We start from the raw sequence: 71724 nt of genomic DNA, 5'->3' as shown, positions 1-71724 counted from the left end.
GGCGCACCTAGTGTGCCCAGCTCATAACGGGGAAGGCTAAGCCACTGGGCCTATAGCACACCTACTACACAAGTCCACTCAAACAATTTAAAGAGACATAGCAGCTCTATCCAATAGGTAGAAACAAACACCGGGAAGCAGCCAAAATGGGGAAACAAAGAAACATGTCACAAATGGAAGCAAGCAAACTTTAGGATACAGAGTTCAAAACACTGGTTATAAGGTTAATTGAGGATCTTAGTGAGAAAGTCAAAGACATGGAAAAGGGCCAGTCAGAAAAAAAGCATACACTAACATAATTTACAGGGATTCAACATTAAAGGTGAGAAGTCCAAGAATCAAATCAATGATGAGGAAGCAAAAAAGACCCAATTAGAAGAGCAAAATGAAAAAAATCCAGAAATAGGAAGATAGAGCAAGGAGCCTCTGGGACAACTTCAAGCATATCAACATTTGTATTATGTGAATGCCAGAAGGAGATGAGAGAGAACAAGATATTGAAAACCTACTTGAAGAAATAATGACAGAAAACTTCCCATACCTGGTGAAAGAAACACTTACATGTCCAGGAAGCACAGAATCCCAAACAACAGGAACTCAAAGAGGCCCACACCAAGACACATAATTAAAATGTCAAGGGCTAAAGACAGAGAATCTTAAAAGTAGCAAGAGAAAAGCAGGTAGTTACTTACAAGGGAGCACCCATACAACTGTCAGCTGATTTCTCAAAGGAAATTTTGGAGGCCAGAAGGGAGTGGCAAGAAATATTCAAAGTGAAAAAAAAAAAAAAAAGAAATATTCAAAGTGATGGATATCAAGAATCTACAACCAACATTACCCAGCAAAGCTATCATTTAGAATTGAAGGTCAGATAAAGAGCTTCACAAACAAGAAAAAGCTAAAGGAGTTCATCACCTCCAAACCAGTATTACATGAAATCTTGAAGGGTATTCTTTAAGAAGAAGAGATAAAAAAAATATGAACAATAAAATGGCAGCAAGTACATATCAACAACTGAATCTAAAAATCAAAATAAATAAGAAATCTAATGAACAAAATAAATTGGTGAATAAAATCGAGTCAGAGGCATGGAACAGACTGACAACTCTCAGAGGGAAGGGGGTAGGGAGAATTGGAAGGGATTAACCAAATACCTTACCTATAGACACAAATAGTGGGGGCGGGGTTGAAGGCCTTGGCTGGGGTGGGAACAGGATGGAGGGGGGCAGTGTAGGGAAAAGGGGGACAAATGTAATACTCTCAACAATAAAGATTTTTTAAATATAGTTTTATTGATTTCAGAGAGGAAGGTGTGCCATGCCAGCACAGCCAAGGGTTCGGTTAGCCCGAAGCGGGTGCAGGGTGGCAAAGGATGTAGAAAAGACAGACAAAGAGAATAAGCTGTGCCTGGCTAAGGCCACAGAGAGGGATCCAGACAGCAAGCTGAGCCTTTATTTTATAGCCAGAGGTAAACAAGGTAGTGGTAAGCATAGTTACAATGTTCTTGTGAGTTTCACTTGTTTTGGCAGCACATGCTCCATCTCCCTCAGCCCATTAGCTACCCAGATAAGATCTAGGGAGAGTCATAAGGTCAAGCTTAATTATGCTAAGAGGGCTGTGCCCTCTAAGCTGGGACTGGTTTGTGGCTTTGCCAACAGGTTAGTCCAAGGCTTAACCCTATAGCTGCTCCCTACAAGAAGGGAAAGGGGGAGAGAGAGAGAAACATCAATGATGAGCAAGAATCATTGGTTGGCTGCCTCCTGCATACCCCCCACTGGGGAATCGAGCTCGCAACCAGGACATGTGTCCTTGACCAGAATCAAACCTAGGACCCTTCAGTCCACAGGCGGACACTCTATCCACTGAGCCAAACTGGCCAGGGCCAATAAAGAATTTTTTTAATAAATAAAAATGAAAAATAAACTTAGGTTGTCTGGAAAAAAATAAAACAAGCAACATCTTCAGTGCTTTTTTTTCTGTGTTTATTGTTTTATAACAGTATTTAGTGATGTAATTTTGTCTCAATACTGTTTTAGCTATATCTCAAATTTTGGCAGGTAGAGTTTTCACCATTATTTAATTCTGTTTTCTAACTTTTATGATTTCCTCTTTCACCCAGGGGTTCCTTTGTATATTTAGTTTGCAGGTATGAATTTTTTTAAAGTTTCCTTTATTATTGCCTTCTCCCTGTATTTTGTTATAGCCAGAGAACATCATTTGCATGAAGTTAACTTTTTAGAATATATTGGTACTTTCTTTGTGACCTAGCACATGGTCAATTGTGTAAGTATTTCCATTTGTACTTGAAAAGAATGTATATTTCCTGATTGTTGAGGATAAATTTCTCTGCAATATGTTCCTGTTGACTAAATACTATGAAAATCTAAATATTTGCTTATTTTTCAACTGTTTGCTCTGCTTAATTATTTTCTGAGAAATATATGTTAAAATCTCTAATGATAGTTGCAGATTCAACAATCTTAGCTTGGGCTTTATATGTTTAGGAACTATATTGTTAGATACAAATGTATTCCTTTTGTCAATATGTAATATGTCCCCAGGAACACTTTTCATATGAATTCTATTTTTCCAATTATTAATATTGCAACGTTAGCATTCTTTCACTTCACATTTGCCTGGCACATCATTCCCGCTTTTGTGTGTCATCTTTTAAATTTTTTTTAATGTAATGTCTTATAGTAAATGTATTGCTAGATCTATTTCAACAATGTCATCTTGGACTGTCTTTTGATTGGTAGGATCAGATTGAAAAACTTCCAGAAACCACCAGGCAAGATTAAAGAGATAAGATATATATTTTTTAAAGTTGAAGAGACATGATGGATGGAAGTAAAAGTGCCAACATCTGAATAATAGTCCCAGGAGTAAAGAGAAAATTAAAACAGAAAAAAATATTTGAATAAAGAATGAAGATACACTTCCAAGAATGTAAGGGCTCAAAAGAGTACAAAACAAGAGATAAGAAGAAACTCAAAACCAGACTCATTATGGTGAATTTTAAGAATACCGAAGGTAAAGAGAAGTCCAACAATTTTCAGAGAGGAAGAGATCACCTACAAAGGAATAAGAATCAGATTGATACCAGACTGTTAAAAACTAGGTTCAAGAGGATAATAGTAATATTTGAAAAGAAAATGGCTTTCATCTAAAATGTTATATTTAGACAAGTTGTCAAATGGTAGAACATAAATATATCCTTCTGCAAAGACGGCCTCAGAATGTTTGCCAAAGAGAGACTAACATTTTTGGTCAATAAAGGGGAGTAAAGTATAAAGCCCAAAAAGATTAAAGTCAATTAAAAATATGAAATGAAATGGCAGAATTCTTCAAATCCTATATAATAAAAGCCCAGCAACAGAAATGATGGAACTACCAGAACGACCAGAGACCAGAACGACCATGGTCCCTCGCCCCGGCTGGCCCCAACCCCCATTGAGCAGTTAGGGGTGATCAGGCAGGCAGGTGAGTGGTTAGGGGCAATCAGGTAGGCAGATGAGTGGTTAGGGGTTATCAAGCAGGCAGGTGAGCAATTAGGAGCCAGTGGTCCCGGATTGCAAGAGGGATGTCCAACTGCCAGTTTAGGTCCGATCCACAGGGGGATGTCCAGCATTCGGACATCCCCAGAAAGGTACCAGATTGCGAGAGGGTGCAGGCCTGGCTGAGTCAACCCCCCCCCCCCCGCACGAATTTCATGCACCGGGCCTCTAGTATAGCCATAATTGACAAAAATGGGTATGTGCTAACTCACTAATTGAAAGACTTTTAATTTAAAAATAAGATTTTACATTTAAAATCCAGTAATACATTTATCTATCCTATCTAATAAAAGAGAAACATGGTAATTAGCATACAACCGCTACACTTCCCATTGGCTAATCAGGGCAATATGCAAATTAACTGTCAGCCAAGATGGCTGCCGGCAGCCAGGCAGCTTGAAACTAACATGAGGCTTGCTTGCTTCAGTGACGGAAGACTCCAACGTTCCCCGCCTGCCTTGCCGGCCTCTGAGCCTGCAGTTTGAAACATTGTAACAAATATAGAAGCTAAACAAAACACCAGAAACCTGCTTTCAGCAAGCCAGGATCTCAGAGCTGGAGTTATACATTGTTTGGATTATAGAACCTAAACAAACCAGATACCTGCTTTCAGCAGCAGAGGCCTCAGAGCTGGAGCCAGAATAAAAAAAGAAAAAGAAAAAAAGGAGCAGTTGGGAGCTTTAGCCCTCAGCCCCTCACCCAGACTGGCCAGGCACCCCAGTGGGGACCCCCACCCTGAAGGGTGTGTGACCAGCTGCAAACAGCCATCATCCCCTCATCCAGGCTGGCCAGGCATCCCAGTAGGGACCCCCACCCTGATCCAGGACACCCTTCAGGGCAAACCAGCCAGCCCCACCCATGCACCAGGCCTCTACCCTATATAGTAAAAGGGTAATATGCCTCCCAGTACCGGGATCAGCGGAGCCACGAGTCCTCCCAGCACCGGGATCAGCAGAGCCAAGAGGCCTCCTGGCACCGGGATCAGCGTGACAGGGGGCAGCGCCCAAACCCCCTGATCCCCCTGCGGCTCTGTGTGTGACAGGGGGTGGGGCCACAACCTCCCTATCCACCCTGCTCTGTTCGTGACAGGGGAAGGCGCCCCAACCTCCTGATCAGCCCTGCTCTGTGCCTGATACGGGGGAGCTCCCCAACCCCCTGATCGCCCTGCGGCTCTGTGTGTGACAGGATGCGGTGCCCCAACCCACCCCCAAAGGGCCCTGCTCTGTGTGACAGGGTAGAGCCATAACCTCCCCATCGGCCCTGCCATGAGTGTGAGAGTGGCGGCGCCCCAACCCCCTGATTCAGCCCTGCTCTGTGGGTGATAGAGGGGAGCGCCCCAACCCCCCCACCCCCACGGGCCCTGCCTGCTCTGTGTGTGATGGGGTAGAGCCATAACCTCCCCATCGGCCCTGTCCTGAGTGTGACATGGGACGGTGCCCCAACTCCCCTATCAGCCCTATTCTGTGAGTGACAGGGGGGAGCTCCCCAACACCCTGATTGACCCTGCTCTGTGCGTGACAGGGTAAGGAGCCCCAACCCCCTGATGGGCCCTGCTCTGTGCATGACAGGGGGCAGCACCCTAACCCCCTGATGGGCCCTGCTCTGTGTGTGACAGGGGCAGCGCCCCAACCCCCTGATTGGCCCTGCTCTGTGCGTGACAGGGGGTGGCGCCGCAACCTCCCCATCGACCCTGCCTTGAGTGTGACAGGGGGCGGTGCCCCAACCCCTCAATCGGCGCTACCCTGAGCGTGACTGAGGGTGGCATCACAACCTCCCATTCTGCCCTGCTCTGTGCATGACAGGGGGCGGCGCCCCAACTCCCCAATTGGCCCTGCTCTGAGCCTGACCAGGGGCTGCACCTAGGGATTGGGCCTGCCCTCTGCCACCCGGGAGCAGGCCTAAGCCAGCAGGGCGTTATCTCCCGAGGGGTCCCAGACTGCGAGAGGGCACAGACCATGCTGAGGGACCCCCCCTTCCCCCCGAGTGCACAAATTTTTGTGCACCGGGCCTCTAGTCTACATTAATAAAAGAGAAACATGGTAATTGGCATACAACCGCTACCCTTTTCATTGGCTAATCAGCGAGATATGCAAATTAACTGTCAGCCAAGATGGCGGCCGGCAGCCAGGCAGCTTGAAACTAACATGAGGCTTGCTTGCTTCAGTGACGGAGGACTCCAACGTTCCCTGCCTGCGGCTGCAGGCCTCTGAGCGGGCAGTTTCAAACATTGTAACAAATACCGCCCAACTTCAGCCAGCAGATTTGCAACATTGTATGCAAAGGCCAGAAACCTACTTTCAGCAGTGGAGGCGGCCTAAGAGCTGGAGCCAAGCCTCAAGCTAAAGCTGGCCCAGAGTAAAAAAAAAGAAAAGAAAAAAGGAGCGTTTGGGAGTTCAGTCACCCCCAGCCTGAAAACAGCCCTCAGCCCCTCACCCAGGCTGGCCAGGCACCCCAGTGGGGACCCCCACCCTGATCCAGGACACCTTCAGGGAAAACCAGCCAGCCCCACCCATGCACCAGGCCTCTATTCTATATAGTAAAAGGGTAATATGCCTCCCAGCACCGGGATCAGCGTGACAGGGGGCAGTGCCCAAACACCCCAATCAGCCCTGCTCTGTGTGTGACAGGGTGCAGCACCCCAACCCCCCAACCCTACGGGCCCTGCTCTGTGTGTGACGGGGTAGAGCCATAACCTCCCCATCAGCCCTGCCCTGAGTGTGACAGTGGCGGCGCCCCAATCCCCTCATTGGCCCTGCTCTGTGGGTGATAGAGGGCGGCGCCCCAACCCACTGATCCGCCCTGCTCTGTGTGTGACAGGGGACGGTGCCCCAACTCCCCTATCAGACCTACTCTGTGAGTGACGGGGGAGCTCCTCAACCTCCTGATGGGCCCTGCTCTGTGCGTGACAGGGGGTCGCGCCGCAACCTCCCCATTGACCCTGCCTTGAGTGTGACAGGGGGTGGTGCCCCAACCCCCCAATCGGCCCTGCTCTGAGCCCGACCAGGGGCTGCACCTAGGGATTGGGCCTGCCCTCTGCCACCCGGGAGCAGGCCTAAGCCAGCAGGTCGTTATCTCCCGAGGGGTCCCAGACTGCTAGAGGGCACAGGCCGGGCTGAGGGACCCCCCCCCCCCCCGAGTGCACAAATTTTTGTGCACCGGGCCTCTAGTATATATATAAAAGGCTAATATGCTAAGTGTTTGTCCGACTGGTAGCTATGACATGCACTGACCACTAGAGGGCAGACACTCAATGTAGGACAGTGGTTCTCAACCTGTGGGTCGCGACTCCTTTGGGGGTCGAACGACCCTTTCACAGGGGTTGCCTAAGACCATTGGAAGACACATATATAATTACATATTGTTTTTGTGATTAATCACTATGCTTTAATTATGTTCCATTTGTAACAATGAAAATACATCCTGCATATCAGATATTTACATTACGATTCATAACAGTAGCAAAATTACAGTTATGAAGTAGCAACGAAAATAATTTTATGGTTGGGGGTCACCACAACATGAGGAATTCTATTCAAGGGTCATGGCATTAGGAAGGTTGAGAACCACGGATGTAGGAGCTGCCGAGCTGCAGTGACTTGATAGCAGCGGTTCTTGGGTGATGCACCCTGAAACCAGAGAGGAGGGAGCCCAATTCCTCTCGGGTCCATGCAATTCCACCTTTATCCATGAGTTATGTTGTTGCTGGGGCACTGTCGGCCCCAAATCTGGCTTACTGCACATTTGCATTTGTGTTCCCCACCCTGTACGACAGCAACTTTGCAGAGTGTCCTCTCGCACTCTGGGACTCCTTGGGGGATTTCAGAGAGCCCGTTTTGGCCTGATCCCCGCAGGCCAGGCTGAGGGACCCCACCTGCCGGAGGGACCCCGCTCACTCCACAGAACTGGGAAGGGATCGCAGGAGGTTGGCTCCAGGGCATGTCTGGCCCCTCTCTCCCAGTCCCACCCTGCCGGCCGCCCTCTAATTAATTTCCTTTCAATGTGCACAAATTTGTGCACTGGGCCTCTAGTAAGAGAAAATAAACTTGAAAGCAAGAAGTCATGGAAAAGAAAAATAAGAGGACTAAAAAGGAAATGCTCAGCAAGTAAGTATGAACCAGAAGAAAGATAGCAGCTTAATATCTGACAAAATTGAATTCTGGGTAAAGATTTTTATAGCAAGGGATATGGCAATAGGGCAATATAACCATTATAAACATAACAACAACTGGCAGTCGCAACGAGAAATTTTAACATTATGTGAAATCAAATAGGCAAATAAGCAGGTATATGAAAACTAAAATGATAAGCTTGAACCATGAGGTATGAAGTCTATACCAATAATTAGCAAGGGCATTTTCCTTGCAAGTCTATATAGGATATTACAGAAATAGGTCGTAATAGGCTGAAAAGAAAACACTGATAAATTGAAAATGATCAGTAGCATAAAGACTTTGTTTTTTAGATAGACTGTAATAAAATTAGAAGTTACTAAAAGATTTAACCACAAAAAGCATTTTTATTAGAAAGCAGATCATATATATATATATACACATATCTATAGGTATATACATATACACACACACCAATATTAAAAAATTTTTAAACACACTATCATAAAATGTGTTACAGATTTAAACTCAATATTCAGGAAAATGTATGGTTTTAATCTATAATAATAAAAGTGTAATATGCTAATTAGACCGGATGTTCTTCCAGACGAAGCCAGGGCTGCAAGGGAAGCCCAGATCCCGGGTGCCTGCCGGCTGCCGGAGGGAAGTCCGGGTCCCAGGTGCCAGAGGGAAGCCAGTGCCAACAGCCGGGGGGAGGAAGGCCTACTCTTGCATGAATTTCATGCATCAGGCCTCTAGTATTTATAAAAAAACAATAATCGGTAAAAGAAAACAAACTTAGCATTTAACTCAAAAGGGAATCCTAGTACTCTGCAGGTGGGAATGCAGACTGGTGCAGCCACTGTGGAAAACAGTATGGAGGTTCCTCAAAAAACTAAAAATGGAACTCCCATTTGACCAAATAATCCCACTTCTAGGAATATATCCCAAGAAATCAGAAACCCCAATCAGAAAGAATATATGCACCTCTATGTTCATAGCAGCACAATTTATAATAGCTAAGATTTGGAAACAGCCTAATGGCCCATCAGCAGATGAGTGGATTAAAAAACAGTGGTATATCTACACAATGGAATACTATGCTGCTGTAAAAAAAAAGAAAAAAGAAAAGAAAGAACTCATACCATTTGCAACAGCGTGGATAGACCTGGAGAGCATTATGCTAAGTGAATAAGCCAGTCAGAGAAAGATAAATACCACATGATCTCACTCATTTGTAGAATATAATGAACAACATAAACTGATGAGCAAAAATAGATCCTGAGACATCAAACAGACCGAAAAATCTCAGAGGGAAGGCAGGGGAGGGTTGGGGATCAAGGGAGTATAGTAAGAGATCAACCAAATGACTTGTATCCATGCATATGAGCATGACCAATGGACACAGACAATAGGAGGGTGGAGGCAGAAGAGGGGGGGGGAGAGGTCAATGGGGGAAAATAGGAGACATATGTAAAACTTTCAACAATGAAGAATTTTAAAAAAGAATTTGGAAAAAAGCAAAAGAATAAATTACTTGTAAAAACTCAAGTTTAATCCTAATTAGGTTTTTCTTTGCAACCTCTTCTCTGTGGCTGAAGTTTCCTTCTGTTTCTTCCTGAACTCTTACAAGGCTTTAGTTCCAGAAACCTGCCTCTATGATGAAAAGGTTCTTCCCAGCTTTTCCTTGAGACTTTTGAATTGTTTTCTGTGGGTCTTCATCTCATCAGTTCCAAGGTTCATCAGGACTTCCTGCCTCTTGCTGCCAAGTCACAGTCTGCCACGACGGTAAGTCCAAACTGCTGTGCTCGCTGTGCTTGTTTCTGTTGATAAGGCTCAGTCATTTCATTCCCTTCCTCCTCAAGTCATGGATCTGCCCCTTCGATCGAGGCTTCCTCAGTCTGGACATCATGATGGGCTTTTTCTTCTTCTCCAGCCATGTTGGTGTGGGATGGATTCTTCTTGTTATGTTGCATTTGAATTTGGAGCATCCCTCTGTGAACTTCTGGGTACTTTGATGGGTCAACATCGTCTTCATCCTCTGATTCCAGGTTATCACATGTCCCCTTCCTCCAGGGAAGCTGTCAGGACTTTGGTCTTGAGCCAGCATTCTGCAGGAGCAACCGAACTCTCCACTCAGGCCCCAGAGCTCACTGGAACCCGGAGCCTTTTTCCAGTTGCCCACCATCGTTTTAATTTCTTCCACTTTGTTTTGATGGAATTGGTTTCATCTTCCAGAGCCTGGATCTTTTTTTTTTTTTCCCAGGAACAGACATCAACTGTTCTTAGTCTGAATATTGAGGCTTTTCTTTTCCCAGATGTTTTACTACAGTGCACATGATGTACCTTGTCATAGGGTTGAACATGTCCAGGTCACCAGACACTTCTGCATTTGCATCCTTTTTCCCCACAGGATGAAGCAACTACTTCCTCTTTCTTCTTCCCCTCCTCCTCCTGCTTCACCAATCCTCCTCCTCCTCCTCCTCCCTCTTCTTCTGAATGCCTGATAAATTCTAAGATCACCATCTCCTATGAAATCCAGGGACAGTGAGACTTGGTGTCTCATTCTGTGATTGCCGCAAGTACACTTCCCAGCTGGATGCCCAGAATCACTCCTGTGACAGGTAACTGGGCAGACCAAGCCACGGAGGGTTGTGTGGACAGCACCAAAGCATTAAAGAACTCACACACCCTTTACCTTGACCTTGGCGTTTTCTTTTCTCTACTTATACTTTGCTCTCTGTGGTCCCAGAAGGCCACCAATTACTCAGTGCACATTATTCTCAGCCTGGAATGACCACCCCCCCTCATTGCCCATGTATGGTCACACCCCTTCTTTTAACATCTGTGCTCACTAAATAGGGGTGAGTGACCAGAAACCAGGACAGAGCCTGGTCAGGATTAGGGGCCCATGTTTGTGGGAGGAATACATAAATGAGTGAAGGAAGGAGAGAAAGCCATCATTTGCTCTTCCTGGAGATTCACACTTAGTGTTCTGCTGAGTCAGCAGGTGGTTAAAACCCCTGTCAAAGTAGAATAGAGGAGTGATGAAATTCAAAATGGTGAAAAAATGTCCATAGCATGTGGCCATGTAATATGAATTAAAATTCACCATTTTGAACCTATGAGGGAAGGCGGAGGGTGAGAGGGTAAGAGGTCAACCAAAGGACGTGTATGCATGCCTATGAGCATAACCAATGGACACAGACAGTTGGGGGGGTGAGGGCATGTGCTGGGGGTGGGGGCGGCCGGGGAGAGGTCAATGGGGGGGAAAGGAGACTCATGTAATACTTTAAACAATAAAGAATTTAAATAAAAATAATAACAAATTTAAAGGAAAATAAAATAAAATTTACCATTTTGGACTACAAAGTATCCTAATGTTTTGAAAAAAAGTTTATGGCATAATAGAGATAATTTCCTATAATCCCATTTGAGAATAATTAAAAACAAATTGTGATGTAAATTTCCCAACTGCTTGGGAAATTTTGAACTCTTCTCCAATAAACTTTGGATCAAAGAAGTTACCAACGTCAATATTGCACAATCCTTTAAAAATACTAACAGTGGATACACTAATAACATGTCAGATAAAGAGATAACATTATTCAATGAAGACAATTCATACCACTTAATACTTTAAGAACACTAATGACAAGCATGTGAAAATGAATCAAACAATACTGCAGCTAAAAATGTTAGAAATTGAAAAGGAACACAAAGAAATGAGAACAATGAAAATCAGAAATTTTAGCACAGAATGTTCTAGAGCTCTGAAAACGGGAATGCTTAATACGAACATCGTATGGACTGCGTGCAGGCTGGCTAATTTCCTTTTCCCTGAGCATGTCCAGTGAGCTCTGTGGATTTTGCCAAATGTCCCCCACGTGCAGCTTAAACCACAATTGAAAATCCACTCTCCTGGGAGGTTTTGAGGGTCATGCATGCCAAGCTCACAATCCAAGAAAGGGGACTCTGTCCTGGGAGGCTGGAGCCTAGTGTACAAATGTTGAAACTGAAGCTCAGAGGGGGAACTGGTGTTGAACCCTAAGCCCCACAACCTGCCCTCCTGGGTTGCCCAGGACGGTCAGGCCAGCTGGCCCCACTAGCCGAGGAGGCAGATGCTTCTGTTGTCTGTCTGCCACTTATCCCGTGGTCCCCAAATGCCACAGAGATGTCAAGTTTACCCATCCTTTCCAAAGTGGGTGTGATTGTTTTTTACATTCTCCCCTGCAGACTATGGGAGCTATAGCTTCTTCATATCTTTGCCTATTCCTATTGTTTTCAGTCTTTTAAAATGTAATCTTTTTCACGGGTGCGAATGGTATCTCAGTCTTTTCATTAGTGTCCCTCTGGGGTAGTGCTGATCACTTCTGCATGTGCTCCTTGTGCTTTGATTTCTTTGTGAATTGTCCTTTCATGGCTTATGTCCATTTTACATATATTTTTATTGAATTTTTAGAGAGAGAGGAAACGAGAGGGAGGGAGGGAGTGAGGAAGAGAGGGAGAGGGGGAGGAAGAGAAAGACAGAAAGAGAAAGACAGAAAGAGAGAGAGAGAGAGAGAGAGAGAGAGAGAGACAGACAGACATTGAGCAGCTGCCTCCTGCACTCCCCTACTGGGAATCGAGCCCACAACCTGGGCATGTGCCCTGACCAGAATTTGAACCGGTGATCTCAAATGCTCAACCAACTGAGCCACACTGGCCAGGGCAAATTTTTTTAAATCTATTTTTTATTGTTTTCTTAGAGACAGAGAGGAAGGGAGAGGGTGAAAGAGAAATATGAATGAGAGAGAAACATCGATTGTATATCCATTTTAAATTTTTTTTGTTTTTATGGTTGAGAGTTTTATGGTTGAGATTTACTTATTTGTTGTTTATTTATTGGGGTGTCAGAGCTTGAGTGGGGAGAGGAGGGTATTGGTACAGAGGATGCGGCTGCCTTGCAATCGGACTTAGAGTCAAGGAGAGGGAAGAGGGCGCCCTCATGGACAGGCAGTCAGGCCTGGGATCACAATCCAGCAGAGGTGAGGCGGGCACCTACAAGAACAACTGGGAGAAGCTGCTCGGTTTGGGAAGATAAAGTCTACCCGTGCTGACGAGGGTGGCACCTTGACCTGCGGAGCAGAGGCCGAGCAGGGAAAGAATGGCGCCCAGGGTGGAGTATCAGAGGCAAAACGGTGTCCATACCCGGGGCAGTCTGGCAGGGAGTACCTGGGCCTCAGCAGGGTAAGGGGGGCATCCACAAGGAGGGGTGGCCTGGTGTGATTATTGTAGCCCAAGTAGTGTAAGGAGAATATCCTCACCCAGCAGAGGGTGTGGTAGCAGAATTAGGAGTTTGGTACCACAGGGGAATTGATCAAATAAGTAAATGCATACGTGCATTACACACATTATATCTCTGTTCCCTGAGAAGCCCGGTAGCTGTGACCCCCATAGCGGTGAGCACTTCTAGTGCACAGGTCTTCGCTTCTAAGCCACATTTCACACTAAGAACCAGGGTTCTCCGGAGAAATGGCCAATTAGAGAGCTGGGGCAGGAGTACAAGGCGATGGTTGTGTCAGAAAGTAAGGCATTTCTCAAAGACGGATGTGGTTGTGTGAAAATAGAGCCACTGAGTTTGTTTCATCCAAGACTTGGTTGCAGGGTGCCTGTAAAGTCCAGAGCTGTGTGCGTCAGGAAGCAAACCCTGGCTGCTCTTAGTCCCAGATAGAGGGCTTGCCAAGACCTGAACTCACTCAAGTTCAGAGGGTTACAAAACTAAACTTTTCTGACCCTGCTCAGTCAGCCTGAGCTGCTGCAGTATTGACTCACTTTGTGTTTACTGATAGTCACTGATTAAGGTAAGCCACGAATGCTGGAGCATACACAGCGCACACTCAGCAAATGCTGGGGAACTTGCTTGACCGGAATGTTGACTGCTGAGCAAGAGTGCAGGACGTCATGTCCTTAGCCAAGGTGCTGAAATGTCGAGGCCTGCGCCTATTTATTCAAATTGGCATGACTTTCCCTTAAGCAAAGGTGACTGAGTGTATCAAAAGAGATGCAATGGAAGTGAAAATTCTGTAAATTGTCAGTCTCCCTGTTAACACGAGGGATAAAACATCATGCAAATGGGGCCTTGACCGGTCTTAATTTTCCTTACTAAAAGAGCTTAGAAGTAGCTGCACTAATCAAGTTAGGGCAACTATGATGGTGTCTTTACGGGTTATGTCTTCGTACAGCAATACTGTTGGTGATCTGATAATGTAGGCCATTCCACTGACATCTGGCTTCTCATGATCACTAAATGTTCCCCTTGATGAGGTCTGCACATTATGCTGGTTCGTGCTGTGAGTCTGTTCAAGGAATTCCCTGTCTTCTGTCTTCCAGAGTCCATGCCTGCGGTCCTAGCTAAAACCTTCCTTCCTTGCTGTGCACACGTCATTCCATTATTTGTGACAATGACAGGCCAACAAAGTGACAGAAAACACTGTGTCTGGAGGTGGGTGGGAGGTGACGGGCTTTTGAAGCCTCCCCCTAAATTCTCTGACGTGGGTTCTTCCCTGTTACCTGTGCATTTTCACCTCTGCAGTGATCTGCAATGATGGAGAGACGGGGAGGGGAGAATCTCTGTCTTTCATTTCTTCTCTTGAGAGTCTAAGGCCCTTTAATGCTTGGAGTCAAATAAGGCCTTCTATTTAACATGAAGTCTTATTACTTTGTGACCAGTCAGTGGGGTACACACTCAGAGAAACTAATGTTCGGGGGGGAGTTGGTTTTATTTTCCTAAAATTGTTCTTGAGGCAGCCATAAGGCATCACAATGGGCATTAGAAAATGTAATTTCCAATCCCAGTTTTATGACTTAGGAGCTGTGTGACACTAGATGGGTGTCCTGTTCTGAGTTTTTCTTTCTTCATTGGAAAAATAAAAATTAATAATGTGTCTTTCCAGTTTTTTGGTTTGTTTTTTTTTTTGGTGGGGGCATAGTTTGATGTTAAAATGTGTATAAATTTACTTAACTAACTAGCAATGCAATTTGGGGATTCAAGATTAATGAGTTACGTTCCCTAGTTTTATGTTTAGCTAGCTATGCTGTATGGTCCTTCAAAAGGCTTTCATTTCCGCCCAGCTGGTGTGGCTCAGTGGTTGAGAATTGGCCTATGAACCAAGAGGTCACGGTTTGATTCCTGGTCAGGGCATATGACCGGGTTGTGGGCTCGGTCCCCAGTGTGGGGCATCAGGGGGAAGCCGATTAATGATTCTCTCAAATCATTGATGTTTCTATCTCTTTCTCTCTTCCTCTCTGAAATCAATAAAATATATACTAGTATTTTTAAAAAAATATATTTTATTGATTTCTTACAGAGAGGAAGGGAGAGGGATAGAGAGTTAGAAACATCAATTGCCGGGAGCCGGTCCATCCTTGCTGTTTCAAGGGACCTGGCATATATGGCATATTGTTCTTAATATGTTTGCTCACCTTCTTGGCACTATGTGTTTTAACCAAGGTCGCCTCTCTGAGAAAGGTTGTTTCCCCAGGTAGGGATTTTCCCCTGAAGTTAGGGAGGGAATAAAACTCCTTAACTAAGTGCCAGGCGGGTAGTTAATCACTTTAACTACAAACAACCCCGCTGGGGTTGGACTCCGGCATCTGGCGCCTGAACAGGGACCCCTAGGTAAGCGCCCCGCACTTGGGACGGATAGGACTCCACCGTAGGAAGAGGGTGGATAGTCTTCGCTGACTCCGTCCACACCTTTGGGAACCCCTGGAACAGGATTCCCATAGGTAAGCCCACCCCCCCCATTGAGAACCCCACACTTGGGACGGATAGGACTCCACCAGGGTACTGCAGACCCCCCCTATAGAGGATAAGTAGGGTAAGAAGGTGGATAGTACAGAACTTAGATTGAGAAGATGTGCCATACTGAGTCCAAAGAAAGAAGACTCTGTATTGATCTTTAGATTAAGAAGATGTGCCATACTGAGTCTAAAGAAATAAGACGCTGTATTGATCTTTTAGCACATATGCTTGCTAGCAGAAGAATTAAGGTTACTCCCAGTCAGACAGAACGTTTTATACAAGAAGTATGTCCATGCTTTTCTGAGGAAGGAAAGGTGCCGGAAAGGTAAATGTAAAGGCATGGGAGAAGATAGGCCCAAGGAGCCTTATCCTTAACCCCACTGCAGCCTTTCCACCCCGGAAAAGTGCAGGATTGGCAAGCTCTCCCTGGGGTGATAGATCAGGACTCAAGTAATAGCGGAAAGCGCCAATCCTACTCTTAAAATGGATACAAGAGAGCATTTGGGGTTTTCTTTTTAATGCCTGCTTTTAAAAAATAAAAAAGGGGGAATTTGCCGGGAGCCGGTCCATCCTTGCTGTTTCAAGGGACCTGGCATATATGGCATATTGTTCTTAATATGTTTGCTCACCTTCTTGGCACTATGTGTTTTAACCAAGGTCGCCTCTCTGAGAAAGGTTGTTTCCCCAGGTAGGGATTTTCCCCTGAAGTTAGGGAGGGAATAAAACTCCTTAACTAAGTGCCAGGCGGGTAGTTAATCACTTTAACTACAAACAATCACGCTTAAGCTACATAATCTTTACTCCCTGGAATGGAGATAAGAAACGCCCTAACCTTTGTAATAGAAATTGACAGGATTAAAATCAACTGGTATAAATACGGATGTAACAAAACAATAAACAGCAGAACCTCTCTGGAGATCCAGACCAGAACTTGGCTGGAGATCCTGGCTGGAGATCCTGGCTAGGCTGCTGATCAACTGAACTCCGTCTCCGTGTCATTCCTTCTTCGCCAACTCCATCCACACCTTTGGGGACCCCTGGACCCGCTGGGGTTGGACTCCGGCAATCAATGAGAGGGAAACATCGATCAGCTGCCTCCTGCACATCCCCTACTGGGTATGTGTCTGCAACCAAAGTACATGCCCTTGACCAGAATCGAACCTGGGATCCTTGAGTCCACAGGCCGACGCTCTATCCATTGAGCCAAACCGGTTACGGCTATACTAGTATTTTTTAAAAAGCTCTCATTTCCAAGGACAAAGTATCCTAGTGTTTGATAAAGCATTAAAGGATAAACACTTTTTTATATACAAGGATTGCCCCCCAAGGCATGAATTCTCAACTGGTCAATATCTGTGAATCCAGAATATTGAACAATTTTTTAAACAAACCTCATCTGAGGATATGTTTTTATTTATTTGACAGAGAGAGAGGGAGAAACATCGAAATGCAAGAGAAACGTCGATTGGTGGCCTCCTCTATGGGCCCCAACTGGAATGGAAACCACAACCTTCCCAGTCATGACTGGGAATCGAACCCACAACCTTTTGGTGTACCAGATGACACCCCAACCCACTGAGCCACGTGGGGGCGGGCAAGAATGTTGAGCAATTTTTTTTAATCAAAACATTTACTTCACTGGTTCTTAACCATGTGGGTGTTTAAAAATAAATAACAGTAGCTTGGCTTTACCCCAAACTCATTAAACCAGAATCTCAGGGGTGGGGATTTGTAACTGAGCAACAGACCAAAGTCCCTTGGAGAAAGAAAGATTAAAGTAACTTCTAATCTAGCTGATTAGATCCCTCCCAAAGAGGCACATGCTGAGTAGCAGGGAGTGTTATGAGCATTTGGAGTTTAAGCTCCCAGTAGACTCAGTAGGAAGAGAGTGCTACGATGGGCCCGGTTGCGCTCCTGGTGCTCTGTCTCTCCTGTTTGCTTCTCCTGTCGCTATGGATACAGAGCTCTGGAAGAAGGAAACTTCCACCTGGCCCTACTCCTCTCCCAATTATTGGAAACTTACTCCAGCTAGATGTGAAGAACATCAGCAAGTCCTTAAGCAATGTAAGTATGTTTTGTGTTCTTCCAGCAGCTTGCCAGGGGTAAGGAAATTAACATCTACTTCTAAATAATATAGAGTTATTAAAATATGTTTAAATAAAATCATTAAAGCACGTCATTGTAAAGCAAATACTCCCCGTAGAGTATTATTTTTGACTTTTCACCCACAAGAACAGTGAAATAAAATACTAATGCATTTTATGAGTGAGGTACTTTAGGTCTCTGTAGGCTACAATCAAAAAATAAAGTAGCAAAAGATGGGAGAGCTCCTGCCCTCTTTAGTTTCCCCATTATTTATGGCGATTTTTAGCTGAAGATAAATGGTAAGAGAGATGTTTTTGATTAGAAATTTCATTCAAGAAGTCACTAGAAGAAGATTTGACTTTGGGTGGTGGGCACACGATGCAATATTCAGATGACATATAGAATTGTACACCTGAAACCTATATAATTTTATTAACCAATGTCACCCAATAAATGTAATTTAAAAAGGAAGTCATCTATAATAATAAAAGCATAATATGCTAATTAGACTGGACAATTGAACGACCTTCTGGATGTCCTTCTGGACTACCTTTCGGATGAAGCCGGGGCTGCGAGGGCCAAGCCCCTTGCATGAATTTTGTGCATTGGGCCTCTAGTCTATTATATAAACACCGTGTTTTGTTCAGAATAGGTAGGAAAACTGTACTTCTCAAAGGAAGCAAATTATGCCTGATGTCAAGGAAAAAACTGGGATTAGGAATAGTGTGAGTGAAAGAGAGAAGTTATCAGGGCCAGCTTGCTGGTAACAGGATCCTTTGGGCACAGTCAGCAGCTCTGTGGCTGCCTGTGGCCCGGACTGCTGAAGGCGGAAGAAACTGCTTGTCCATGAGATGCCGCATGTCCTGGCGCTGCCCCCGTGGTGCTCCCTCCTTCTGTGTTAGTAATACAGAGGATCATGAACTGGGCTGGGCATTAGAATCATCCAGGGTGAGTTTCTTTAAGTATAGGATTCCAGTACTCATCACAGGGCTACTGAATCAGAATTCTGATGGCAAGAGCTCCCCGGGTGATCCTGAAGGAGCAGGTGGGATCATTGGAGATTGACATATTGCTAAAGGATCTGAGGTTGCATAAACAGAGGCTCAAATTTCAATCTGTACATAGCAGTTAGGGGATGCAGAAAATGCACTGAAATTCTCTGACATCCATTTCCTTATTGGTAAGTGGGGCAAATGAACCGCTGATGATGCTGCTTTGAAGATTAATTGCAATACATGTACAATTTACCCAGGCTGTTGCCGGCACATAAGTGGCAGCTGTTAACAATCACCTTCATATTTATGTATTAACTTGAGAAATATTATAGACCATGTCACAGAATCTACACTAATAAAGACAAAGATGCTAATTGATCATACCTTCGCTATGCCCTAAGCCACGCCCACCAGCCAATCAGAGCAACTATATGCAAATTAACCAAACCAAGATGGCTGCTGGCAGCCACGGAGCTGGAGCAAGCAGGAGTCTTGGTTGCCCCAGTGATGGAGGAAGCCAAGCTTCCTGCCTGCCCTGAGCTGGCTGTGGCCTCCACTCATGGCAACAAAGTTTCAATTATAGAAGACAAATAACCCCAGATGCCTGCTTCCAGCCAGCCTCCACTGGGAGCTTGGGTGGCTGGGGGCTGTGGCCAGCCTGCAAACAGCCATCAGCCCCTCACCCAGGCTGGCCACACCCTCATGGGGTGAGGGTCCCCGCTGGGTGGCTTAGCCGGCCTGAAAACGGCTCTCTGCCCCTCACCCAGACTGGTCAGGCACCCCAGGGGGAACCCCTACCCTGAAGGGGCTGTAGCCAGCCTGCAAACAGCCATCAGCCCCTCACCCAGGCTGACCAGGCACCCCATGGGGGACCCCCACCCTGAAGGGGCTGTGGCCAGCCTGCAAACAGCCATCAGCCCCTCACCTAGGCTGGCCAGGCATTCCTAAATAATAAAAGGGCAATATGCAAATTGACCCTAACAGCAGAATGACAGGGAATGACTGGTCACTATGACACACACTGACCACCAGGGGGCAGATGCTCAATGCAGGAGCTGTCCCCTGGTGGTCAGTGCGCTCCCACAGGGGGAGCTCTGCTCAGCCACAAGCCAGGCTGATGGCTGCCAGTACAGCCGTGGTGGTGGGAGCCTCTCCCGCCTCCTCAGCAGCACTAAGGATGTCCGACTGCAGCTTAGGCCTGCTCCCTGCTGGCAAGTGGACATCCCCCGAGGGCTCCCGGGCTGCCAGAGGGATGTCTGACTGCCAGCTTAGGCCCAATCCCCAGGAAGTGGGCCTAAGCCAGCAGGTGGTCATCCCCCGAGGGGTCCCAGACTGAGAGAGGGCACACCCCAGGCTGAGGGATACCCCCCCACCCCGAGGGCACAAATTTTTGTGCACCGGGCCTCTAGTAAAAACATAAGACAGGATGATAATATCATTCTGAATCAGGCACAGTATATTGTCAAATAGTGACTTCTTTGACTAACATTTGAATCTCCTTTCCACTTCCCAGCTCTCAAAAATCTATGGTCCGGTGTTCACTGTGTACTTTGGCATGAAGCCCATGGTGGTGCTGCATGGATATGAGGCCATCAAGGAAGCCCTGATCGACAAGGGCAAGGAGTTTTCTGGAAGAGGCAGTTTCCCAGTGGCTGAGAAAGCTAACCAAGGGTTTGGTAGGTGTGTGTGTGGAATAGGGATGGGGAGGATGGAAAATAGGAATTTGAAGAGCTCTACAGAAATCTTGGCCCAATCAGTGTGTACACCAAGGGTCAGCTTCCTCATCCTTGTCTGGGGTCTCCCTACCAGTTTCTGTTTCCCTCCTTGTAGGAATCCTTTTCAGCAGTGGAAAGAGATGGAAGGAGATCCGGCGCTTCTCCCTCATGACTCTGCGGAATCTGGGCGTGGGGAAGAGGAACATTGAGGACCGTGTTCAAGAGGAAGCCCGCTGCCTGGTGGAGGAGTTGAGGAAAACCAATGGTGGGTGATTCTATGCACTGTAACTCTGACCTTAACACTTCGGGGCAGTCAACTCCTTCATATGGGTGTGGTGTCAGCCTCCCTTGGAGGAGTGAGGGTCTGAAGCAGAGAGCCAGGGAGGTTTTGTGTGTCCGTGCTTATTGTGCGTGCACACCCTTGATTGTGCATAGTGTGGATACAAAGGGTCATTCGTTCTTATTTTCTCTAAACTTTAACTATTTTCACATCCGAAATCACAAAGAATAGTTTGGAGTCATGTTTTGACAAAGTAAGAGAACAATGTTTTTGCTATAGCAGAAATGTGGGTTATTTATTCCAGAGCACTTCACCAGGTGATGCTTCTCAGGTGGACATGGTGGGAATGACCTCATCACACTCTTATGGAGCATGTAACAAGTAGCATGTGCTTGCATTTCATTGGCCTAGATTTGCATGGTCAGCCTCACAGACATCTCTAAGAGTGCCTTTCAGGGCCCAGTCCCATAGTTCGAGCCAATAATAATGCCATCTATGGTATTAATCGCTGAGGCATGTCTTTGTACAATCCCATCACTTATGATTTCTCTGTAGAGACAGCACTATTTTAAACATATTGGCATTAATTACTTTTTGTTACTCACTGTATTGATTTATGTATTTTGAATACATGCTACATTAAAATTCTTCAAAATTCAAAAAAATGCCAAGTTATAAAATGTTTTATTTAACTAGATTGAAACCATTATCAAGTACAACTTATCCTGTCTTCTCTAAGTAGAATTTGGCTCTGTTTTCAGTTGCTAAACTTTGCCCCAACTCTGTGGGACTTTGGTGACAAGTATGTGGCAATTATCTGCCTTCCACAGCTGGTGTAATGATTTGAAAAGTGCTTTGTCAAAATGACACTGACTTTTGGCTTGGTTTACAAATTACCCTGTTTTATTTATTTTTAAAAAAAAAATATATATATATATATATAAAATATATTTTATTGATTTTTTAGAGAGGAAGGGAGAGGGATAGAGAGTTAGAAACATTGATGAGAGAGAAACATTGATCAGCTTCCTCCTGCACACCCCCCACTGGGGATGTGCCCACAACCAAGGTACATGCCCTTGACTGGAATGGAACCTGGGACCCTTCAGTCTGCAGGCTGATGCTCTATCCACTGAGCCAAACCGGTTAGGGCTTAAATATATTTTTAATTGATTTTAGAGAGGAAGGGAAAGAGAGAGAGATAGTAGCATCCTATATAACAAAAGCTTAATATGCTAAGTGTCCAGTCGTCCAGTCAGCCGTTCAACCAACCAAAGCATAATATGCTAATGATATGCTAAGGCTGCTCAACCACTCGCTATGACATGCGCGGACCACCAGGGGGCAGATGCTCCAACCTGTAGGTTAACATGCTGTTGGAGTCCGGCTGATCTGGACTGAGCTAGACGGGCCGAACATGCCCTAGAGCACTCCCATGGTCCCTCATCGGCTGGCCAACCTCCTGCATCTCTCCCCGTCCCCAATCGTGCACCAGTGGGGTTCCTCAGCCTGGCCGGTGCCCTCTAGCAATCCGGGATCCCTTGGGGGATGTTGGAGAGCTGATTGGTTTTGGCCCGATCCGCAGGCCAGGCTGAGTGACCCCACTGGTGCACATATTCGTGCACCAGGCCTCTAGTCTTGATAAGAGAGAATCACTGATTGGTTGCCTCCTGCACACCCCCTCCAGGAGATCGAGCTCGCAACCCAGGCATGTGCCCTGATTGGGAATCAAACCATGACCTCCTGTTTCATAGGTCAATGCCCAACCACTGAGCCACACCACCCGGGCTACCTATTTTAAATTCTTCCTTCCATATTATGTGAAAGGAAACACTAAAAGTCATATTTCACCTGTGAATCACAGACAGACAAAGAAATCCCCAAGGCTTTTCAAATTATCCTTTACCTATCAGGTTAAAATAAAAGTTGTTTTAGCCCTGGCCAAGTGCCTCAGTTGATTAGAATATAGTCCAATACACCAAAGGCTGCAGATTTGGTTCCCAGTGGGGGGCGCCTACAGGCAGCAACTGATCGATGTTTCTCTCTCACATCAATGTTTCTCTCCCTCTCTCTTCCTTTCTCTCTCTTTAAAATTCAGTAAAAGCACATCCTCAAATGAAAATTAAAAAGAAAAAAAAGGTTTTTTTTAAGCTTAGAGCCCTGGAACATATTTTTGAAATCCTCACCCAAGGATATTTTTCCATTGATTTTTTTCTTGTTTTGAGAGAGTGGAAAGGAGCGGGAGAGACAGAGAATAAAACATTGTTGACTTTTTGCCTTCCACACGGGGTTCTGACCTGGGCAGACTGCAACCGAGGTACCTGCCCTTGACTGGAATTAAACCCAGGACCCTCAGTCTGTGGGCCTACTCTCTATCCACTGAGCCAAATCAGCTAGGGCCTTGAAATGTTTAACAGAACCTGGTCTAGAAGTCACTAACTAGATATTTCCTTTTATTCTACGTCCTACTATTTCCTCCCCACATTAAACAAAAATTTATAGTATAAAGCAGTGGTCGCCAACCTTTTGGACCTCGCGGACCACCAGTGGTCCATGGACCACCAGTTGGTGACCGCTGGTATAAAGCACATAACATGAGATCTACCCTCTTAAAAATTAAGCATACATTACAGTGTCAGGCAGCTAAGCCCTGACTCAAGCGCCACAGGGTGGGGTGACAGGTAATCCAGGGGGTGGGGCTATTACTTTCCCCCAGGGGAATGTGCCACCCAAGAAAGATGGCATCTGTGTTATTAGAGAATGACTGAGCACAGGGTTCCTGGTGGATCTCTCCCCAGAGCCACAAACCCAGGCTCTCCGCATAGAACTATAGTCCATGCCACCCTCCCTTCCTCTGCCAGAGCCCAGGTTAGTGGTTATGAATGAGATTTTGGGTATTGGCCCTTTAAGAGGGCACCTGTGACTCTAGCAGACTTCCATCTCCCCCTGGTGGACAGAATTCCTGCTAATTTTCACAGCCAGACATTACATGGGAGCCTCTTCCAGGCTCTTGTGCTCTGGGCTGGGCAGCCTGGCTTGCAGTTGACACTCCACCCTTCTCAGGGGGAACCTTTGCAGCTGAGATCTCTCTCCAGAATCTCAGCTACCAGCCCTTTTCATGTCTCCACTCTCCCTACCAGTCTCAATGTGGCTTCTTCTGTAAATCCTTGGTTATAAGACTTCTCTTCAGCTAGTCTTCAGTTGGTTATTCAGGCAAATTGCTCTATATTTTAGTTGTAATTCCAGTTTGGTCTTGGGAGGAGGTGAGTGTACCATCTACCTACTCTGCCAAGACCATCTTGGATCCTCCAGGAGGGAAATTTTTTTAAAAAATATGTTTTTATTGATTTTAGAGAGAGAAGACAGGGAGAGAGAGAGAAAGAAACATCGATGAGAGGGAATCATTGATCAGTTGCCTCCTGCACACCCGCTACTGGGGATTGAGCCCACAACCCCGGCACGTGCCAGGGCTGGGAATCAAACCAGTGACCTCTTGATGCATGGGACAATGTTCAATCAACTGAGCCACACTGGCCAGGTGGGAGGGAAATTTTTTTTAAACACAGAAATAAAGATTTAAAACAAATCCATTTTTGTTTCGCTTAGGTGGGATTTATGTTTGAAATAAAAAATTCTCATTTCATTTTTATTTTAGGCCAAAAAAATCCATTTTATAATAATTGTTCACTTGTATTAGCTTTTCTTGTCATGCAACAAGGATGCTTGCTGCTTCTTTACACTTATTCTTTCAAATACATGAATTCACCCACAATCCTCCTCGCTATAGCTCCCCCTCTGTTGCTTCTACACATTATTCTTTCAATTATTCATCACACATAAAATGTCATTGGGGTCCCTATTCTTTCTCTATACCAGCACTTAATTTTCTACAGGCTTTGCAGACAAATGATATTCAGCACTAACTTTAATTACGACATATATAAAAATGGCCTCTTTAAAAGTTTTTTCCCCCTTATTTTTTTCTTCCAAATTAACAGGCACCTTGGATGAAAAGTAAAGACAATTTGTACTTGAGTACAAATAAAGACAATGGGTATAAATTGAGTATTTTTTATTTCAGAAAACCATTATTTAACTAGCTAGATTGAAATAATATACTCAGGTTAAGGTAAAAGTAATGCATTGATTTTATGCATGTTGAATATTTTGCTGTTAGGAAATTTGTAGGTAAGATCTTGCTTTAAAGTTTCTAAAACTACCTTAACCTGTTATTTCATAATCAAAGTGTTTCATATGTATATTCTAATGGTGTTTTAAAATTGTTTCTATTCTTTAGCATCACCCTGTGATCCCACTTTTATCCTGGGCTGTGCTCCCTGCAATGTGATCTGCTCCATTATCTTCCAGAAACGTTTTGATTATAAAGATAAAGTTTTTCTAAACATAATGGAAAGGTTTAATGAAAATGTCAAGATTCTGAGCTCTCCATGGATTCAGGTGAGGCCAAGATTGTCTCTTCACATCTTTATGGAATCCTTTATGCTCTTTTCTCCAAGAAGTCCACATCTGTGTGTGTACCAAGCCGTGAAGTGAATGGGTGAATGCCATAGTCCTTCCCAGAGCTTAGCATCATGAAGTGCTCATCTGGGAAATTGGGCCGAGCCCTTTAATGATAGACCAGAAAAGAAATGCCCAAAATACAGATCTGGAATTCAACCCCATTGACCCTGTCTAGGATATTCCTGCTAAATTCCAAAGCCCAATTTCCCATAAAGTACTTTGATAATTTCCAGAAACATGCCTATAGTACTAAATGGACTTCTGGGTTCCTCTTGAAAGGATTCCATTACCCACAGGTCTTGTCATTAGTCAACACTTGGCGACTTCTTCAGTACATTTAGCTGACAGAAATATATGTATTTGGGGAGGAAGAGAAAAACTCCTTCAAGAAGGGAGAATATTTGGAACCACAGATGCTTCTAGGGAACACTAACTGGGGTAAGAGTCTTTGATGGTTTAGTTGGCATCCTAACTGACAAGGTAATTGTTTGGGGGATGACAAAATGATTGGGTACATGGTGTACGAACCAAACACAAACATCACAAGTTTACCCTGTGCGAGTTGACATGTTCTGTACTCAGCCTAAAAGATAGTGATGTGGTCTAAAAGAAGTCACTTAACTGCCCTGTGCACAGTTACTTCATATATAAAATGCTGAGTTGTGTTTCATGGTTATCACCAGGACCCTCCCAGTTCTAAGATACTGATTCGTCTGAGGCTACTAGACAGAACTAGAAACAGCAAGGTACGTTTTGTGCGCTGTATCAGAGTGCCCAAACTCCCTCCCCCTCTGTTGTTTCTAGTTCTGTTGTTGTTTTTAGACTCTAAGCATGATGTATGCAGATAGAAGTGATTACCATCTTTGCTCCTCTGGTCAGAACTTTCTCCCTCAAATACACCTGTCAGTGTAGAAAGTTACATATTTGTAAAATAGAAACCCCCCTCAAAACAAAGACCATATTTCATTAATATTTACAGTACAGTTTCTGACTAGGGCTCAGTATATGGTATATATCTTCATTAAGTGTTTTTTTTATCAGATAAACTATCCTTTTCTCTTCTAGATCTACAACAATTGCCCTGCTCTCCTGGACTATTTCCCAGGGAGTCAAAACAAAATATTTAAAAATGTTGATTTTATAAAAAGTTATGTTACAGAGAAAACAAAGGAACATCAAGCATCTCTGGACATTCACAATCCTCGGGACTTTATTGATTATTTCCTGATCAAAATGGAGCAGGTAAAGTGTTAACAAGCACTCAGTTATTTGACTGCTTGTGCATCTTGTGGTTCACTGAATACTTTTTGTATTTACCAGAGATGTTTCAATGGTGAGGCAAGTAATTCTGACAAGCATCTTAAGGAAATATAGTGTGCATGACTCTACACCAAGCAATATGGAAGATATTCTATAGGTTGTTAAATGAACAGTGAATTGTTAAATAAGTGGACTACATTAATCCTGCTTTTTAGGTACTAATAATTTACCTGAGGAGAGACAGAATGATGCCTGAGGTGAGAACAGAAACAATTACAAACAAATTAGAAAATACAGAATAGCATGCCATGATGTGAACATGGACATGACCTTGCCCACAGTTTATAAGAGAATGGAAAAGCATGGCTTTACCTTGCTGGGCTTCCTGCACATCCAGTGGTTGGAAATAACTCTTAATATATTTATAGTGAAGGACAGGGGAGAGGACTTCAGAAGGGTGAGTGGTGTATATAGAGGTGTAGAGGTTGTGGTGAGAAATAGGTGGATGGAAGAGACAAGCCTTAACTGAATGTAAAATAAATGAATTGGCATAGGAATCGAGTTGGAAGTTGGTGCCGGTAGGCATGAATCCTGAACCATTTGTTGAAAAGACTATTTTATGCACATGAATTGCCTTGGCACCCTCATCCAAAATCAATTGACTGGATTAAAAATGGCAGTGGAGTAAGTGGATGCTACACAGACACGCTCCCAGGACCAAACTGGAATTGCAACTAAAATACAAAAAAAAAAAAAAAAAAAAAAAAAAAAAATCCTGAATAATCAATGGGAGACTAGCTGGAGAGAACTCTGATAACCAAGGACATAAAGTGGAGACCGCCTAGAGACTGGTAGGAAGGATCTGAAACCAAGATTACTATGTCCAGCAAGGCTATCATTCAAAATAGATGGTCAAAGGAAGAGCTTCCCGCACCAAAAAAAGGCTAAAGAAATACAGAAATATAATGGCAATAAATAATAACCCTAAATGTAAATAGATTAAATACTCCAATCAAAAGGCATAGGGTAGCTGAATGGATACAAAAACATGACCCAATTATATGTTATCTACAAGAGACCCACCTCAGAACAAAAGCCACACAGAGAATGAGAATGAAGGGATGGGAAAAAAATTTTCCATGCAAATGGAAAAGAAAAAAATGCTGGAGTAGCAATACTCATATCCAACAAAATAGACTTTAAAATGAAGGCCATCACAAGAGACAACAAAGGTCACTACATAATACTAAAGGGATTGACCCAACAATAGGCTATAACCCTGGTAAACATATATGCACCATATATAGGAGCCCCTAAATATATTTTTTAAAAAAACTTCTAGAGGACTTTAACGGAGAGATCGACAACAATACAGTCACAGTAGGGGACTTTAACACCCCACTGACTTCACTGGATAGATCTTCCAGACAAAAACTTAACAAGGAAACAGTGACTACAAAGGACACACTGGATCAGATGGATTTAATTGACATTTATAGAACATTTCACCCTAAAGCTGCAGAATATACATTCTTCTTAAGTGCACATGGATCATTTACAAAGATAGACCACATGTTAGGACACAGAACAAGTCTTTACAAGTTCAAGAAGACTGAAATCATATCAAGGATCTTCTCAGATCACAGTGGAATGAAATTAGAAATCAACTAATGTAAAAACACCCCAAACATTCAAACACATGGAGTCTAAATAGCATGTTACTAAATAATGAATGGGTTACCAATGAATCAAGACAGAAATAAAAAATTTACTGGAAAGGAATGAAAATGAACTCACATTTCTGGGACACAGCAAAAGCAGTCCTGAGAGGGAAGTTCATGGCATTACAGGCCTACCTCAAAAGACAAGAAAAATTAACAATAAAATATTTAACTCCACAACTTAAAGAACTAGAAAGAGAACAAGAAAAACCCAGAGTAAGTCGAAGAAAGGAAATAATAAAGATTAGAGCAGAAATAAATGACATAGAGATTAAAAAAACAATACAAAAAAATCAATGAAACCAAGAGCTGGCTCTTTGAAAGGATAAACAAGATTGATGAACCATTAGCCAGACTCATCAAGAAATAAGGAGAGAGGACCCAAATAAATAAAATCAGAAACGAAAGCAGAGAAATAACCACTGACACCACAGACATACAAAGAATTGTAGGAAAATACATATGAACAACTATATGCCAACAAGCTGGACAATGTGGACAAAATGGACAAAAGCCTAGAAAAATATAATCTCCCAAAATTGAATCAGGAAAAATCAGAAAACCTGAATAGGCCAATAACAACTGATGAAATAGAAGCAGTAATCAAAAACTCCCACCAAACAAAAGCCCATGTCTAGACGGCTTCACAGGGGAGTTTTACCAAACATTCAAAAAACTATCACCTATACTTCTCAAACTCTTCCAAAAAATCTAAGAGGAAGGAACACTTCCAAGCTTTGTTTATGAGGCCAGCATTATCCTAATTCCAAAACCAGGTAAAGACATTACAAAGAAAGAGAATTACATGCCAATACCCCTGATGAACATAGATGCTAAAATCCTCAACAAAATATTAGCAAATCGGTTCCAGCAATGTATTAAAAAGATCATACACCATGACCAAGTGGGATTCATTCCAGGGATGCAAGGCTGGTATAATAGTTGCTAATCAATAAATGTGATACATCACATAAACAAATTGAAAGACAAAAATTCCATGATCATATCAATAAATGCAGAAAAAGCATTCGACAAAATCCAAAACCCATCCTATATAATAAAAGGCTAATATGCTAATTGACTGAATGGCAGAATGACTGGTTGCTATGATGGGCACAAATAACCAGGGGACAGACACTCAATGCAGGAACTGCCCTCTGGTGGTCAGTGGATTCCTATAGCGGGAATGCCACTCAGCCAGAAACCGGGCTCATGGTGGCGAGCAAAAGGGTGCAGGCTAGGCTGAAGGTCCTCCCCCCGTCCCCCACCCGCCCCGAGTGCATGAATTTCGTGCACCGGGCCTCTAGTTTTTGATAAAAACTCTCAGCAAAGTGGGAATAGAGGGAGCATATCTCAACAGGATAAAGGCCATATATAACAAACCTACCGCAAACATCAAAATCAACGGGAAAAACCAAAAGCATTTCCCTTAAGAACAGAAATAAGACAGGGATGTCCACTTTCACCCCTCTTGTTCAACATAGTACTGGAAATCCTAACCACAGACAAGAAGAAATAAAAGGCATCCAAATGGGAAAGGAGGAAGTAAAACTCTCATTATTTGCAGGTGAAATGATATTGTACATAGAAGACCCTAAAGAGTCCACCAAAAAAACTACTAGATTTAATAAATGAATTTGGCAGCTCTGCAGCATAATTTAAGCCTTGGAGGAGCTGTAGTTGTCACAATCTACAAGATGGGCTTTTCAAAGCTGCCAGAACTGAACAAATTGAGGCTGCTCTAATCAGCGTCGCAGTTGAAGGATTTAAGGCAAAGCTGCTTGAAGAAGAAGGGGAATAGTTTGTGAAGAAAATCAGCAGTATTTTGGCCTTCAAGGTGAAGGATGGCCCTGGGGGTAAAGAAGCCACCTGGGTGGTAGATGTGAAGAATAGCAAAGGACCAGTGCTTCCCAACTCAGATAAAGAGGCTGACTGCACAGTCACAATGGCTGACTCGGACTTGATGGCTTTGATGATGGGTAAAATGAATCCTCAGTCGGCCTTCTTTCAAGGTAAATTGAAAATTACTGGCAACATGGGTCTGGCTATGAAGTTACAAAATCTTCAGCTCCAGCCAGGCAAAGTTAAGCTGTGAAGAACTTCCTGTGCCTACCTTTGAAAATCAAAATGAGATTTACAAATATATATCCACATATTTCACTGTCAGAACTTAGACTGAAACCATGCATTGGCAACTAGCATGAGATTTGTTTTTAAGTGGGTGTGACCAAACCTGTTTTTCCTAAGCTCTGGGTGAACAGAGACTGATGGTGTACTACTGCTTTGCTGAATTGCATACAACTGTGCGTTAAAACGTTCATATGGTAATTGTGGTTTTGGGTAAAATTGAGTTCCAGAATAAAATTAGGAACAGCAAAATCCAAAAACTATGTAAACAAAAGCTCTCATTTTGCTTATGAAGTATATTTGAGGATTATTCTGCTGAAGATTCAACTTAAGTTTTCCTCGGGAGAACTAATGGAGAAACAAAATACCAGAAGCTGGCCAGAAATCAGTGTTGTGCACTTAATGACATTAATCTGTTTTCCATTAATAGCTTTTAAAATTCTGTGCTGGGATTAAAACAATTAAAACTTATGCATTTTGTGCCATCAGAATGGCATTTTCTTCCCAAATTTAAATAAAAGAAATATCAGAACTTGGGGAGAAATTTTGTAGCTGAACACAGGCCCATTTTTTTAAATAATATATCTTTAGTTTCCTTCTTGAAAAATCAGTGTTAAATTATTTTAATAGTAAAATTTGCTTTGATATGCACAGTTTAAAAATTATCTCATATTAATTTAAGCTTATAAAGTTCAATCCTGTTATAATTTTTCTTTCCATATGTTTAGTTTAATAATTATCCACATTTATCTTTCTTCTTAGTTTTTCGAATGCTAATGTTATTTCTTATAACTCAGTAAGATATGGGGTAAAATAATGGAAGAATATTTAATAGAAAATTAAAATTGCTCTTCCTGAAGAAAATAAAATAAATGAATTTGGCAATATGGCAGGATACAAAATCAACACCCAAAAATCAATGGCTTTTTTATTGACCAACAACGAATTCTCAGAAAGAGAAATTAAACAAACAATCCCATTTACCATTGCAACAAAGAAATTAAGATACTTCGGAATAAACTTAACCAAGGAGGCAAAGGACCTGTACTCAGAAAACTATTTATCCATTATCTATTGATGGACATTTGTGTTGTGTCTGCCTTTGGCTCTTATGAGTAATGATGCTATAACATTTGTATACAAGTTTCTTCATGGACCTGTTTTCATTTTTGTTGGGTACATTCCTAGGAGAGGAATTGATAGGACCTATGGTAACGTTATGTCTAAGATTTGAGGAACAGCCAAGCTTTTCCATGGTGTCTGCAGCATTTACATTCCCACCAGCAGTGTATGAGTGTTCCTATTTTTTGACAGTTGCCAATATTATTTTCTAATTTTTATAATTATTAAAGCTGTTCTAATGAATATGAAGTATCCTGTGGCTTTGATTTGCATTTCCTTGATGACCAGTGATACTGAATATATTTTCATGTGCTGTTACCTATTTCTAATCTCCAGATAAATGTCATTCAAGTCCTTTGCTTATCTTTTTTTTAAATATATTTTTTATTGATTAAGATACTACATATGTGTCCTTATCCCCACGTTACCCCCTACCCTCCCACCCCCCCGCTCATGCCCTCACCCACCCCCCCCACCCCCCGTTGTCCGTGTCCATTGGTTAGGCCTATATGCTTGCATATAAGTCCTTTGGTGGATCTTTCCCCCTTACCCCCACCCTCCCCTACCTTCCCTCCAAGGCCCGACAGTCCAATCAATGCCTCTCCGTCTCTGGATCAGTCCTTGTTCATCAGTTTATAGTGTTCATTGTATTCCACAAATGAGTGAGATCATGTGGTATTTATCCGCTCTCCAGTTCCATCCATGCTGTGGCAAATGGTAAGAGTTCCTTTTTCTTCTTCCTCTTCTTAAAGAATACCTTTCAGCATTTCATATAATGCTGGTTTGGTGGTAATGAACTCCTTTAGCTTTTTCTTATCTGTGAAGCTCTTTATCTAACCTTCTATTCTGAATGATAGCTTTGCTGGATAAAGTAATCTTGGTTGTAGGTTCTTGGCATTCATCACTTTGAATATTTCTTGCCACTCTCTTCTGGCCTGCATGGTTTCTGTTGAGAAATCAGCTGACAGTCGTATGGGTACTCCCTTGTAGGTAACTGACTGTCTTTCTCTTGCTGCTTTTAAGATTCTCTCTTTGTCTTTTGCTCTTGGCATTTTAATTATGATGTGTCTTGGTGTGGTCCTCCTTGGGTTCCTTTTGTTTGGGGTTCTCTGCGCTTCCTGGACTTGTAAGTCTATTTCTTTCACCAGGTAGGGGAAGTTTTCTGTCATTATTTCTTCAAATAGGTTTTCAATATCTTGCCCTCTCTCTTCTTCTGGTATCCCTATAATTCTGATGTTGGTATGCTTGAAGTTGTCCCAGAGGCTCCTTACACTATCTTCATATTTTCGGAATCTTTTTTCTTTTTTCTTTTTCGGTTGGGTATTTTTTGTTTCTTTGTATTTCAAATCTTTGACTTGATTCTTGGGATCCTCTTGTCTGCTGTTGGATCTCTGTATATTATTCTTTATTTCAGTCAGTGTATGCTTAATTTCTAGTTGGTCCTTTTTCATATCCTCAAGGGTCTCACTAGATTTCTTGAGGGTCTCTCTAAATTTATCAGCGGTTTCCATAAAATTCTTGAAAAACCTTATAAACGTGGTTTTGAACTCTATATCCAGTCGTTTGCTTTCCTCCATTTCTGTCATTTGTGACCTGTTTCTTTGTCTCCGCATTTTTTATGCTTCCCTGTGTTGGTAGAGTGGTTTTGTGTGCTAGGTGTCCTGTAGGGCCCAGTGGCTCAGCCTCCCCCATTACCTGAGGTGGACACTCTTGGTGCACCCACTTGTGGGCTTTGTGCACAGTCTTGTTGTAGTTATGCCTTGATTGTTGTAGGATCACTGGGAGGAACTGACCTCCAGGACAATTGGCAGTGAGAATCGGCTGTGTCTGCAGTGGGAGAACTTCTGTGCTGAAGACACCCTTCTGGGGCAAGACTTGCTTCAGTGGAGCTTTGGTGCTCACTGAGTCTGCCCCCTGGGTGTGTCCCTTATGGATCTGAGGAGTTGTAATCCAGATGGTCCCCCTCTGACCACTGGGTACACTGGCTCTTGGAGGTTACCCAGCAGGAGCTATGAAGAGAACTGCAGATTCCCCTTCCTTTTTTGGAGTTTGGAGGTGCCCTGATGAGGCCCAGCTGTGAAGCAATGCAAGCTGCTGTGGGGCCTTGGGCCTTCTCTTGGAAGTTCTGGGTCTGTGGCCCAGCTGCAGTTTGCTAGGTAATTTTCAGGTTGCAAAGGGCCAGGGCATTCATATGCAAAAGCCTCTGCCGCAGCCTGGGTGGGGCGGGGTCTCAGGGAATCAAAGGGCGGAGCAAGGAACTATGGCGGATTCTCAGCCCTGCCCTAAGGGGCCGCGCGCGTCTCAGTGTCCTGATAATTTAATTGCTGCTAGCACCTCTGAGGGAAAGCCGCCTTCGAGTTCCGAGTTCTGCCCGCTGCCAGACAGTCCAGTTTCTCCCCGTATGAGTCCTGGGTCCCCAGAGACTTCCCGGAACTGGAGTTCAGAGCAGTCGGGAGCTTGTGACTCCCTCCCGATTCAAAAAGACAGCCGCGTCCTCAGGTACCAGCCCCTTTCCGCGCACTCTCGAGCCTCCGTACCTCTGCACTTTACTTCCGCAGCTCCTGACCCTCAATGTGCTTTTCTCTTTCCTTCTAGCTGTAGAATTTCCACTCCACCAGCCTTCCTGTAAGTTCTGGATGATGTCCGTTCTGTCCTTTTGTTGTGTTTTGAAGTTGTAGGAGGCAGCAATTTCGGTGTTTCCCTATGCCGCCATCTTAGTTTCTCTCCCCTTTGCTTATATTTGTTGTTGAGCTGTTTTGTTTTGTTTCCTAAAATTGCACCTTGCAGTTTGTATGTTGGCTTAACATTTATAACATATGAATTATTTTGGATTAACTGGAATTTTGGCAAATGAATTTGTCAAATAATTTCATCAAACTATTCCTAGGAAAAGCACAATCCGCACGGGGAGTTCACTATTGACAACTTGACAATCACCGTGTCTGATTTCTTTGGAGCTGGGACAGAGACAACAAGTACCACACTGAGATATGCTCTCCTGCTCCTGCTCAAGCACCCAGAGGTCTCAGGTATGCCCAGCATGGTGGGAGGGGTGACTTTCAGAAAAGATGTTGGAAAGACATGGCAAGGACATTCCATCTTGTTTCTCTTAGAGAAATGTCATTATTAAAATGCCTTCTGACCTGCTTCATTTTTCCAAGTTTAAAGAAGGGATAATAATGGGACATCTTTCTAAAATACAGGCTGATGTCTGAGAGGAGTGAAGATGCTGTGGGCAGTAGCCAAAGCAATACAGTGCAGTCTGGATTTCCTGGCAGGCACACACCAGCATGGAGTGGCCTGGGACTGCACAGTGGTTTTATTATGAAAAGGCTACTCACTTTAAACAGTGGGTATATTCCTCAGAGATCTGGCTTCATTCTGAGAATGCAAGGTCCTAATGGAAACTCTTCTTACTGAAGCATAAGTGAAAATCCTAGATTCTTACTTAGTGAGGCTGCCTGAGATAATTTCCATTCTAGAAAGTGTCCTAAAATTTGAGATTCACAAGCAATGTGGTCCTCTTCAGGCTTAAGATATTGCATAAAGGAATTTTGTTATTTCAGAAGTCTGTTTCCAGAAAGGAGTTGGTTGCCAAAACAAGATCTTTTACAAAGCACTTTATGTTAGAAATATACCTTTTTTTTTTAAATCCTCACCTGAGGATATTTTTCCATTGATTTTTAGAGAGAGTGGAAGCGAGAGGAAAAGACAGAGAGAAATATCGATGTGGGAGAAATACATCAATTGGTTGCCTCCTGCATTAGCCCTGACCAGGGTGTGGGCCAGGGAGGAGCCTGCAACCGAGGCATGTGCCCTTGATGGCAATCAAGCCTGGGACCCTTCAGTCCTCAGGCCAATGTTCTATCCACTGAGCCAAACTGGCTAGGGGAGAAATATACCTTTATAGAGTTGTGGTTATGCATAGCAGTTTAGAAACATACATTATTTTTTCCTGTGTTAAAATCCCACTAAAATAGTTACAACCTATTGCAAATGAGAATTAGTCTTCTAAAGCTGGATAAGAGGAGGTCAGGAAACAGCCAACAAATCTTCAACAAATTTCTGAAATGCAGAGAGCATATAGAGGGGAGATAATGAACTCTGTAGAGAGGATGAAATTGTAACCTCAACTGTCAGAAGAGGAAGTTCCATGAGGAGGAATCTTTGTGATGCTTAGGATATATTTCCAGAAGTGGGGACGCTAGGTCAAAAGGCAGTTCCATTGTTAATTTTTTGAGGAACCTCCATACTGTTTTCCACAGTGGCTGCACCAGTCTGCATTCCCACTAGCAGTGCACGAGGGTTCCCTTTTCTCCACATCCTTGCCAACACTTGTTGTTTGTTAATTTGTTGATGATAGCCATTCTGACAGGTGTGAGCTGACACCTGGTTTTAATTTCCATCTCTCTGATGATTAGTGATGTTGAGCGTTATTTCATGTCTGTTGGTCATCTGTATGTCCTCTTTGGAGAAGTGTCTATTCAGGTCCTTTGGTGCAATAAGCCAGTCAGTGAAAGACAAACACCAAATGATCTCACTTACTAGTATATGTGGAATCTAATGAACAAAATAAACTGACGAACAAAATAGAAACAGAGGCATGGCTACATGGAACAGACCGACAGTTGACAGAGGGGAGGGGTTGGGTTAGTCTGGGTGGAAAAGGTGAAGGGATTAGCCAAAGAACATATGCGCATACCCCATGGACACAGACAACAGTGTCCAGAGGGAAGTGAGGGGCTAGAGCTGGGTGGAGGCAGGCAAAGGTAAGGGGAGGCTGGGGGGGGGGGGGGGGCTGAGATTGGGCACATCTGCAATAGTGTCAACAATAAAAATCAAGTTTAAAAAATTTATTTGTGTCTCTACATCCCTATAAGTTTTGTTATTTATTTTTTTAAATTGATTTCAGAGAGGAAGGGAGAGGGAGAGAGAGATAGAAACATCAGTGATGAGAGAGAAGCATTGATTGACTGCCTCCTGCACGCCCCACACTGGGGGTTGAGCCCACAACCCAGGCATATGCCATGACTGGGAATCAAACCGTGACCTCCTGGTCCATAGGTCGACGCTCAACCACTGAGCCACGCTGGCTGGGTGTATAAGTTTTGGTATTTAGAAGTACCAGTGTCAAAGAAGATAGAAGCAGAAACAGGCTGGAAAGGTAGCTCTCCCTGCCCAAGTCCCTTGGACAACTCCTTTTATCAGGTAACTGCTTTTCCCCAATACAGTGAGGGAGGTTTACTTTCTAGAGAAATGACAGGGAAAGAGTGAGGTGTAGGGCTGTAAAGAAACGTTAGGTAAGAATCTATTTCTAGAATTCAGAGACTCTTAGTTTCTTTCTCCATCCTACTTCCTGAAATTCAGCAGCCAGATTTTTAAAAAACTCCAGGGAGTAAACAGGTCTAGAGGAAAGACCTCCATAGTTGCCATGCAGATAGAAAATTCCCTGACACGTGTATCAGAGTGAATGAAATAAAAGCATCCAACCCAAGGCACAGGGTCAGAACACCAGGATTAAAAAAAAAAATCACAAAAACTTTCAGAGAGTTGCATCATGTCATGTGTAAAGATTGGGATTCAAACACCATCAGAATTCTGAAGAGCAACTATCAAATTGTGTATTAATAAGAGTATATTCTCAGACCTGTACGTTTCACAAAAACTTTACACCCCACCCCCCTTTTCCTTTTTTCATCCAAATGTCCGTTTCCACGTCAGAGGAAGTCATGGGCTCAAGAAATCAGGAGGGCTCAAAGGAGAAGGAAATTGTCAGGGAGCTTGCTAGATGCCAGGCCAAGGAAATACCCACTTCAATATGATTAGGTGGATAAAGCAGGTGTGAGGGGAGACACCAAGCAAAAAAGAGAAATGATTGATTATCTTAGGTTTCCTAATAACGAGGAAATTGTTATTAGGAGTTAGAAGCATCTACCTCAGTATTTAGACATAATTCTAAATCAACAGTGCCCTTGGCGGTCCTGGGCCTGACTCTTGCTTCAACAGTGTTTGGACAGAACAGACCCTGGGATGCCCCTTCTTCCAGCCTCCGACCACCTTCCAGCTTCTTATCCAGTCACCACCTTCAGAGCCACCTGCGGGACCAGTCAACACACTGGGTGTTTTCCTACCTTAACTCCTTCTTACCAAACAACCATGAGTTCCCAAACCCGCCAGAATTACTCCACCGAGGGGGAGGCTGCCGTCAACCGCCTGGCCTGCATCTGCAGGCTCCCACCTACCTCTCTCTGGGCTTCTTGTTCCAACAGGAGGATGTGGCTCTCCAGGGCGCGGGCCATTTCTTCCCCGAGTTGGCCGGAGAAGCGTGAGGGCGCTGAGTGGCTCTTAAAGTTGCAACACCAGCGTGGTGGCCGTGTTCTCTCCAGGACGTGCTGAGCCTCCCCAAGATGAGTGGGCGAAACTCAGGGCCATGGAAGGCGCCCTGGCCTTGGAGAGGAACCTGGCCAGGCCCTGTGGGAGCTGCAGGCCCTGGTTCTACCCACAGCCCCTCAGCTCTGTGAGTTCCAGGAGAACCACTTGCTGGGTGAGGAGGTGAAGCTCATCAAGAAGATGGGCGACACCTGGCTCCCCTCCACAAGCTGGCGAACCCTGAGGCTATGCTGGGTGAGGCTCACCCTCCAGTGCAACCAGGAGCCTTTGGAGCCCATAGGCCTTTGAGGGGCCCCCTATGCATTCCCTGATGTATGGCTTTTACCTAAGCCTCTCCCCCAAACTGCTAGCTGAAAAATCAGACAGAGGCCGAAAACCAGGACTACAGGCTTTATTAGAGGAGAAGGACCTGCCAGGCTGTCTCGCAAGGGGAGGACAGCAGCACGTGCAGAGGTGGGCACGCATTTTGAGGGGCGGAATGAGAAGGGGTGGGGGCTTAGTGTACTTGGCACACACTGATTGGTGGCTTACTGTATGGTCCATATAGGAAGAAGGGCTTAGGGTATTTGGCAGGTGTGGATTGGTGGTCCAATGTATAGTCCATATAAGGTACATGGTTAGTCACTCAGGTATTTCCGGGCTGCAGGTTACGTCTTACTCTGCCCACCAGTTGGGGGAAGGGAGGATCTATCATTCCAAGCTTTTGGTAATAGTAAAAAAATTGAGTGTCTGGGCAAGGTCAGGGGGCGAAGGTCTGTCTTCCATAGCTACTTCCTGCTTAGAGGGGGCATTGTCAGGGAGGATCTATCACTAGCCAGCCATTCTTTTACCCACCGTGAAGCCCTCTCCCATGCATTGGACCAAATGAAACAATAAAGCTTTTTATAGCAAGAGAGAGAGAGAGATTTTAAATGAAGATATAGAAAATTATGAATTGAATGAAAGAATCATGATTAAGTCCAAGAAGGTACCAAAAATGAAACATAATCATAGTCATCTTACCAGAGAGGATATATAGTCAGAATGATGTTGAAATGTGATCTAACTATATTTGGGGAAAAAAGAACAAAGGGAATTGTGTGCGTGTCTGTGTGTATTTTGTATGAGGTGGGGATGGAGAAGTAAATTCTCACCTTCCTTACCAGGAAATCAGATATTGTCTAAAAATAGGCAAGTAAGAAATAGAAGTCTGTCTTTATTTATTTATTTATTTATTTATTTATTTATTTATAATAGACTTTTATTGATTTCAGAGAGGAAGGGAGAGGGAAAGAGATAGAAATACAAAAACCATACAAATACACAAAACATACATTATCATTTCACTTTCCAACCCACATATTATTTTGATATAAAATTATATTTGATGTCCTATTTTTCTTTGTACAAGGACTGTAATTCCTTGACCGTTTCATCATTTCTGTTTATATCATGAGGTATGCTTAAACAGGTATGGGTTGATGTATCATAAATCTATCTAGTAGGAGAGCTGTATGTATCTACATGGCAATTATTTCTCTATGTCTGGGTGTATTTCTGGGCATATAACTGATGTTTATAATGACATAGAGACACCCTAGTGCTGCATGTATCCCTGAATCGGTATGTAAATACGGTATACATTTTCCTGTTTTCCATCTGTCTTACTTATGTCTTACCAGCTAAAGTCCAGGAAGAGATTGACCGCGTCGTTGGCAGAGAGCGGAGCCCCTGCATGCAAGACAGGAGTCACATGCCCTACACGGATGCCATGGTGCACGAGGTCCAGAGATACATTGACCTCCTCCCCACCAACCTGCCCCATGCGGTGACCTGTGATGTTAACTTCAGAAACTACCTCATCCCCAAGGTGAGATGTGTTTCACCCACACTGACCTCAGTGGTCTTGGAGGTCCCATTTTCACAGTATGGTGTTCATCTTCTGTCAACACAAGATGAGAGAGGGGCAGAAACCACACTTGTGGCAGCTTGAGGGACTCTAGTCTTTCCAGTTGCGACTATCAACCTGTATAACAGGTTCTGACATCTGACAGTGTAGGTCTTGCAAATTTGTCCTACTTCTTTAATATTGTTTGGCTAATCTTAGCTGCTTACATTTCCAAACTAATGTTAATATCAGTTTATCAATTTGCCAAAACAATCTGCTAGGACTTTTACCAGGGTGTCATTAGATCAATTTGGAAAGTCTTAACATCATGACACATTGAATCTTTCAATTAATAGGTATAGTATACACTCCCAATTGGGAGGGGGTTTTCTTTAATTTTCTTTTTTTAAAAAATATACTTTTATTGATTTCAGAGAATAAGGAAGAGGGAGAGATAGAAACATCAATGATGAGAGAGAACCATTGATTGGCTGCCTCCAGCACATCCCACACTGGGGATCAAGTCCGCAACCAGGGCACATGGCCTGACTGGGAATTGAACCGTGACCTCCTGGTTCATAGGTCAACACTCAACCACTGAGCCACAGCAGCCGGCCTTTAATTTTCTTAATACATTTTTTCAGTGCATGGAAATATAATTGATTTTATTGTTTTGATGACCTTATATATAGCAACCTTGCTAAATTTAAAATCATTGCTGGTAATTTGTCTCCAGGTTAATCTGCAATTTCTACATACATCATCACCCTGCTATCTGGGTTAAATATCCTTCTTTCATCCTTTATTTCTAATTTTCAGGAAAGTGGAGGTTTAACATCTCACTAGTGAGAATGTTTTGGTAGATATTCTTTATAGATTGGGAATTTTACCTTCTTATTTTTCATGATTTTTTGTTCTGAACGTGTACGTGATATTTTCATATCAATTTTCTGCATCTATTGGTATGGTTGTATACTGGCTTCACTTTCCCACTCAGTGTGCCTACACAGCTGGATTTGATTTGCTACATTTTGTTCAGAACTTCTGTATTTATACTGATAAAACATTTTTGGTCTACAATTTTTCTTCTTCAAATTTTTCTTGTCATATTTCTGATATGAAGGTAATGCTGGTCTCAAAAAAGTAGGTACCCTAATGTAGGTTTATTTTGATTGTCTTCCCTATTCTTCTTGTGGCCACTTAGTCATGTCTTTGAAATGCATGGCTTATTATTTGTCCGTGTCACAGAACACTTCTCAATGATGTGAGGTTGACTTGTGCTTTATTTTGGTCCTATCTAAAGAATATTGCCAGAACAAGGTCTCAAAAGTTTACCCTTATCGATTTCTAAAACTTTATAGTTTTAGCACTTACATTTAGATCATTGATCCATTCAGGTAAATTTGTACTGATGGCGTGAAATAATGGTCACACTTCCTTTATTTCTTGTGAATATCTATTTGAGCAACACAACAGAAATATATTGCCTTTTGTACTTTTTTCATATCTTAAAGAAAAAATTTCATATATTATTTGTTTAAAAATATACAAGGGGTCCTGGACTGGTTTCTCAGTGGGTGGAGCATGTCCCATACATCAAAAGGTTGTAGATTCAATTCCCAATCAGGGCATATACCGAGGTTGCAGATTTGATCCCCGGTGTGAGCAAGTATGGGAGGCAACCAATTATTCACCCAACAGTTTTGATGTTAATTGATAAAACTTGACTGGATTAATAATCCTAAAATGAATTGTTGTAAAATGATGATTTGTTTTTCTAATTTTAACATTCTGTATTTGTAGGCTAGGATTAATCTGTAATTAAATCTCCCTTGTATTTTTTATTTATTTAAAAATTTTTAAGTTATAATTGGCGTACAATGTTATATTAGTTTCAGGTGTATAACATAGTGATTCAGTATTTTTTGTTGTTGTTGTTAACCCTCACCCAAGGATATTTTTCCATTGATTTTTAGAGAGAGTGGAATGGAGGGGGAGAGAGAAATATCAATGTGAAAGAGACACATTGATTTGTTGCCTCCCACACATGCCCTGACCAGGGCCAGGGAGTGAGCCTGCAATGTGCTCTTGATGGAAATCGAACCCAGGACCCTTGAGTTCAAGGGCTGATGCTCTATCCACTGAGCCAAACCAGCTAGAGCTCAACATTTATTTTTTGATTTTTTTTTTTTCAATTAGAGGCCCGGTGCACAAAATTCATGCACTGGTGGTGGTGGTGATGGGGGGTGTCCCTCAGCCCAGCCTGTGCCCTCTCACAGTCCTCGATCTCTTGCTCCTTACTGCCTGCCTTCAGCGGAGGCAGGAGAGGCTCCTGCCACCACCGCTGTGCTCGCCAGCTATGAGCCTGGCTTCTGGCTGAGTGGTGCTCCCCCTGTGGGAGTGCACTGACCACCAGGGGGCAGCTCTTGCATTGAGTATCTACCCCCTGGTGGTCAGTGGGTGTCATTGCGACCAGTCGTTCTGCCGTTCAGTCAATTTACATATTAGGGTTTTATTATATAGGATTATAGTATACATTCAATATTATTTTGTATTAGTTTCAGGTGTATAGCATAGTGGTTATACAATCATATTCTTTACAAAGTGTTCCCCCCCCCCCGATATAATTTCAGTACCCACCTGACACCATATATAGTTATTATATTATTAACTATATTCCTTATCTTGTACTTTACATCCCCGTGACTATTCAACATTTACTTATCTTATGTGCTCACCACACTAAGTCGAGTAAACATCTGTCACCATGCAAAGCTATCACACTACTATTGATTATTATATTGCTCTTTGCCTTATTTATCCATCCCTCCCCTTCTTCCCTTTGGCAACCATCAGTTTGTTCTTTGCTTCTATGTTTTTAAGTCAAGACTAACAATCTACATGGCAATGATAAGACTAACAGTTGTATTTATTGTCATGACCACAGAACTGATTATTTTTTATTAGATCATATGTCTGTTTATAAAAGCCATATGAACAGATAACTCCAGACATTTCAAGTTCCAACTTGTTTTTTAAACCTTCCATTTTAAACCATAATTCACCTATGAGATGAGTGAAAGTTGAAGTCATAAAATAAAGTAGGTGGTGGGGACATACAGCAGTGTCCAAACGTGGTGATGAGCAGAATGGATTCAGAAGGCCCGCCACCCTAGGACCCATGTACTCAGCACTTCAGATGCTATTGGAAATCACTTTAGCAACATCCCTGTCACTGGTCTTAAGCTGCTCATTGTATATTACTTGTTCTCTCTGGCTCACAATGCCACTACCCTTCTTAGGACCTAGGATTCCTCATCTATAGATCATAAAATTGGACTAAAGGACTTAAAATCTTTCTTCCAGCTCCACAACTTCTTTTTTTTTTCTTCAAATTTTAACAGCCAACAGTATATATATATATATATATATATATATATATATATATATATATATATTGATTGATTTCAGAGAGGAAGGGAAAGGGAGAGAGAGATAGAAACATCAATGATGAGAGAGAATCATTGATTGGTTGCCTTCTGCACGCCCCCCACTGGGGATCGAGCCTGCAACCCAGGCATGTGCCCTTGACTGAATCAAACCCAGTATCTTTCAGTCCACAGGCCCAAGCTCTATTAACTGAGCCAAACCAGCTAGGGCTCCACTACTTCTTCATAACTCACTTTACCTTCTGTTTTTTCTAGGGCACGACCATTATAACAAATCTGACTTCTGTGCTGCGAGATGACAAAGAATTCCCCAACCCAGAGAAGTTTGATCCTGGCCACTTCCTGGATGAGGGAGGCAACTTCAAGAAGAGTGACTACTTCATGGCTTTTTCAGCAGGTAATACAAATTTATTTTCTTCTCTTTTTTTCAAAATATGTTTTCTTAATTGATTTTTTTTTTTAAGAGAGAGAGGAAGGAAGGAGAGATGGAAACATCAATGAGTGAGAAATATCGGTGGGCTGCCTCCTGCACACCCCCTAATGAGGGTTGAACCTGCAACCCAGGCATGTGCTCTGACCAGGAATCAAACCGGCAACCTCTTGGTGCATGGGATGATGCTCAACCAACTGAGGCACACCGACTAGGCGACAAATTTATTTTCGTTGGTACTTCATGGGGCAGGATATTTTTTGGGAATCAGTTGGAACTTACGTAGCCCTCACCCTGGGACTGGTAGAATTGCTCTTTGTCCATGGCCAGAAGCACCTCTCCCCAGGCCCACACACTTTCTCTCCTCATGGCCCACCCTTGTTATTAGGCCAGATCACTGGGGTTTTGGAGAGTTGACTCAGTTCTTCCAAGTTCAGAAATGAAATCTGAGCTTGGTACTGAAAATACAAGAGACGTGCATGCATCCCAGCCTAAAAGAACAGTGTGGTACAAAACTGGAAACTTCAGGGTGTGTAGGAGATTGATGAAGAGTAGGTATACGTAGAGCAGGAACAAAGGCTATGAGAATGCGAAGAATGATCATGAGACATCAGGCTACAAACAGAAAGTACAAGCGATGTATTTGTGTTTCTAGGAAAAGGCTTGTAGCAACCTGAAAGAGAAGTTATAAAGTGAGAGCACTTAATGAAATACTTGGTATAATGCTGATTCTCAATAAATATTTGTTGAAAGAAGAATACCTGTTAGGATAAGACAGTGGTTGGCAAACTGCGGCTCGCGAGCCACATGCGGCTCTTTGGCCCTTTGAGTGTGGCTCTTCCACAAAATACCGACTTCTGCGCATGGACCACGAAGTTTCAATCGCACTGTACATGCACGCCCGCACGTGGTATTTTGTGGAAGAGACACACTCAAGGGGCCAAAGAGCCGCAGTTTGCCGACCACTAGATTAGATGTTGGGTGGACAGGATATATGTCCACCCTTTGTCCATCTGCTTATCCAACCATTCTGCCTGCCATCCATCCATCCAACCATCCAACCAACCATTCATCAAATAATTACTGCACATTCTCTTCCTGGCATCCAGAAAGTCAGTGTTCAAGGATTATCTACTCTCTGTGTGTGTTATTTTCAGGAAAACGGATGTGTGTAGGAGAGGGCCTGGCCCGCATGGAGCTGTTTTTATTCCTGACCACCATCTTACAGAAGTTTACCTTGAAAGCTGTGGTCGATGTAAAGGACCTTGATGTCACCCCAGTTATGAATGGCTTTACTTCTGTGCCGCCTCCTTACCAGCTCTGCTTCATTCCTGTGTGAGGAAGGACAGACCTTCTGTCAGCAACTCCCTCTCATCTGGGGCATCGTTCATCTCTTTCCCTCTTCATCCCCGTCCCGGGGGTCCCTTCTCTGACCTCTCTTCTCCTCATCACCCCCTTCTCTCAAGATCCAGGATTATCCAGCCTCCATGAAAGGAGCATTTCCTGAGTCTCACTGGGCAATGGATCTGCTCTTCTCCATACTCTGAAACATTTGCATTGGCCACACGTATGCTAATATGATGCTGAGTGGTACTGTGTAGCCAATATGAACAGAGCAAGCTGATTACTGTGCGCCAGGGCAGAGCCATTCTCCTCTGTGTGTTCTCAATAAAAAGCATCATTTTCTGAGCCCGTTCTCAGACTTCCTTCCTTTGTGCATAAGGCAGGTAGAAAAATGAAAGAAAGTAGCCTAGCCGGTTTGGCTCAGTGGATAGAGCGTCGTCATGCAGACTGAAGGGTCCCGGTTCAATTCCAGTCAAGGGCATGTACCTCAGTTGCAGGCTCCTCCCTGACCCAGCCCCTGCTCGGGGTACGTGGAGGAGGGAACCAATTGATGTATTTCTCTCTGTCTTTCCCTCTCTCTTCCAGTCTATTAATGGAAAAATTACCTTGGGTGAGGATTAAAAAAAAAAAATTAATACAAAGAGGCATGCTGGTCCTCCTAAGAATAAGCACAGAGAAGGACAAAGGGGACGCACACAGGAAAGCTCTCTTGGCTGTGTGTCACTTAGAGTTACTTGAGATTTGGATTTAAAAGAGAGAAAAATTGTGTTCAGGAGCAGTTTCATCATGTAGGGAAACCCACCCTGGAATTGGGATCAGTAATAGCGAGGAAGTAAATACAAAGGAAGCCACAGAAACCTAAAAATAAAAATCAGAGCAGAAATAAAAAAACGTGTAAATAGGAAATCAATAGAAAAAATTAATGAAAAAAAGCTGTTTTTGAAAGTTCAGTAGAATTGATAAACCCATACAGCCAGTACCCCCGAAAAGAGAGAAGACACAAATTACTGTTGTCCAAGTGAAAAGAAGGGCCACTGCTTTGATGCCATGGACATTAAAAGGATCATAAAGGAATATTATGGACAACTCTATGCCCACAAATTTAATAACCTACGTGAAATGGGCCATTTCCTTAAGCACAGTCTGTCAGAACTGACAAGAGAGAGTCACAGCAACAGGTCCTTCGAGAAGAACACGTGAATCTGGGGGGGGCCTGTGATCATCCTGGGAGCTCCTTACCCCGGAACCTTCCAGGGAACAGGGGCATCTCTGAGGGGAGAAGGGAAAGCCCTGTGGAGGTGCAGCTCATGTGAGGAATCCCATCTGCATGCCCACTCTCCAGTGCACCTGCACTGCTGAGCGGGGCCTCACCGCTACCTGGACCCACACGGCCCGGGCACCAGCTCTCAGAGCATCCAGCCTCTGGCCCTCCACAAACTCTCACCACTCACCACCCAATTCAAAGCTATTATTATTTTTTAAAAATATATTTTTATTGATTTCAGAGAGGAAGGGAGAATGATAGATAGAAACATCAATGATGAGAGAGAATCATTGGTCGGCTGCCTCCTGCACGCCCCCAACTGGGGATTGAGCCCACAACCCAGACATGTGCCCTTGGCTGGAGTCGAACCTGGGACCTTTCAATCCGCAGGCTGAGGCTCTATCCACTGAGCCAAACTTGCTAGGGCAAAGCTATTATTTTAATCAACAGATATATACTGAGGCCCAGAAGCATCTTTTGCTTGCTCTTCCCACGGGGGTACAGATAACATGAAGATCAAGGAAGAGTGTTTTGATAAACCAAGGGATTCTAGTACCTGAACTGCTCACAGAGAATGTGTGCCTTGAGGAGAGTGGACGAACCTGTGGGATTGAGATCTGCTACTTAGAGTATCTACACTGTACAACAGAACAAGAGCAACATAACTGATGTCTATTTAATAAAACTTCTGAAAACTGTTATCACCGTCAAGATGCAAAGTGAACACAAGCGAAACTACTACGCCCTTGTTCTTGGCTGAACAGCTTTGCCCTCAGACAACCCTGCTTGCACATTATACCCCTCCAGGATCCGCCCAATCTGGGGGGCTCTCCAGTGACTTCCATGAACTGCTTTCTTGTAATTTCTCCAGATTGAAACATTGTTCTCCGGGAGAAAGTGAGATTTGTCGAGCTACTCCAGCATGGCAAGGATTAACTTCTCCACCATATCACTGGACTTCAGGAAAGGGACCCACTTCCATCCCAGCCCCACAGCTCCTGTCCTGGACTGAGTTCTGGGAAGAGGCTGGGGCGTCTGGTTTGTCCTGATTTCAATCCCTGACCTCACTCACTCATCACACAGTCATTCCTTAAGTACATTCTGAAAGACAGTGTAGGTTGTTAAGATGTGGCTTCTGAAGTCAGATGGTCAGGGTTCAAGTCTTTATCTGTGCCACCTATAAACCAAGTGTCCTTGGATAGGAAGGATATTTCACCTTTGTGTGCCTCACTCTTCTCATCTCTGAAATGGGGAGGGTAGCAGTCCTGACCTCAGAGGGCTGTTGTGAGCATTACGAGATGATTCAGCCAGAGCATAATGTCAAACGCTAAAAAAAAACATGAGCTATTGTTTGTGGGTTCTGGTACCCACACAGGCACTGGGATCCAGATGGAGAAGGACCAGCTAAGAGACATTGTGTTTCTTTAGACTTGGTTTATGGAAGTCTGGACCACTTACTGGCCTTGTGATTTTGGACATGTCAGTGAACATGTTTGTGCCTCAGTGTCGATATCGGTTAAATGGGGGTGGATTAAACTGTACCAATTTCACTGAATATAAGGACTGAGTATGTTGTTTTCATAGGAGAATAGGGTCTACCACATCATAAATACTTCAAAGTTATATCACTGTGAGGATCGTTTTTACTTATTGTAATGATGCACCACAATGTACTTACCACCTCCACTAGCACTTTAATTTTTTTTCAAATCTATCATGAATAATCATGAAATGAACGTCCACATCCATACGATTAAGGGACACATTCAAGAATATCCATGAAATAAATGCATAAGAAGTGGAATTGCTTGAAAGACAGGTATGTGCCTTTTCATTGTAACAGACATGGTCAAATCCACCTTCAAAGAGAAAGCATGAATTCACACTCCCACAAACAATTCACTCATTCATTCATTCATTCAAGTAGCCATTCATTTTCTCAAATATTTACTGAGCCAAAATGTGCCAGGCACTACTCCAGCCGATGGATATTTGTTAGTGAGCAAAACAAAGATCCTTGCTTACCTGGAACATGTATGTTAGCAGATGGTAGGTACACACAAGTAATTCAGTGTGGTTTTAATTTTTATTCCCCCCACAACTAATAAAGTTGAGGACTTTTTCTCATGTTTATTGACCACATGAAAATCCTCTCTGTGAAGTGACTATTCAAACATTTTGTCCATTTGAAAAATACTTGGGCGTCTTTGTGTTGTTTTTAGTTCTTTATGAAATCTGGATATAAGTCCTTTTGTGGATATATTCATTGGAGATATTTCTCCCAGTCTGTACCTTGCCTTTTAAGTATCTTAAATGGTATCTTTTGATGAATAGGTAGGAGTTTAAATACTAATTTAACTAAAGACCTATTTATTGATCTCTTATAATTAGTACTTTTTGTGGCCCATTTTTGAAAAATTTTTGCAGAGTTCAAGGTCATAAAGACTTTCTCTTATGTCTCACACTAGAGGCTTTATAGTTTTATATCTTTTGTTTTGTTTTGTTAACCCTCACCTGAGGATATTTCTCCACTGATTTTTAGGGAGAGTGGACAAGAGAGGGAAAGACAGAGAGAAACATCGATGTAAGAGAAACATGTCGATTGGTTGCCTCTTGCACGAGCCCCGACCAGGGCCTGGGCCAGGGAAGAGCCTGCAACCGAGGTTCGTGCCCTTGACCAGAATCGAACCTAGGACCCTTTGGTCCGCAGGCCAGTGCTCTATTTACTGAGCCAAACCAGTTAGGACTATTGTTTTATTTTTTAAAGGATGGGGAGATTAGGAGAGACAGAGCTCAGGAATGTCATTCCTCCTGGTATGAAAGAGGTGGATAACGGCAACACACCAAACAGAGTGCGTCTGGCTCGTTCAGATGAGGCGAGAGTCTTGTTCTGCAACCTGCCCCTTCCTCAGACGGGAACGAAACAAAGTTCATAGGAGGGAGGTACAGAGCCGAACCCACTGAGAACTGGGCTGGTGTCAATGTCCTTCGGATCAACCAGAGGTTTCAAGGTGAAATGCTGTAAAATGTGGGTCAGTAGTAAAAACAATTCCATGCGGGCCAGGCCTTCTCCAACACACACTCTTTTTCCTGAAAATGACACATAAATTAATTATGCATTCCATTCTACTTCTGAGTTAGCACACAAAGAGGCTTAAAAAAGATGGGACGAATAAGTAAATACATATATTAATAAAAGCCGAATTAACCTATGGCTTCTCCTACCTACATCGAAACCTGGTTTTCTTCATTTCCTCAGCACATGTTTTGTGTGCATGCTATATGAAAAGATCTTTTCTGTGCACCCACGTTGGATTGGCTTTGCCGAGACCTGTCAGTGACATCTTTCTACACACACACACACACACACACACACACACTCACTCACCTTAACATAAGACACACACTGCACTTTTCCATCTACCTCCAACCCAAGACTCATCAATAGGTTTGTGTCTCCTCATTGGATTCTAAAGGATAATCTTAACCTTGTCATGTCCCTGCTTTACAAAATTCCAAGAGCTTACCATTGCCAAGTATGAAAAGAAACATCACAAACTAGCCACAAGCACTACCATTCACTAATTCCCAAACAGACTGCCAATCTCAGGTGTTATCTCAGCTTCCCGTCACTCCTCCAAACGGAACAGCCTTCCCCTTTGCTCTGCCGGCTGAAACTCTCCACATCTTCCTGGATGCAGCTCAGAGGTTGTTTATCCTATGCAAACTTCTCTGACCTGCTCAGGGTATGTAATTCTCTCCCTCATCAGTTTTCCTCAACCCTCACTAATGCTTCTTTACCGCACCCTTCACACGAAATTCTAATTATTCACCTGTCTCACAGACTGGAACATACGCTCTTAAGGTAAGGCCTTAGATCTTATAACGGTACCCACAGTGTCAGGACCAAAGCGAGCCTGCAAGCCCTGTGATGCGAATAGAAATCTCCAGCAGGCGCATTATACAGGAAGAAAGATGAGGAGGAGGATAGCAGTCTTGCTTTGGGATCATCTCTGGGAATCGCACATAATTTGCTGCCATGAGACCAAGTGATTTTCTAATCAGGATATCTAATCAGGAGCCAATCTCCAATTTTTGCCTCTGTTTCAGTGACTTCTATAGGAAAGGCCCTTCGCCCCCTGCTCTTCCCGCTGTTTCTCCATTGGAGTGCGCTGAACATTCTCTATTTCTCCCGCCTCTCAGTCTATTCTGTGTGTGTTTGTCTTTTATGCTTGCTCTGTGTTGAGGAAGCCAATTTTTATGGACTGCATAAACCCTGAAGTTAGTGCCTCCTGGATTCTGAATAAACTCAGAGGACTAGGTATTGAAACCACCAGAGTATTAATTTCCTCAATCCCACCCTGCCAGGCCGCAGGCTAGCCAGTGGCTGTTTTCCTCCACCTACAGATGCATCTCCAGTTGAGGCATCCTGTATCTGCTAAAGATCTTGCCCTAGCTGGTTTTGCTGAGTAGATAGTGCGTTAGCCTGCGGACTGAAGGGTCCTGGGTTTGATTCTGATCAAGGGCATGTACCTGGGTTGCAGGCTCAATCCCCGGCCCTGATCGCATGTGAGAGGCAACCAATCGATGTGTCTCTCACATCGATGTTTCTCTCTGTCTCTCCCCATCTCTTCTAGTCTCTCTAAAAATCAATGGAAAAACATCCTCGGGTGAGGATTAACAAAAAAAATCTATTTGGGTTCCAGTAACAGCCTCCTTCCCTCATTCCTTCCATCCTCGGATGGGAATGTCTTTCTGCTGGTGCTCGCCCCTAAGTACCTTCGCGCACCTCGTTACTTCCCTCAACCCTCCCTCACCTCTGAAACGGTCTTTTCGTTCAACTTTCTTTAGTTGACCTTTTTGAGTATGCCACCTATTTTCCCCCCGGGACCCTGATAAATTAAAGAAAGATACTCAAATGCTTCCTGCAAGAAACTTTCTCCTACCCCCCCAACTACTCTGCCCTCTGCCCCTGCCCCCTGGGGTCCCACAACAGCCTCTCAAAGACCATTTGCCTTTCTGGGGTCTCATTGCCTATTAATTTGGCTTCCTCTTTCTTAGAGAGAGGGTCTGTTTCTTATTCACATTTAGTCCTTGGATTTGAAATGCGTCTGCTACATATAGGGTCCTAGTAAAGTGTATTGAACGAACTGGCTTCTCAGGGAAGGGGAGGAAAGTCTTAGTGGAATTGAACTTCCAGGAGGAGCTCTAAGGAATCTCAGTGGTGGATTATGGGACAGAACTCAGTGAGCAGCCTCCAATCCAAAGAGAAATAACCTGGACTTTGGGAGTGGTGCCTCTGGCCTCATGCAAATGACAATTGGTCCAGCCCAGTGTAGCCTCCATGCAAAGCTCTTCCTCATTTCATTTGACCCCTGAATATAGAGGGAAAAAAATGAAGCTTGCTTGCCTGCTGAAAAGGGCATGAAGTAGTTGCTCTTCTTAAAGTTGCCACTTTCATCTAGGAAGTGTCCGGGATCAAACTGATGTGGGTTGGGAAACTCTTTGTCATCATGCAGGAGAGAAGTCAGGGATGTGACTATGGCTGTGCCCTGATACAAAGAGAAACAGAAAAACTGGATTATAAAGAAGGTTACGGAGCTTGGAAAAAAGTCCCTTGTCTACTCCTTTTGATTTATAGATGAGGAGATTGAGGCATAAAAAGGAGGATTTATGTACTTCACGTCTGGGGTTTGGTCTTCAATCATATGATGCCAGTTCATGGACCCCAGGCCAGCAGCACTGCTTTTCAGGAAACTAAGGACACTCCCTGGAGAGCACTGTTCTCCATAAATTGCACTATTGTCTAAAAGTGCTGATGTCACTGAAAATAGAGCCCATTCTCTTTGAAACCAAGTATGAGGTCCTCCTCAAAACTCTACCGGCGTGGCCATGTTCTTGAAAACCCTTAATTTCCCAATCAGAATGAAAAACGGGTATGAATCCCCTCCTACTACTATGTTCTTTCAATATTGAATTGTTGCTTTTTATTTTTCTCATGAAAATTGTGATCACTAAGTGAAACAGATAGTTAGGAGGCAGGGGGAGGGTAGGATACTGGCTCAGTGATCAGAGTAATAAAGCCTACAGTGGGAAGCAGTAAGTGGACAGCAGACTGGGCTCAGGGGCAGGCGGAGTGTCCTGAACATCCTGTGGGAATCTAAGCAGTATTATATTTATACAATAGTGTCACCCAACTAGAACAGTGGTTCTCAACCTTCTGGCCCTTTAAATACAGTTCCTCATGTTGGGACCCAACCATAAAATTATTCTCGTTGCTACTTCCTAACTGTCATGTTGCTACTGTTATGAATCGTCATGTAAATATCTGCTATGCAGGATGGTCTTAGGCGACCCCTGTGAATGAAAGGGTTGTTCGACCGCCAAAGGGGTCGCGACCCACAGGTTGAGAACCACTGAACTAGAAGGAAGGGAGCGTGTCATCAGAGGGTGAGGAGCCTGAGTCAGGAACGTGCAATGCCTGTAGGAAGTTAGGCAGCCTGTGATTCTAACCACAGTGAGAGTGGAAAGCTGAGGTTCCTATGGAGGCGTGTAGATGAAACATCTCTCACCTTCGGAATAAAGTATCCTCTGAACTTAATGTCCTGGTTCACCAGGTGGGGCAGGTTGTTGGGGACGAGGTCAATGTATCTCTGGATCTCGTGGATCACGGCATCCATGTAGGGCATGTGGCTCTTGTCCTGCATGCAAGGGCTCCGCTCTCTGCCGACCACACGGTCAATCTCTTCCTGGGCTTTAGCTGGCGAGGTAGGAATCAGAATTTATGTGAGATGAAAAGACTTAAAACGATCTTCTTAATTTTGGTTACATTGTGGTGGGAGATGGGGAGAAGGGAAAAGTACACATGGCTACTACCTCCTTGAGGGGAAAAAATAAACAGAATTTCAGTCTCCTGGCAAATTGGAATCTCATTAGAGACTTCAATATATGGACATGTAAAACACAACTGTGCCATGAAATTCACTTCTCAACTCTGATTCTCTACTTTGTGTATTTCTGTTTGATAGACTCAGGGGTCTGGGATCTTGAAGGCTCGCTACAAACCATGTAGTTTAATCCTTGTGTATGAAGCTTTTGTTTTATTAAATCTGTAACTTCCAAGGGGGTAAGAACTAGCCAGTGGGGTAAATGCTTAATAAATAGAGCACCTGAATAAGATGTTTAGTTGGCTCTGCATACAGGAACAAGAAGTAATTTAACATTAATTTAGCATGCAAAATTTGACAGGCATGCTGCGCCATTTATTATATTACTTCATAAATTTCTCAAAAACAGTACTAAGTGTTGGGTATTAGTTTGTGTATCTTAAAAATGAAGAAACAGCCGAAACCGGTTTGGCTCAGTGGATAGAGCGTCGGCCTGCGGACTGAAAGGTCCCAGGTTTGATTCCGGTCAAGGGCATGTACCTGGGTTGCGGGCACATCCCCAGTGGGAGATGTGCAGGAGGCAGCTGATCGATGTTTCTCTCTCATCGATGTTTCTAACTCTCTATCTCTCTCCCTTCCTCTCTGTAAAAAATCAATAAAATGTATTTTAAAAAAAAAATATGAAGAAACAGGTCCAGAAAAGTCAATATATTTCTTAAGGACATCCAGGTATTATGTGGTCTTTCTCATTCCCAAGCCTACAATCTTAGAAATTGGGTAAGATTACTGAAAGTAGTTGTTAATGAATTATATTTTTCCTTTATCTACAAAGGGTATCCTGTTAATAATATATAGCTTAAGTAAGACTATTCATTAGTTAAAAACAAATGCTTGTTAACTTTTCCTTTGTGGGAAAGACTCTGTGAATGTTACGAAGTATTATCGTCTCCCTTAACCAGATGAAGAGCTGGTCTGACACAAATCGAGGACAGTCCACCAGTGCAGCGAGGACAGTGACCTCTGCCCTTCTGCCATTTAAATAGATTTTTCTCACCCAACTGGTGTGGCTCAGTGGTTGAGAGTCGACCCATGAACCAGGAGGTCATGGTTCAATTCCTGGTCAGGGCACATGCCCAGGTTGGGGGCTCAATCCCCAGTAGGCAGCCAATCAATGTGTCTCTGTCATCATTGATGTTTCTATCTCTCTATACCTCTCCCTTCCTCTCTCTCAAAAAATCAATAAAAATATATTTAAAATAAATAGTTTTTTCTCTTTTTATAATAATCTAATTTGAATGTAAGTTAGTCACGGAAATTTTCTCGTACATCGTCTAGGCAGATGAGGAGTGGGATAGTCATAGTATTGCCTGCTCATTTCTACCTGAAATTTTTATCCTGCCCAACATCTGCGAGCATACCTGCGACCTCTGGGTGCTTCAGCAGGAGCAGGAGTCCATATTTCAGGGTGGTGGTCGTTGTCTCCGTTCCCGCACTAAACATATCCCATATGGTAATGATCAAGTTGTCCATGGTAAACACAGACTGTTTATTGTACTTTTCCTAGGAATGATGTATTAGAATTACTTGATAAATTAACGAGCCTTTGAGATACCATAACGTAACTCCATATAACATCATTATTTGCTTAATTTGCTTATTTGGCCAATTAAGCCAGACGTTAGAGAGTGTAATAGCTAACGGTAAAGTCAGATGAGTTGTGAGGATTCCTTCAAACAGTTTAAATAAAATCAGAGCTATAAACTTTCAATAAGTCCTTTCTGATTCCTCACTTTCTCACCCATGAGAGCCATTCAGTTCTTTCAAACGTAATTTTTATCAAGTCATCATGGCTAGTCCCTGTCAGTTCTAGCATTTATTGTCTATTTCATTGTCTAAATTTCACATTCGAGCTCCAGAACCACTCACCCCCTAAAAGCATCACTGTTCCCAACGTCACCAGTAGTTACACCCATGATAGTTCCTCAGTAACTTCGAGGACTCCACACACTTGATCATCTAGACCTATTTTGTCATCTGTTCACCTGAGCCAGTTTCCTCTAAAACTACCTCATCTGGGAAGACTTCCTAGTATCTTTCTGAAGGTTAGCCTTTCTAGATGCCTATCCATTCCTGTGTTCCCTCACACGTTACATCTTGCATTCATGGAACTTATTTTATGAATGCTATATGTTGTTTATCATTAATCTTGAATGTGTGTGTACTTCTTTGCGTATGTGTGTGAATGTGTGTACGTGTGCGTGTATTTCAACCTGTTCCAAATAAAGATCCAGCTTTAATCATGTAAATCATTTTTAGGAAGCATCTGGGGCTATCTCAAGACACCCAATATGATTTGCACAAGTAAGAGATTGCACAAGCAATTAATACAGCCTTAGGAAGGAGCTTTGGATTTAATATCCCAATTTCACTGAAAAGATCAGAACTCATCCGAGCCACATCACCCACAAAAGATGAAGTTGCAAATCAGGGTCATTTATACCTTTTCCATTTTAATCAAGAAGTAGTCAATAAAGTCTCGAGGGTTACTGAGGTCCAAGGATTCCTGGTGTTCTTTTATTTGCTCCAAAATAAATTTTTTCTGTTCAGTAAAGTTTTTAAAGAATTCATTATGACTTCCTGGGAGATAATGCATTAAATAGGGGAAAGCATTGTAGATCTGAAAGAGTACAGAATAATTCATTAATTTACTCACCAAACTCTTATTGGCCTCTATTGTGTATCAGACACTTTGCTAGATGCTGAGTAGGTGAAGATGAATCAGGCGTGCATCCTGCACTAGAACATACTTGGCCATTCCCAATCCTGGAGTTTACTGACTCTGCTTTAACCGGCACCTTCATGACCTAATACCATTGGTGGGCGCTGGAACAGTTTATTCGGCCTGGTAGCTTGTATCAAACTCGATAGAGAATCAAGAAGTCTGGATTATAGGTCTAGCTCATTAATGGTCTTCGTTAGTCTACTTTGAGAATATGCTTCCTATCTGTGGGTGATAGTTTCCTGTTCCAAAAAATGAGGAGTTGACTCTTTGTTCTCCAGGGTCCTTCCCAGGTGGAACATTGAAAAACCTTCTGATCCACACAAAACCTTAGTTGTTAATGATTATATATCAGAGGTTACTAATATTTTCTGACTGTGTCCTATAGCAAGAAATACATACATTTTACACCATTACCCTCTTAATCTATAGAAAAAAAAGTTTCTAAAAAAATACCTTATCCTTTGATGCAGTTTAATATAATATTTTTCTTTCTATTGCTATGTTTCATGCTTTAAATTTAACACATTGAGTTGATTTGATAACTCACTAATTGCTTACAAATGATAGTTTGCTAAACATCACTTCAGCCATTTTGAAATAGGGCAAAGGGATGGGGTAGGCATAAGCAATAGATTAGTCAGAAAATTATTTCTCATTTAAAGAGAACCTTGACTTTACCTGTATCCAAGTGGTGCTTATAATCCTCAAGTTTTCATTAAAATAGTGTAGCAAGGTCAGCAACTTCTCGTCGCTGTACTCAAAGCGGCTCTGGAAGATAACGGAGCAGATCACATTGCAGGGAGCACAGCCCAGGAGGAGAGAAGGGTTGCAGGGAGATGCTGGAAACAACAGGAGTTAAAAGTTAGAGCAGAATGTTCATAGGCATCTTAAGTTGACCGTGTAAAATAACCGAGAAAGGTTGACTCCAAAGGTTGTTTAAGTATAGGAGCTACCTAGACATGCCACCCTCACCATAAACGTAGCATGCCTAAAATAAAATGTGTTGTGTTTCCCCAAACATAACTGTCTAATCCAGTCCAGTTTATCAATTTCCCTCAAGTATTCTTCTATTTACAGCATTCGCCAAATAAGAGCCACGAGGTAATTCACAAGATCTTTTAAAAATAGCTTTTAGCCGAAACCGGTTTGGCTCAGTGGATAGAGCGTCGGCCTGCGGACTGAAAGGTCCCAGGTTCGATTCCGGTCAAGGGCATGTACCTGGGTTGCGGGCACATCCCCAGTGGGAGATGTGCAGGAGGCAGCTGATCGATGTTTCTCTCTCATCAATGCTTCTAACTCTCTATCTCTCTCTCTTCCTCTCTGTGAAAAATCAATAAAATATATTTTTAAAAAATAGCTTTTAAATTTTATTTATTATAATATTATTGACTGTATTCCCTATGCTGTACTGTACATCCCCATGACTATTTTGTAACTTCCGATCTGTACTTCTCAATCCCTTCACCTTTCTCACTCACTCTCCCAACCTCCCTCCCCTCTGGCAACCATCCGTCCGTTCTCTGTGTCTACGAGCCTGTTTCTCTTTTGTTTATTCACTTACATGGTTCTTTAGATTTCACATAAAAGTGAAATCATATGGTATTTGTCTTTCTCTGACTGACTTACTTCACTCAGCATGACACCCTCTAGGTCATCCATGCTGTCGCAAAGAGTAGGAGTTCGTTCTTTCTGTGGCAAAAACACCTTTGAAGGTGTAAGATGTAGCCTTCAGTGTGATGCTTCATGATGCCCATAAGAAACTGGGCAACCTAAGTAAGAAAATCAAGAGACTGGGGACACCTGAAATCTTACTTTACAAAACACAGCTGAACAAGTCGGGTGTGCTTTTCTTGTAGAAGGGATGATGTATGAGAGAAACTGGACTTACATTCCGGTATTTGAAAAACGATGTTACAGTACAGCAAGCAGGCTTTCTATATGTAATAAAGAATACGGCTCCATTCTTTGGTAGGGGCTGCTGACAGCTTTAAGCCTTACCTTTTCTTCCTCTGCTCACATCTGGACAAACTGGTTTTTAAAAGCTCAGGTGTTCCCTTCTTTGGCACAAGCAGGGTGTTTAACCACACAAGCCCTGGCGGGCACAGGGAACCCCCTCTGACCCCCCAACCACCATAGAAACCTCACCCCAGCGTCCTTTCCCTCCTCTGTCAGGCCATTCTGGGGTCTGCCGAGGAGCCACCGCCCCTCCCCAGAAAGCCTCCCTGCCCACCTACACGCCTGCCTGGGCCGTGCTGCTGCCCTGTGCGCGGCAAGGTTTTGCCATAAATTCTACCCCTGAACCACCAGTGCTTTATTTTCAGTTTCACTGAGATGTCATTGACATTCAGCACAGTATGTTTCATGTGCACAGCATAACGACTCGATGTACATATATTATGAAATATGCGCAAGGTTTCCAAGAAGCTACTAGAGAAATTACTAGTTTTTCAAGTTATTGTGGCTAAACTACTAGCTGGCTGCCAAAACCCGAGTTCTCCGCTTCTTCCGGGGCCACAGACAGCCGTGTTTCCAGTTCTGAGAGGTGGGCTAGCCCTGGAAGTTACAGCTCATGGAAGAGAAGATGGGCTGTGTACCGCTGCCATGCCGGGCTCCTCCAAAACACAGCTGGCTCTTTTCCTTGTTCTTCGCTCCTTCCACTCCCACAAAGAGGGATGAATCCCGGGTGACACTGGAAGCCACACGGTGAAGCTATCAAAGCCCCTACCAACCTGGTACCCGGAGAACCTGAAAAAGCTTCCCCTCTTCCTACGGGTACGTGAGCAAAAAGCGAGCTTCTGCTGTGCCTGAGCCATCCCGCCTCTGCAGTCTATCTGTAATAGCATCACCCAAGCTGCTCCTGTCAATTACACAGATACACACCGTTGGTTTTCTTTAAAGCTTCCACCAGACACAAGGCTTCCTCTTGAATTCTGTCTTCAATGGTCTTCTTTCCCATTCCCATGTTCCGCAAAACCGTGAGGGAGAAACGCCGGGTGTCCTTCCATATTTCTCCATTGCTGAAAACAATTCCTATCGGGACAAAAAATAAATAAAAAAGGATAACTTCCATTTTCATGAATCCTAGCTGACAGGCTTTATCTCAGAAAATGATAATGTCATTAAGCAGAAATGTAAATATCATGGTGCCAGCCTCAGACATTCCCACTGCGCCCTGTTCGCCTGCCTTCTCTCTTACCCCAGCCTGGATGCTCACTGTCAAGACTCTCGGCTTGACATCTTACTAGACTCTTCTTCATCCATGAACTCCTCTAAACTTCACAGTAACTCTGTGAACCAGTTTTTGTCCCCATTTAACTGATAAGAAGGCTGAAGATCACGGAGACAAAATGCTTACGCCTTAATCACACAGCTAATAAATCATGGTGAGCCCAAGTAATAGATTAAATGTTCAGGGCCAACTTCTGTGCATGGTAAGCGAAAATGGAGCCAATTCTTGGAAGGAGAGACAGCTCTGATGCATTGGAAGGAAGCTCATGAAAATCTATTCCTCAGATAAGGGACGCAGCCGTAGTCCTTCGCATGTTAACATTCTCCCTCTCTTTGTGAAATACCTTCCATGAAATGTGTCTTAACACCAAGGAAGGTCAACATTAGACGTCCAGAGTCAAGACAGGACTAGGGAGGAAAAATAACGCTCGTAGGAAGCTTGTCCAAGAAGATCTTCGAGAACAATTCGGAGGAGGGAGGAACCCCACCCAGGCCTTATCTTCTTGCCGGAACCCAGTGACCCTCCTGAGGACGGGGCAGTTTTAAGTCCAGCTCCAAAAACAAATGGAAGATAGTTCAAGTACTTAAGTTGAAAAGCTTTTTCTAATATCAATTCCAACCCTTTCTATGTGTTTCTCCATAATCTTCTTTTTAGAGCATATTTGTGCTTTATGCTTTGTATTCTATTGAACTCGAATATTTCTTATCCTTTTTAGATGAGAAGATTAAAGGTAAGGTTGGAAATATTCCAAACTTATGTTGGTTCCATGCATACTATACACGTTTTCTGAAATAATCTCTTGGCAACCATGACCCAGGACAGAAAGCAAAATATTTGGTGACTAAAATAACGCAGTCAATTTCTTCCCTCTCGTTCTCATTCTTAGCAGGCCATAACTTAAAACGAGCAGGGCTTAGTCACCAATAGAACACTGTGGTGAGTTGGTTTGCATTGAAATTATCGTTTTATGGCAACATGTGTCACCTTCATCATTTTAAATATGGATTAATTGTCCTTTACAGAAAATGTTGGAATTATGATATTTCCATAAATTTCTATACATGCTTAAAGTTTCTCAGTTCCTTCGCCCATTTGGAATCTTGGCAACTTGCAAATCTGCACACATTCCCCACATGGAAGCGTACCTAATCCCCGGGAGTGGTAGTCTATCACTGGGAAACTGCCTCTGCCAGCAAACTCCTCGCCCCGGTCGATCAGGGCTTCCTTCACGGCGTCGTACCCGTGCAGCACCACCGTGGGCCGCGTGCCCAAGTACACAGTGAACACTGGGCCGTAGACCTCCGCTAGCTGGGAGACAAATAGGAGACACCAGAATAGTGAGAACTCAAAACTGAAAATGTAGCTCCAGCCCGTTTTTCTCAGTGGTTAGAGCGTTGGCCCTCAGACTGAAGGGTCCCAGGTTCAATTCTGATCAAGGGAACATACCTTGGTTGCAGGCTCATCCATGCGTGCAGAGGCAACCAATCAGACACATTGATGTTTCACTCTCTCTCTGTCTCTCCCCCTCCCTCCACTCTCTCTAAAAAGTAATAGAAAAAAATACCCTCAGGTGAGGATTAACAAACAAAAAACTAAAAAAGTAGGTAAATGAGAGAAATATTCTTTTTTAAAAAATATATTTTATTTTTACAGAGAGGAAGGGAGTGGGACAGAGAGTTAGAAACATCGATGAGAGAGAAACATCAATCAGCTGCCTCCTGCACACTCCCTACTGGGGATGTGCCCGCAACCAAGGTACATGCCCTTAACCAGAATCGAACCTGGGACCCTTGAATCCGCAGGCTGACGCTCTATCCACTGAGCCAAACCAGTCAGGGCAGAGAGAAATATTCTTAATCTTACCAAAGACATGTAATATTCATTCACTCATTATAAAAGATTTCAATTTCTAGATCCAATAACTTAATAAGAATTCACATTGCTTAAATGGGAATTCTCATTATATTATTAGTAATATAGCTGATATTATTACCACCAACAGTCATCCTTTATTCAGCTTCTACTATGTGACTCTGTCATAAATTTTATTTATATTATTTTATTTCTTCTTTCTGCGAAACCTCTAATTGCTGCAAGTTTCTCCTTCCTTCCTATAGTTATAACTGATATGTTTCTCCTGTTTAAGGGAAGCTTCTTCATGTTGCCCCAGGTGTAGACAAATAATCGTCGCTCCTTATCTGTTTTCTACATCTTCTCTTTAGCACCAGAGACCTCTATGTTTCATTACTACATCCGGACAAGGCAGCCTCGTTACAGACCTTTCCCAGCTCCTCTTGTGGCCACGTGACTAGGCTGCCATGATGTTAGCAGGAGTGAAGTGTGTCCGTCCTACACTGTTGCACAAATGGTCACCCATGCTTTCCGTTTCTCCCCCTACTCATGGGTTGACCCCACTCTGACCCCTTGGAGATGGCCCCACTGTGACCACCAAAATGAAAACAATAGCCTCAGGGCACAGGATGGTCAACAAGATGGAGAAAAACTGGTTCTCTGAATGACTGCACAGAAGAGAGGCAGCCCACCCGCAATCATTTCAACATCATAGACAGAAATAAGCTCTTGTCTTCTTTAAGCCATTGCATTACCGGGGTCTTTCTCTTATGGCAGCTTATTCAGTATATTAAATGATATAGGACTTTCCAATAGTCCAGTGTTTGAGTCCTGCTACCTTATAATTCATTCTCCATATACAATTTCTTCTCCAATTCCTTCTCCAGAGTGATGTTTTCACACGGCAAATAGTGACACGACAGTCCTGTGAGCACGTTCATGGTATCACATTGTTCTTGTGCTAAGGACCAACATTCTTTTTAAAATTATTTAAAATATATTTTTATTGATTTCAGAGAAGAAGGGAGAGGGAGAGGGAGAGAGAGAGAGAGAAACATCAATGATGAGAGTGAATCACTGATAGGCTGCCTCCTGCATGCTCCCCACTTGGGATCAAGCCTGAAACCAGGGCATGTGCCCTGACCAGGAATCAAACCGTGACCTCCTGGTTCATAGGTTGACCCTCAACCACTGACCCATGCCAGTCAGGCTAAAAACCAATATTCTTAAAATCCTTGTACGACCTGCATGCTCTGGTCCCTGCTGACCTCTCCAATATCATTCACACCATGTTTTTACTTACTCTCTGGGCTACAATGAAACTGGTCCTTTTTCAGACTCTAACAAGCAAGTCTTCTACAGATCGAAAAAGCCTGGGACAAACTTTTATCAGGTTCTTGTCTGGTTAATGCCTAATCTTTCTTTAGAGCTCAGTTCCAAATTCAGTTCCTTAGAGAACCCTTTGCTGACTGCTCCTTCCTTCCCTAGTCCTCCAAGCTACATGGCCTCTTTCTACAGGATCCGTACTACATGGTTTATAATCACACTTATTTGCATTATTATATCATAAATACATGCCTACCCTCTGGATTGTAAATTGCATAACGCTAGGATCTTTTTTTTTTTTTTTTTTTTTTTTTTAATTCACCACTGAAAATCCCCAGCACACATAAAAAAGACTAAAATTTTACTGTTTGGGATAGCATGGATGGACCTAGAGGGTGTTACAGTAAGTGAACTGAGTCAGTCAGAGAAAGATAAATACCAGATGATTTCACTTATATGTGGAATCTAAAGAACAAGATAAACAAAATTTAAACAGATTCATAGACACAGAGACCGCTGGCGGTTGCTAGAGGGGGAGGGTTTGGGAGACTGGGTGAAAGAGGTGAAGGGATTAAGAAGAACAAATTGGTAGTTACAAAATCGTCACGGGGATGTAAAGTAGAGCATAGGCAATATAGTCAATAATATTATAATAACTATGTGTAGTGCCAGGTGGGTACTGGAAACATCAGGGGGAACACTTTGGTAAGTGTACGACAGTCAAATCATTCTGCTGTACACCTGGAACTAATACGAAATAAACCCGGGGGGGGGGGGCGGGGGGGGGGGATCCCGAGCACCTAACGATTGTGCCTAGTCAAAGCAGGCATTCAATAACTTGCTGAATACATGCTAGACTAATAACTTGTGCAAACTAATTATTATTCACCTTTTAAAGAAACGGAAATTGAAGCTCAGAGAGATTTTTAAAACTTGTCTAAGGTTGTAAGTTAACAAATGGATGTGCTGGGGTGCCGAAACAGTCCCTTCGAATCCAGCCCAAAACACTGGAAGGAGCTGCCAGGGGCAGTGCCCTGGTAACCAGCTGTCTCGGGGGAGACCGATTTCAGCGGATCCCTTCAAGATTTAGAGAGCTACAGCTACATAAATGGTTAAGAGTTGAGCAGTTATTCACTCATTCATTGAGCAAACATAACAGAAACCGAGGAAGTTCCTGAACCTTTAATTAGTTCCTTAACTCCACCTCACTGAGGTGTGCTTTTAGAAAATGTTAGTGTTGTGACTCTGTAAATCAGTGGAGTTTTTAAAAATTGAATGCCAAACCAGTTTGGCTCGGTGGATGGAGCGTCGGCCTGCGGACTGAAGGGTCCCAGGTACGGTTCCGGTCAGGGGCATGTACCTGGGTTGCGGGCACATCCCCAGTGGGAGGTGTGCAGGAGGCAGCTGATCGATGTTTCTCTCTCATCGATGTTTCTGACTCTCTGTCCCTCTCCCTTCCTCTCTGTGAAAAATCAATAAAATATATTTAAAAAAATAAATAAAAATTGAAGGTAGTTTCATTGCCAGTAGAATAATTACTACAAAGAGGACCTAGGTCGCAATATGAGCAGGAAATTCCTCCTTTTGGCAATTTCAACAATCACCTCATGGATCTCACGCCCTTCTGGTCACCATCTAGCTGCACCCCACGTAAAATCATGTCTGGCAGAAAAGGACAAGGACTCTATGATTTCTCTCATATGTGGAATATAAAGCGGAAAGCAACACACAAATAAACAAACCAGCTCACAGACACAAACAGTATGGTGGTTACCAAAAGGGAAGGAGGGCTGAGGGGAGGAGAAGGAGGACAAAAGGGTGAGCTATATGGGGAAGGAAGGAGACTCGACTTGGGATGATGAGCACACAATGCAATATATAGATGATATATTAATAGATTTGAAAACCTGAAACTGTAAAATGTTATTAATCAATGTTACCCCAGTAAATTTAATTAAATTTAAAAAATAAAATTACATCTGGGTGTCCAATGGACACTTCCCTTTAAAACCACTTCTTTAACATATGGTGTCTGGGACCATATTTTACCCAGATATAGGACTGTTCTACTTACTCATTGCAAACAACTGGAAGAAAATTAATCATACTTAACCTTTCTTAATGATTCATTGAAGTTTTTCATATTTATCTGCAGAATATTTCCAAAGACTGGGAGAGGGGTGGGGCCAGGTGGCAGCTTTCCTTGGGCATAGCTTCGGTTCCATAGGAAAAGGAGAATCAAACAAGAAAGACAAATCGCCAGGACTGTGAAGAGATCCATTGATGCGCTTTGCATAAATGCAATTGAAAGTTTATAACCCAAAGATTTTGTGCAAACTCATCTCCCAACATGCACTATGTCTCTGAACTTTTGGGTAAATATTGTTTTATCTTCAGTGTCCTTGGGCCTGCTGGTAGAGAGTACAACAAAACAAAACAAAAACAACTCATAGTTACACAACAGAATTGTGATTACCAGAAGGGTAAAGAGGACTCGGAAGGTAAAGGGGGCCAAATATAGGGTGACGGAAGGAGACTAGATTTTTGGTGGTGAACACACACTAATCAGATGTTGTATTATTTTAAAGTTGTACACCTGAAATTTATGTTTATTAACCATCTAGAGGCCCGGTGCACAAATTTCATGTATGGGTGGGGTCCCTTGGGCTGGCTTGTGGAGATCGGGCCCCAGCTCGCACCCCCAACCTCGCAGCCCCGCAGCCCTGCCTGGCACCCCACCTTGGCCTGGCACCGCCCCTTCACCTGCTCCACCATCCTGCCCAAAGGGTTCCCTGCCCAGCTCCCTCAGTGCCTGGGAGCCAATCAGCAGCCCCGCCCCCCCGTGGCCACCCCTGGTCACCATCTGCGGGGCAATCGGCAGGGCGATTGGGCCCCTGCTCGCACCTGCCTTGGCCTGGCGCCACCCACTCACCTGCTCCACCACCGCGCCGTGGTCCCATTCTCGTCGTGGCCCATGGGGGCCGGGAGTGCCTCCACTGCTTCCCCCTGCCAGCGCCGCGTGGCCGACGCCCACCATGTTGCACACCACCCCCTGGTGGTCAGCACACATGATAGCGAGCGGTCAAAATCCCAGTCTCCTGGTCGAACTCCCAGTCAAATGACCACACGAGGGGACAATTTGCATATTAGGCTTTTATTATAAAGGATGTTATCTCAATAAATGTTTAGAGAGGAAAGGAGATGATGAGAGAATTATCAATTGGCTGCTTCCTGCACGTCCCCTACTGGGTACTGAGCCCACAACCCAGGCATGTGCCTTGATTGGGAATCAAACCGTGACCTCCTGGTTCATGGGTCAACGCTCAACTACTGAGCCACACAGGCTGGGCCCAATAAATTTAATTTTGTAAAAACAGTATAGAGAAATATCTAGGTTTTCAACTAAGTTTTAGTTGGAAATTCCAACTAAAAAATAACTCTAACTTCTTCAGAGATGGCCAGATTTTAATAGTGAAATTGAAAGCAAACACATTTTCAAAGGGCTAAAATGCATAATCTTGACAAATGATGAAAGACAATATCTCATATGAAAATTTATCATCATATGTGCAGAAAAGAGCACTCTCATTTTTAAAAATTTATTAAGTTGTGAGCGAGAGAGAGAGAGAGAGAGAGAGAGAGAGAGAGAGAGAGAGAGAGAAAGGAAACAGAGAGAAAGAGAAACATCGATTTGTTGTTCCACTTATTCAGACACTCATTGGTTGATTCTTAGGCCATGGCCACGTAGCTCCAACTAGCTGAGTTACTTGGCCAGGGCCTAAGAAGCACTCTCTTGGTGCATTTTCCCAGAAAACCCAGGGAAAGGCCAGGATCAATGACAGAGAGAAGGAGGCGGGGTGAAAAAGAACGGTATAAGGAGCTAGTCTTAGAGTAGAGACAGCCCAACTCTCTTGGCAGAGCCCTTTCCTACTATATGGCAGGAGTTCTGACACCACTTATTCTCAAAGGAGATGCCGAGCCAACACAGATACCGCCCTGCCCAGTTAATAAAGGGTAGGACTGGCATTTGAACCTAGGACATCTGACACATCACATATGGCAATTATAATTTAAGAAAAGGAGAAATGAACCAGATGGTGTGGCTCAGTGGTTGAGCATCAGGCTCTGACCAAGTCACGGTTCGATTCCAGGTCAAGGCACATGCCCAGGTTTCTGGTTTGATCCCCAGTAGGAAGTGTATCAAGAGGCAGCCGATCAATGATCCTCTTTCATCACTGATACTTCTATCTCTCTCTCCCTCTCCATTCCTCTCTGAAATCAGTAAAAGTATTTTTTAAAACAAAAAGAAATGAGTACTGATATAACAGCAGCCTATGGGGAGAGAAGTCCCCATATTAGGAGCCGTGGAGTGCGGACCCAACACAGGACTCCAATGTTGTAGTCTTCTACACAGCAGGGAGGTCCTGAGAGAGAGAACAGCCCTCCACAGCTTCTGTAGCGGCAGAGGAGCAAGTCTAACAAGCAGTTACCTGGTACTCAGGCTTAAGTTGGAGGGTGGGGAACTAACTACATCAAAAATACCTCAGTCTGGGAAGACAACCATATCTAGATTTCACAGACAAGAACATACCATATTTAGATCAGTATCTAATAAAATTAAAATTCTACTTTACACCCCATAGGAGACATACTTTAAAAACAGTCTTCTGGCCCAGCCAGTGTGCTCAGTGGTTGAGCATCGACCAATGAACCAGAAGGTCATGGTTCGATTCCTGGTCAGGGAACATGCCAGGGGTTTGAGCTCAATCCCCAATAGGGGGCATGCAGGATGCAGGCAACCAATGATTCCCTCTTATAACTGATGTTTCTATCTCTCTGAAATCAATAAAAATATATTAAAAAATAATAAATAAAAACAGTCTTCTGTAAAACCACTATTAGATCCTACATAATAAAGATGTAATATGCAAATGGTCATTACGCCGTGAAGCATAACGACCGACAGCGTAACAACTGGATCACTGATCAGCAGGAGGATGGGGCAGCAAGCTATAAGCGGGCAGCGGAGAGCTACAGGAGGGGGCAGGGCAGCAAGCTGGGGGGTGGGCAGGGGGGCGGAGGAAGCTACAGGAGGGCGGGGCAGCAGGCTGAGAGCTACTGGAGGGCGACAGCAAGCTACTGGCACACGGTCTCGTGTGCAGGGCTACTCGTTTTTAAATAAGTGACTAGAATCTTAAAGTATTTTAAAAGAAAACAAACTGCTTTCTTTAATTAAAAAATAATAATTATTTGTAGAATTCTGTGAAGTTTATGAAGCACTTTTGTGAGTATCTCATTATTTGAATCTCATAATCAACCCACAAGACAGGTAATTTTATTCATTTTACAGATGAGGAAAATGATAATCAGAACTGAAGAAATTCACCCAAATTTCCACTTCTAAGGCAGGGTAAGCACTCCAGCTCTGGTTTTATAACTTATGAATTCTGCATTGAAAATTATTTCAATTTAACTGTATTTTACAAACATTTGTTGAGTAATTATTAGGTATCTGGCAGTCTCACTTTGGCATTAAATATTTGATTTAAAATTAAACCATTACTGAGTCAATGATTTCACCATGGGTAAATAAAAGTGAGAGTTCAGACAAGTTTGTTGCTTTGTAATCTTTAGAATTTCAGTTAGTCAGGGTTCAAAGATTCAAAGAACTTGATTTCAAAGCAATACAGTGATTAGCTGCCCAACTCCACAGCTGGTGTTCACTGCCTAGGACATTTCTGGTCCTGGAGGACAGCAGATTAAAAAAAAAAATTTTTTTTTAATTGATTTCAGAAAGGAAGGTAGAGGGAGAGAGAGATAGAAACAACAATGATGAGGGAGAATCATTGATTGGCTGCCTCCTGCACGCCCCACACTGGGGATTGAGCCTGCAACTCGGGCATGTGCCCTGACCGGGAATCAAACTATGACTTCCTGGTTCATAGGTTGACATTCAACCACTGAGCCACACCAGCTGGGCAGGAGAGCAGATTTTAAAACAGCTTATATATATTTTGAAAAATGTTGTCACTCTCTCACTGTCTCTCTTCAGAGCTATCCCTTGGCCTGAGAAACGTGTATCTCAGCTTTGTCTATGCAACCTTTCTGGCGGTTCATATGCTTGTCCATTTTTCTCTTCCAAGAAGGAAGAAAATGTAGGAATAATTGAGCTGGAACAGATCTTAGAAATCATCTAATGAAATTCCTTACTTCCTTATTTTAAGAGCAATGTCAGAATGGCTCAGAGATGCCAATAGTCACACCGTGGGTTTAATATCAGAGCTGCTAGTTGAAGGGTCTTTGTTTCCTTAAATATAAGATTTTTCTAATCACCTAAATCTAAAGAAATTTTAAACCTAACATTGAGTGTAGAAAACACTTACTTTTAAAAATTTTTTTTAAAATATATTTTATTGATTTTTTACAGAGAGGAAGGGAGAGAGATAGAGAGAGTTAGAAACATCGATGAGAGAGAAACATCGATCAGCTGCCTCCTGCACATCTCCTACTGGGGATGTGCCCGCAACCCAGGTACATGCCCTTGACCGGAATCGAACCTGGGACCTTTCAGTCCGCAGGCTGACGCTCTATCCACTGAGCCAAACCGGTTTCTGCTACTTTTAAAATTTTAACTCTCCTCTACATAGGTAAACATGAGCTAGCTCAGGGGTGGGCAAACTTTTTGACTCGAGGGCCACAATGGGTTCTTAAACTGGACCGGAGGGCCAGAACAAAAGCATGGATGGAGTGTTTGTGTGAACTAATATAAATTCAAAGTAAACATCATTACATAAAAGGGTAAGGTCTTTTTTTTTTTTTTATTTTTAGTTTTATTCATTTCAAACGGGCCGTAGTTTGCCCACAGCTGAGCTAGCTTCAGGACTGTGAGAGTTTGTGATAACATGTCTTACCCCAGACGATAGGATCATTGGAGGTTAGGGAGCAGCATTTATTATTATTATTATTATTTATTGTTTTTACCTGAAACCCTCAATTAGAGCTCAAAAAGAAACTGGCCTGTTAACCCAAGACACATAGTCTCTTTTCTTGGTGACCATAAAAATCTGTAACAAAAAAATAGGGGAATATTTGAGTGTAGGATCCACTTTGAGGGCTTGCTGGCCAGGATTCTAACTTGTGGGCAGGTGGAGGACAGGCAGAATGCACGTTAAAAACCATCCTATCCCCCAGGCCAGCCGTGTTCGGCACAAGAGGGCACTCCCAGCTGGAAAGAGTTCCCTCACCAGGGCAGGAAGAGCGGAGCGAGCCGCTAGCTTCTCCATCCTTTCAGGCGACTGCACCAAAGGTCCTGCTTCAGGGTCGGCCCACCCAGACCAGCAAAGCTGAGAGGCCTAGAGATGGCGGGGAACAAGGAAGAAAAGCAGGGGCTACCTGTTAGGTCGAAGGGAAGCTCAGGGGCAGATGCACGCCACCGCAAGGCAGATGGCGATGGAGATAATGGACCCTCCCTGGGATTCCTCACAGGTCAACATGCCGACCCTGACCCTGACCCTGACCCTGACCCTCGCAGCAGGAACTTCTTCAACTCATGCCCCCCGCCCCTCACCAAACACCTGTATCAAAAGAAATACCCCCCTCCCTGTTGGCGCGAACTCACTGGCCCTGCCAGGGGCTCATGGGTCTCGCCCGGGAACACAGATTAAACCTTCTCCTTTCCTTTCTGACCGGCTTGATTCTCTTTGTTTCCTGCGTCACGAACTTTACACTAATAGCCACAGCTCGGGCGTGATTGCAGTTCACAGCGACCTGCTTGGCCGACAAACCCAGTAGATTTCACCACTGACAAAACCAACACAGCCAGCACAGCTACCTTGAACCCCCTGCAGATGACACCAGCTTTGCCCCCACAGGTATTCACTGGCTCTCCCCATTTTCTGCGCCCACCCCACCTGGAATCTGAAAACTACACCAGAAGCCAGCTCAGGCCTCTGCAGCTGTGTGAATGCAAGACGCCAGCCTAACACCCCACCCCCACCCAGCTCAGCCCAACTGCTGGGACCCACACGGAGCTGGCCCCTCCAGCGGAGCTCCTTGCATGCCATGTCCCCAGTCTGACCCCTGTATCACTGGTCTCCACTGCAGGGTACACACCTGGCGGGAGCGTGTGCAGCCATGGGAGGGCAGGCAAGCAGCCAGTGAGTCTTTAGTTGGCCTAACCCTTGCTGCCTCTCTTGCCCCCTACCCACTACTCCCTGTGCCTGCATCTACTCCATCCCCACATAGAACCTACAGCTGGCCCCTGCAGGTGAGTGTTTGCATATCACCAGCTCTAGCCACCAACTATGAAAAGTGCACAGCAGAACAGCCAATCATCTCCAACCCAGACATGGAGGTGCCAAGGTGCCTATAGAGCATCCAAACCCAGCCCTAGTCAGCGTACTCCTGCAGTATCACTTCCCCCAAAGCTTCGCTATCGCCCAAGCAGGTGCTCCCTGATCCCCTGGATAAGGCCAGCTAAGCAAGGAGAGAACTGGGTGTCTCAAGTTTTGATTAAAGGGTAATCCCATGGAAATGGAACCATTTCAACCATTGCTACTGGTGTGGACAGGCCTTTGAAAGTCCCAGAATATTTTACAGAAACCCAGCCTTGAGTAGAATGGGAAAAGCCTTTGGATCGGGCCAGTGGGCTGGGGTTATAACCCTATTTCTGACTCGTTTTCTAAAAACTCTTAACATTTTTTGCTTCATCTTTCTGAGTTAATTTCTTTGTCCATAAAATAATAGGACTAAGTAATCCCCAGGGTCTTTCTGAATAGGTGACGCTTCGCTCTGGGCAGGATTTTAGTGTTAAAACACTAGAAGGCAGCCCTAGCCGGTTTGGCTCAGTGGATAGAGCGTCAGCCTGTGAGCCAAAGGGTCCCAGGTTCGATTCCGCTTAAGGGCATGTACCTTGGTTGCAGGTTTCTCCCCGCCTGGGCCCTGGTGGGGACTCATGCAGGAGTCAACCAATCAATGTGCTTCTCTCACATCGATGTTTCTCTCTGTCTCTCCCTCTCTCTTCCACTCTCTCGGAAAATCAATGGAAAAATATCCTCAGGTGAGGATTAACAACAAAAACACGAAGAACACTAGATGGCATAGCCAGGTCGAGATAAACTTCAGACTTGGAAAAGACAAGAACACAAGTGATTGCTTAGGAAGAAGGCATCTTGGCCTGGCTTGGATCCATGGTAAGCTCTGAATCCTGATATTTTCAATGAATTTCTTCATCAAATTAACAAAATTCTGATCTTTATAATCAAAATGGTTCTGAAAAATATAGGAGCAGATCTGAGGCAGCATAGCTCTGGGATCAAAAGTAGGGTCAAAGGGCAGGGTAAATAGTGAAAAAAAATTTTAAGAAATAAAGGATACACTATAATTCTGTCTTTCAGGTCAAATTCAAGTTAATTTTAAAAGCTCTAAAGAGACATCCACTGAAAGAACGCTGTATCACCAAGAAGTCAACATGTATAAAGCCAAGCGTCACCTTTCCCTCAAACTTCAATTAACTGGTCCACCCTGGCTATTTATTTATTTTATTTATTTATAACGGTCAGGTCTTTATTTAAAATCTGATCTGCCAACTTAGCGTTTTCCACCAACACGGGGAGCAGAAACCCTCAG

At 43.5% G+C, this 71724-nt stretch overlaps 2 protein-coding genes and 1 pseudogene across 3 annotated transcripts; 2 read left to right on the top strand and 1 right to left on the bottom strand.

Annotated features, from left to right (window-relative positions):
- Positions 1–17179: 17179 nt before the first annotated feature.
- On the top strand, positions 17180–45103 carry LOC118669934 (cytochrome P450 2C19-like). 2 transcript variants are annotated; one of them, XM_036336541.1, is made up of 9 exons: positions 17180–17516; positions 20046–20208; positions 20363–20512; positions 24825–24985; positions 26114–26290; positions 34166–34307; positions 39330–39517; positions 43240–43381; positions 44572–45103. In XM_036336541.1, the coding sequence occupies exons 1-9, from the start codon at positions 17349–17351 to the stop codon at positions 44751–44753; spliced, it is 1473 nt and encodes a 490-aa protein (XP_036192434.1). In that variant the 5' UTR covers positions 17180–17348; the 3' UTR covers positions 44754–45103. The 2 variants fall into 2 exon arrangements, with proteins under 2 accessions (XP_036192434.1, XP_036192435.1); XM_036336542.1 differs by lacking the exon at positions 26114–26290 and having other exon boundaries at positions 17181–17516.
- Positions 29687–31032, top strand: LOC118670273 (annotated as a pseudogene).
- Positions 45104–48887: 3784 nt separating the features above from the next.
- On the bottom strand, positions 48888–64408 carry LOC118669933 (cytochrome P450 2C21-like). Its single transcript, XM_036336540.1, has 9 exons — positions 64211–64408; positions 60066–60228; positions 58572–58721; positions 56370–56530; positions 55410–55586; positions 54328–54469; positions 52595–52782; positions 51433–51574; positions 48888–49112 (listed from the first exon to the last, which is right to left on the bottom strand). Exons 1-9 carry the CDS (start codon positions 64391–64393, stop codon positions 48931–48933), a joined length of 1488 nt encoding a protein of 495 aa, XP_036192433.1. The 5' UTR covers positions 64394–64408; the 3' UTR covers positions 48888–48930.
- Positions 64409–71724: the final 7316 nt, after the last annotated feature.

The sequence above is a fragment of the Myotis myotis genome, unplaced genomic scaffold (assembly GCF_014108235.1).
Source record: "Myotis myotis isolate mMyoMyo1 unplaced genomic scaffold, mMyoMyo1.p scaffold_m19_p_15, whole genome shotgun sequence".
Taxonomy (NCBI): domain Eukaryota; kingdom Metazoa; phylum Chordata; class Mammalia; order Chiroptera; family Vespertilionidae; genus Myotis; species Myotis myotis.
Note: the sequence above shows the minus strand (reverse complement) of the source record. Positions and strands in the feature narration are given on the sequence as shown.

Bases quoted from the DNA above. Each gene is read 5' to 3' on its own strand.
- LOC118669934 (XM_036336541.1), top strand. From the start codon at position 17,349: ATGGGCCCGGTTGCGCTCCTGGTGCTCTGTCTCTCCTGTTTGCTTCTC. The intron at 34,308-39,329 runs GTATGCCCAGCA...ATGTCTTACCAG, and splicing joins CAAGCACCCAGAGGTCTCAG to CTAAAGTCCAGGAAGAGATT. The intron at 39,518-43,239 runs GTGAGATGTGTT...TGTTTTTTCTAG, and splicing joins GAAACTACCTCATCCCCAAG to GGCACGACCATTATAACAAA.
- LOC118669933 (XM_036336540.1), bottom strand. From the start codon at position 64,393: ATGCAAAGCGCATCAATGGATCTCTTCACAGTCCTGGCGATTTGTCTT. The intron at 56,531-58,571 runs GTGTGTATCTGT...TGTTGTTTCCAG, and splicing joins AGCTTTAAAGAAAACCAACG to CATCTCCCTGCAACCCTTCT. The intron at 55,587-56,369 runs GTAAAGTCAAGG...GTACTCTTTCAG, and splicing joins TAAGCACCACTTGGATACAG to ATCTACAATGCTTTCCCCTA.